Source organism: Balaenoptera musculus, chromosome 13 (assembly GCF_009873245.2).
Source record: "Balaenoptera musculus isolate JJ_BM4_2016_0621 chromosome 13, mBalMus1.pri.v3, whole genome shotgun sequence".
NCBI classification, from domain to species: domain Eukaryota; kingdom Metazoa; phylum Chordata; class Mammalia; order Artiodactyla; family Balaenopteridae; genus Balaenoptera; species Balaenoptera musculus.
Genome location: NC_045797.1, coordinates 29,666,766 through 29,737,945, shown reverse-complemented (window position 1 = coordinate 29,737,945; position 71,180 = coordinate 29,666,766). Strand labels below are relative to the sequence as shown.

At 46.8% G+C, this 71,180-nt stretch overlaps 3 protein-coding genes and 1 pseudogene across 7 annotated transcripts in view; all 4 read right to left on the bottom strand.

Annotated features, from left to right (window-relative positions):
* The window catches only part of FIGLA (folliculogenesis specific bHLH transcription factor), a 15,472-nt gene extending 7,811 nt beyond the window's left edge, over positions 1-7,661 (bottom strand). For 2 of the 3 annotated variants that reach the window (XM_036873607.1, XM_036873606.1), the window contains exons 1-3: positions 7,399-7,661; positions 4,603-4,755; positions 2,842-2,992 (exon numbers count right to left, since the gene is read on the bottom strand). In XM_036873607.1, coding sequence (XP_036729502.1) covers positions 2,842-2,992; positions 4,603-4,755; positions 7,399-7,599 — 505 coding nt within the window. In that variant the 5' untranslated portion in view covers positions 7,600-7,661. Of the gene's footprint in view, positions 1-2,770; positions 2,993-4,602; positions 4,756-7,398 lie in introns of all 3 variants that reach the window. The other variant, XM_036873605.1, reaches the window with a different exon arrangement.
* An 11,084-nt stretch (positions 7,662-18,745) lies between these two features.
* Positions 18,746-30,397, bottom strand: CLEC4F (C-type lectin domain family 4 member F). 3 transcript variants are annotated; one of them, XM_036872382.1, is made up of 7 exons: positions 30,266-30,397; positions 29,312-29,428; positions 28,900-28,995; positions 25,576-26,694; positions 20,799-20,950; positions 19,773-19,891; positions 18,746-19,138 (listed from the first exon to the last, which is right to left on the bottom strand). In XM_036872382.1, the coding sequence occupies exons 1-7, from the start codon at positions 30,324-30,326 to the stop codon at positions 18,991-18,993; spliced, it is 1,812 nt and encodes a 603-aa protein (XP_036728277.1). In that variant the 5' UTR covers positions 30,327-30,397; the 3' UTR covers positions 18,746-18,990. The 3 variants fall into 3 exon arrangements, with proteins under 3 accessions (XP_036728277.1, XP_036728279.1, XP_036728278.1); XM_036872383.1 differs by having other exon boundaries at positions 19,058-19,138; positions 19,725-19,891; XM_036872384.1 differs by lacking the exons at positions 19,773-19,891; positions 20,799-20,950.
* An 8,000-nt stretch (positions 30,398-38,397) lies between these two features.
* CD207 (CD207 molecule) lies at positions 38,398-56,585 on the bottom strand. The gene is given in 9 exon segments (XM_036873816.1): positions 38,398-38,591; positions 38,594-38,634; positions 39,119-39,167; positions 39,170-39,236; positions 39,903-40,081; positions 40,653-41,027; positions 42,675-42,791; positions 43,505-43,574; positions 56,553-56,585. Coding segments are annotated over 9 exon segments (1,125 nt in total).
* Positions 56,586-58,738: 2,153 nt separating this feature from the next.
* Positions 58,739-59,489, bottom strand: LOC118906177 (annotated as a pseudogene).
* Positions 59,490-71,180: the final 11,691 nt, after the last annotated feature.

Here is a 71,180-nt window from a genome sequence, read left to right as displayed (position 1 = left end):
ACTCTCAAATGGGTCAGGGAAAAAGTTCTTTGTACTATACTTGCAACTTTTCTTAAGTTGATTTTTTTCAGAATAAATGTTTTTAATTTTGTAAATGAATGATCTGAATGTCAAAGAATGAGAAACCCCTGACAAAACTGATGAAATCCTAAAATCCTTCTGCAAAAACTGGCACTATTTACATTCAGGCCTTGGAAGTCACATTTGACAGAAGTTATACACATACATAAAAAATCTCAAATACGTGATTCTTTGTTCATTCTAAGAATTAGCACACTCTTCCAATTAACAACTTAGACGTGGTTAGCTAAAAGACTAAAAATTGAGTGTTGTGTTCCCTTTTTAAAAACTTTCCAGCCAGAACTTTCCTGTTTCTTACTAGAAAATGATAGTCCCCACTTTATTTTTTTTTTTTTATAAATTTATTTATTTATTTATGGCTGTGTTGGGTCTTCGTTTCTGTGCGAGGGCTTTCTCTAGTTGCGGCAAGCGGGGGCCGCTCTTCATCGCGGTGCGCGGGCCTTTCACTGTCGCGGCCTCTCTTGTTGCGGGGCACAGGCTCCAGACGCGCAGGCTCAGTAGTTGTGGTGCACGGGCCTAGTTGCTCTGCGGCATGTGGGATCCTCCCAGACCAGGGCTCGAACCCGTGTCCCCTGCATTAGCAGGCAGATTCTCAACCACTGCGCCACCAGGGAAGCCCCTAGTCCCCACTTTAAATCAATTTACCATAAACTGGTAAATTCCGTGCTCAATTGTCCTTGGAAAAGCAGGACTTCCGTTGTACATCCTTGACGCTGGCATAGGCCTGCTCTGTACCAGGCCCAAGGGGACTGGCTGGAGGGACTAGCCAGGCACCTGACTGTGAGAATGACATGGTGATGCCTACCTGATAGGGACCAGTGAGGATTAAATGCAAGCAAGATTCTTGCCTTAATATCTAACACACTAAAACCACATTTGGGGAAGCATTACCATTACTAACTTAGACAGTCAGGTTCAAGGTTCAGTTCACTCTTTTCCTTTTCACTTTCACTCTTTGATCTCAGTCATTCCCTGTCAGCTCATGTAATAGAATAGGAATTCTGTATCCTAAGAGTTGACCGGAGAGCGAAGTTTTAAATCTCAAGTGGCCGGAACTGGAAAATCTAGACTGAGCATGTGCACAAGTGGGATCCTTAGAAAACAGTAATCAAATCAGAAACAAGGCCAGCCAGTCAGCAGAGAGCCTGTAAGACCTCAAACCACGGTGGAGCATTGGTAAGAGCCAAGTGAGAAAACCCAGACCACTTGTTGCAAACAGAATGACAATGCCTGGGGCCCGTTGTTGATTGCTCACCAATCAATACTGATTGCTTCAGAAAGAGAAAAACAAGTACCGTATGCTAACACATATATATGGGATCTAAAAAAAAAAAAAAATGGTCATGAAGAACCTAGGGGCAGGACGGGAATAAAGACGCAGACCTACTAGAGAATGGACTTGAGGACATGCGGAGGGGGAAGGGTAAGCCAGGACAAAGTGAGAGAGTGGCATGGACATATATACACTACCAAATGTAAAATAGATAGCTAGTGGGAAGCAGCCGCATAGCACAGGGAGATCAGCTCGGTGCTTTGTGACCACCTAGAGGGGTGGGATAGGGAGGGTGGGAGGGAGGGAGACACGAGAGGGAAGAGATATGGGGATATATGTAGAGCTGGTTCACTTTGCTATAAAGCAGAAACTAACACACCATTGTAAAGCAATTATACTCCAATAAAGATGTTTAAAAAAAAAAATACTGATTGCTCATGGTGTGGCAAGCAGACTTAATAAAGTCCAAGTGAACACTGACATGCCAGGTACTATGCTAGACGCTCTGCTGACATGATGTCATTTGAACCTCACAGTTACCTTATGTAGGTACAATTATCATTCCCATTCTACAGATGAGGAAACTGACGGTTGGAAAATTCTCGTAGCTCACTCAAGGTCACACAGCAAACAAGTGGTAAAACCAGGGTTTGAACGTCAGCATTCTGTCTCCAGAGCCTGCACTCAACTGCTCTTCTAAACCACCTCCCACCACCACCCATCATTTGTTACTCCACGGCCCCCACTCTTCCTTATACCACACTAAGCAACTTGCTTAGTTCCAGACTCCTGCAAGCCTTTCTTGTTTCAGTAGCAATCGTGTTGTAGGATGGAACAAGGGGTCTTGTCTGTGTAACAGTGAGACACAGCAAGAGCAAAACGTCCACTTTCTAGACTTGGAGAAGCAGGCTGCTCCTTCCAATGGCTTCCTTAGTTTGGCAAGGTAATAAGTGATAATGTTACAATAAACTCCTTTGTTATTACTTAGAAAACTCTGTCTTCCAACAAGGCCAACTTAAAAACAAATGCGCGTGTGTGAGTGCACATGTGTGTGAGTGAGTGTGTGTGTACATGGGATCACCATGCAGCTTTATGGAGGGCAAGCTAGTTATTTCTTTTTCTGGAGACCTCAGAATCCGGAAAACCTTTTGATGTATTAATTAGGGTCGTAAAAAATTAAGCTTTGGTCTGTATTGGGTGATTCTGGAGGAGTTACCTTCCCCTTGAGCAGCTTTCCAATTAACTTGGGAACATAAAAACAGACCTTTCAAACTAGCAAACTCACCCCCCCACCTAGGTGCTTTCACACAATGATCTTGTTTCAATCATGTTTTAACATGGAAAATACCTCATGCCCAAGGGATGCATTATGAGTTTTTGGACATCAACATGACTATCTAAGAAGAAACACTTCACCAGACTCCTGGCTGGAGAGATAACTCCCATTGTAGACATCGTCCCCTGGCGACAAGTGTGTGCCGACTCACCATTGCCGCCATCTGCCCAGGACCCTTCCTCCTCATTCTTCAAGCCCACAGCACAACCGGAGTGTGGTATATTTCTCGATAGCTCTCTAGCCAAGGACATATGTGGTTCAGAAGTATTGTTGCTATAGTTCTGATGATCTGGGTCTTGTTTCTAGAAAGCATATTTAGTTGTCAAACAGTATGACAGATTTTAAAGATTTAAATCAATATATTTCAAAGTTGTAATGTACGAAATTTTATTTAAGTAATGAGGGCAATGCTTAAGTTATTATGGAAAGAAAATCATTGCTCAACAGACTGTATTTTGTTCTCCTATAACCTTAAAATGTTGTGTGATTGGCAACTGCATTAAAAAGATTATAGCATGGGACAGATTCTATATTTTATAATGAATGCAGCACAAAACAAAGCACTTCTGTTAGACAATTCACATGCGAGGAAAAACTAAGGCAGCCACCTGCACCTGTCCAGGTATTACGACCATGCCACAACCCAGCCATCCAGTTTGGCCAATAGGACAATCCAATCCCACCACTGCAAAATGTATCCTCCCAGTAGTCACCTAAGTAGGACTAGCAGACAAGAGGAAGAAACTAAAAAGCACCATTATACACTGGGCTATTTCTGCCCTAAGTTCCTAGAATGAGTACCTTTCTCTTCTCTCTACTGTCTGTCCTCTTTTGTCCCTAAACAGGATCACATAGCTAATTAGAAAAGGCCTTCATTGATCTAACAACTGTTGTTCTTCCATCCTTTTGATTCTTCTTTCCAGGCTCAGACTTCCAAGTTGAATGAACTTGAAGTCTGCCGCTTCCCTCTGCTTGGATTTCAGATGTTTACCAACAACATACCCTCAACCCACAGCAAGGTGACTTCCAGCCCCCTCCTGGCCCACACCTCATGTGCTGCTTCTGGTTGCCTTCGCGGCCCCCCTGCAGCTTCTCAGACGACTTCCCACGCTCGGATTCCCAAGATGCCCCCTCCCTGATTGTAGGACCCCATCTTGCTTCTCCACCTGCCTCTCTCTGATGGCTCCTCCTTTAGCGCTCATTTCTAAGGCCTTTTCTCTCTTCATAGTTCACCTCCTCTGACGACTAACCCATTTTCAAGCCTTCTAAATTTGCCTCTCCATAGAATGACCCATGAAACCAGCCCACACCTTCCACTGCCTGATGGACACCCCTGAGCTACGTGCCCCAATAATGGTGGTGACATTATGGTGCTTCACAGTTTACAAAGCAGGTTCACTTGTGTCGTCCCACTGGATGGTCACAAAACCCCATGAGACCAGCATCACCAGGAAACCAGTGAGCTCTCCGGCAGGGTTGCCCCTCAGGGAGGGCCTCTCCCAAGGGACATCCCTCTTCCTTTCTGTGTCCTGTCTGATGTGTGTCCTGCTGAAGGAAAGCACTGCCATAGAGAAGGGTTTAATGAAACTCCTCTCATGCCCCTGCTGTCAAAGTCCCATTAAAGGCTAAGCAGTTCGGAGCTAGATGCCCTGGACGGCACCAGGAGGTAAGGATACTGATGGTCAGGAACTTGGCTCCAAAGTTTGCACAGACCTGGATTCAGACTCCAGTTCTGACATTTCTTAGCTGTGTGGACTTTACCTGTATTTTGGCTTCTTCTTCAGTAAAACCAGGATCATAAATAGGTCAAAGGACTGTATAAACTAACTAGAACGGATACATAAATTGCCTGGCACCTAGAAAGTGCTCAATAAACAGTGGGTATCGTTGTTCTAACTTCTTAAACCTTTACCTCAGAGTCTTTGGCTCCTTCCAAAACATCACTGAGAACTTGTATGTATTCAGTTGCACCTTTGAGGATATCAACTTTGCTAGGCTTCCTGCTTTGGGGAAGAAATGGCACCAGCGTCTTCAGTTTGGCAAAACCACGGTTGAGATTTTTTATCTGGAAAGCAAAAAGGCACAGTGACACACAGGAAGCTAACTTGTAAGGCATCTCCCCAAACCACGGAAGGCGGTCGTGAGGGCTCGTTTCCACAGCTCTCTTGTCTGGGCGGGGAATCTAGGCAGGCTCGTGCCGAAGAGCCACCGCTCCACTGGCAGTACAGTTCCTGGCAAGGGGAGAGGGAGTGGCATGAACCTGGCAGCAGGGATGGATGGACTGGGAGGGGTGTCTAGGTCCACACTGACCTCCTTCTCTTCCTCTGAGAGCATCCCCACTACAAGGTAGAGGCAGGCTGGGTAGTGGTTAAAAGCTCTGAGTCAGTACATCAGGGTTTAAAACCCAACTCTACCATTTAGCTTTACAAAACTGTGTAGGATACTTCATATCGCCAAGCCTTGGTCTGTTTACCTGCAAAGTGGAAAATACTCCCCTTGTCGTGGTGTAGCTTTTTTTGTGGTGATTAAGTGACATAATTACACACCAAACACTTCCTCCTGGCACACAGAAAGTCCTCAATAAGTTGTACTAACGATAATGAATAAACTGTACAAACACTCGTCTATTCAAGTACTGTGCCAGCAACTCTTCAACCTCTTTCCCAACGGAGTTGATGATATAGAGTCCAGAGAGTCTGCACGTTGGCAAGACTTGAAAAGTAGAATGAAGAGCCTTTTTTCTTTCATCTCCAGGGTCTAATTCCTTGGCTCTGAAGGCCTAGAATTCTGATGATCAACCCCCCCCTGGAGGACACAGGCCCTCGAAGAACCGGTTCCCACAACACCATGAAGCCAATATACTCACTCACTTATATTGAGAACTCCCTCCTACCCCACATCAAAGTGGGCAAAGGACATAGCCCATTCACAGCAGAATACAGTGAATGTATTTCATAAGTTTATTGGTCATAATGTATTTCATAAGTTTATTGGTCATAAGTTTCAATAAACTTATGAAAATATTAAACTTTAATAATCAAAGCACTATAAATTAAAACAGAAATTAGATACCATTTTTCATTTACCAAGTTGGTAACATTTTTGTTTTGATTATCATACCCAGCATTGGGGATGGAAAAAGGGAACAGTCCTATATCCTGCAAAAGGGGATAAAAATTAATAAACTTTTCTAGAAAGCAATTGGGCAACTTGTATCAAAAGTCACAAGATTGTTTATACCCCAGTAATTCCACCTCTACTGTTTTGCTCTAAAGCAATTATCAGACATGGGCATAGATCTATGTACCAGTAAAAAGCTGCAAAAAAGCATATATGCCCAACACTAGGAGACTGAATAAGTAACGGTACATTTATATGTTGGACTACGCAGTCGAAAGCTGTTCTGCTTAGAATATGAGGAAATGCTTTTGATAATGTTAAGTGAAAAAAATACAAAGATATGTACTAGATCATCGCAATTTTGTAAGATTATGAATATGCACAAATATAAGTAGAAAAAAAACTAGGAGGATATACACAAGAATGATAGTTCATGGTAGTTATATTTGCATTGTGGGTGTTTCCGTTCCCTACTTAGTCATTTCTCTGTCTTCCAGGTGTACTAATTTCATCATTAAAGAAGACTAAGGTCATTAGTTTTAAAATAGTGGGTAACACCAGGACCCATTCTGTGCAGAAAGCAATTCCTTCCTGGTGGGGAAAGCCCAACTTAAAATGTAAAATATTGGATCAGAATCTCGTTTGAGAGCCACATCAACACATCACATCACAGGGTTATCATAAAGGGCTCCCAACTTTCCCTTAAGTCTTCTACACCTGCTTGGTCCTTTCTCCTCTCACCCGTACCCAAACAAAGCTCCGAGTTGATTGACTGGGGCTACGTTTCTAAAGGGCCCAGGAGTGTGCAGGAACAGTCCCCAGCAGAACTTCCTCCTCAAGTCCCAGGCCGGAATGTGCGCGCACCCTCCTCCAGCGCTCGCCCTTCCCTCTCTCGGTAGCCTCCGCAGCAGCTCAACCCAAAGACTGCAACTGGCAGAAAGGAGACGGAATCTCACAAGTCTGAGGCCCGAGTTCAGTTAGAAATACTAAAAGCTACCAGTAGATGGCGCTCCGACTCCGCCCGAGGAACCATCCCCGCGGGTTATTAACCGCGTACCCGCCAGAGTGGGAAAGACCCACTTTCTGTCCCCCGCCAGGGGGTCGAGTGGGAGTCTGGGTGCACACCCAGGCTTTGTTTAAATTCTTTGTTTAAAGTAAGGAAAAGAGTAACTTCCATCAGGCTCCCTGTGCCTCGCCCTATTTGTGCTTGGAGGCAGGGCGCTGGGAAAAGGGGACCCCAAGCACCCACCCGGCGCAGGAGGTAGTGAGACGTAAGCGCACTGCCTCCTCTGAGGGTTTAAAGCGCCTGCCAAGGGGAGACGTTTCTGAAGTGGTCAGGGGCCCCCTCGGCCTTCCCCAGACTCGCTTCCTGCACCGGTCCAGGTGGGTCGCAGGTGAGGCGCCATCCCGGCGCGGGTGGAGGCGAACACGAGCGGCCCTCGGGAGGTCGAAGTCGCCCCGGGCCCCCGCGCGGGGAGTGGGCGCCCCGGGCCCCCGAAGGTGTCCGAAATGGGTGGCGGGTCTGGGGGGGAGCCGGGAGGAAGGCGGCCGGGTCCCGGGGCAGGGACCTCGCGGGGCCGGCGCTCACCCGCTCGCGCTCCTTGGCGTTGGCCACGCGCCGCCGCTCCAGCACCAACTGCAGGTCCTCCGTGGACGAGTAGCCGCCCGACGGCAGCCGCTTGAGCCGGCAGATGGCGGCCAACTGGGGCAACGGCCCGAACTGCTCCCGCAGCACGTCGTCCAGCACCTCGGCCGGTGGGGCCCTCAGGAGCGCGGGCGCGGCGTCCATGGCGGCGCGCGGGGGTGGGAGGCTGGGCCTTGCCTCGCGGGCACCTGGGGCCACGCGGGGCCGTGGCCGGCATCCCCCTGCGCGCCTGCGTACCTGCCCCGCCCGCTCTGGGGAAACCGCTCCGGGACGATCGGTTTAACAAGCCCCACAGGTGATTTCCGTGAAGCCTGGATGACAGCGCTGGCTCGCAAATCGGCTGCACACTGGAGTCACCTGGGGAGTTTTAAAAACTCCGCCTGCTCGAGTACCAGTCCCCCACATTCTGACTCAGCCAATCTGAGTTGGGACCTGAGCGTCTGGACATGTGTACACACGTGTAGGCAAATATACATACGAACATATATACGTTTACCAGAGAAAAACTGATGGATACACACAAAACGTTTTTCAGTTTCATTTTGAAATAAAAGTTGCAAGAGCAGAAATAAAAAGGTCCTATATCCCCTTCGCCTAGATTTCCCACTTAACTTTTTTCACATGTGCTCCACCACTACCTTTCTCTCTACGTGTATCCCCGTTTTCATTTTTCTTTTTCTAAAGCGTTCCCTTAGTCTTGTCCTGTCTTCGTGGCTTTGACAGTTTCAGAGAGTAGAAGCCTTTCAGTGTGGAGGAGGTCCCTCAACCTGTGTCTGTCCAGTGTCTCCTCATGTCCAGACCCAGGTCCTGCCCCCTTGGCAGGGACTCCATAGGAAAGATGCTGAGCTTTTCTCAGTGCCTCGCATCAGGAGGCGTGATGTTGACCTGTCCCACCGCTGGCAATGTTAACTTTGATCACCCAGTCAAGGTGGTGTCTGCCAGGTTCCTTCACCATAAATTGACTGTTTTTATTCCTCTTTTTTTTTTTTTTAAATTGTGAGAATGGGTACCATTTTTTAAAATTTTTAATTTATTTATTTATTTATTTATTTATGGCTGTGTTGGGTCTTCGTTTCTGTGCGAGGGCTTCCTCTAGTTGTGGCAAGCGGGGGCCACTCTTCATCGCGGTGCGTGGGCCTCTCACTTTCGCGGCCTCTCTTGTTGCAGAGCACAGGCTCTAGACGCGCAGGCTCAGTAGTTGTGGCTCACGGGCCCAGTTGCTCCGCGGCATGTGGGATCTTCCCAGACCAGGGCTCGAACCCGTGTCCCCTGCATTGGCAGGCAGACTCTCAACCACTGCGCCACCAGGGAAGCCCTTTTCCTCTTAATTGATAAATATTTTGTGAGGAGATATCCTTAGCGTCCATTACTGACTCCTGCCTGAATTAACCACCACGCTGATAACAGCCAAATGGTCAGCATCCTCCTTTGAGGAAGAGCTCTCCCTTCTCCCCAGTAACTGATTCATCTTGTGTTATGTCAGCGTGAGCTCATGAATTTCTATTTTATTCAGTAAGATGTAATTCATTCATATCATTTATTTTAATGCTCATATTGTCCCAGATTTGGCCTGTGGGATCCCCTTCAAGCTGGCTCCTCTGTCCTTTTGACATGACCCCTTCATTCTTTGAGCTCTTACTTACTTGTGCCAAAAAGACAACATGTTCCAGGCTCATCTCGAATTCTCCTAGCCCCTGCCCTGAAGTGGGTCAATTCTCCTTTTACTGGAAGATGGGATTTAGGAACCAAGTTTGGCTGTTCATTCCTTTTGGGATGTCATTACTTCTAGGCTCTTTTCGCAGACAGGAAATAGATGTATGCATACACACACATACAGCTGTATCTATCTCTGTATATAGATGGACAGATATATTTAAAAAGCATGAGTTCACACTAATACCTCCAATTCCAATCCAATACCTCAGGTTTCTCTCTCGTTTCCCCCTTTCCTTATTTGTAATTCCCTTCTTCAACAGTGAGAAACTTAACTCTGGTTACTTATTTGCTCAGTTCCCACATAGAACTAATTTCCTAGCCACATCAGCCACCTCCTCAGCCCCATCTCCATGGCAACTGCCTTCAAGGGCAGGGCAAGGGGAAAAGAAGAGGCCACACCAAATGCTTAACTGGGGTTCCCCTGAGCAGTGGGCCTGGGAATGGGGAGGTTTGATCTGTGCCTCCCATCTTCTGTATTGCTTGCATTTTCATAGCATGAAATTGTTTTTGTAATTTTTAAAATATATTTTTTAAAGAAGGAAAATAACTTTATGTGCTCTGAGTTCATTTGGTGCTGTCTGCTGACAGGCAGAGAGAAGGCAGCAAGAGCCAAGTGTGTGGGGATGAAGCTTAAAATGGAGATGGTTCACCCCTTTACTTAACTTTCCTTGGGCCTCAAAAAGAACATCATTGACATTATTTTATTGCCGAAAGCTTGAGTGGGCAAGCTGGTGTGCATCAGGAATCCAGTGTGAGAAACCCAGACTTTATTCTTTCAGACCTGCTCCCCTCCGTCAACTCCAACTATAATTTTCTGGCCCCTTGGCTGTTTGATTCCTCAACTGAGCCATCTGTTCTGAGGGAGGGCAATTACATAAACCAGTGTGAGCTGAGGGGCCGACACCTTTCCGTCACGCAATAATGCAATGGCCTGATGAACAAAAAGTTTATTTCTCTCGCCTCTTAACAGTGTGAAACGTGGAGGTCAGTAGTGCACCTCTGCTCCTATGGTCACTCAAGGATTTAGATTCCTTCCCAATCATTGCTCCTTCATCATCGCTCCTGGGTGTCATTTCCCAAAATGGAGCTGTCCCCTTTGAGGCTTCTGCCGTGGCTGGTGTCCGGCAGGGATCACCTTCACAGCAGCAAAGTCCTCAGGCCGCTTGCACCAGTCAAGGTCCAGAAAACTCTTCTAGGGTCAGAAACTCTTCTGGGTATTCCAAGCAGATGCCAAGGGGTTGAATTCAAGGATTTATAAAGGCGCTTACACAATCAGCGGGAAGAGCTCTGAGTCCAAGGACACACCACCAAAGCAGCAGGGAGCCCCTGCCCCTGCAGCTGCCACTCAAGCCTCCGAAGCTGGGGGAGGGGCCCGGGAGACTGCTGCAGAGAAACCCCAATTTCCCATGCCCTGGCATGTCCGCAGAAAACAGGTGGTAGGACAGGGAGGGGCGCTCTGCCTCACTTCCACGCTGGTAATCTCACACACCTGTTTCTAACTAAATCATTTTTTTAAAAATAAATTTATTATTTATTTTTGGCTGCGTTGGGTCTTCGTTGCTGCACGCAGGCTTTCTCTAGTTGCGGCGAGCGGGGGCTACTCTTCGTTGCGGTGCGCGGGCTTCTCGTTGCGGTGGCTTCTCTTGTTGCAGAGCACGGGCTCTAGGCGCGCGGGCTTCAGTAGTTGTGGCACGTGGGCTCAGTAGTTGTGGCTCGCGGACTCTAGAGCGCAGGCTCAGTAGTTGTGGCGCACGGGCTTCATTGCTCCGCGGCATGTGGGATCTCCCCGGACCAGGGCTCAAACCTGTGTCCCCTGCGGGCAGGCATATTCTTAACCACTGCGCCACCAGGGAAGCCCTAACTAAATCATCTTAACCAGCATCCAGAGCCATGGGTACAAGGGGTTCTGGGAAATGGAACTTCGGCCTTCCTGCCTCTGCAATGCAGAAAGGCACCCTGGAGAAGGGAGTGAGGACAGGGAGACGGTCCACATTATCTTCCACCCCGAGACAGAAAAATTGCCCCAGCAGGTTCACCTCATCAGTCTTTGCCTCTTCGTTACCCTGGGACCCAGCTGAGAAGAACACCCCCTCCTGCTGATGGGAACACCCATCCTGGGTGCTTGGAAGCGTCTACCACACCAGCCAGATCGTGGCTCAGACACAGTTCCCTTAATCTCCTTAGCTCAGTCAAGACATGAGAGAGCGGTGAAAACCAGCTTTAGTAAGGGAAGGCAAAGAATGACATTTTAAAAGGATCAAAAACTATAAAGGGACATGTTTGCATTGCCCAGAATGCCTATCCAAATCAATCTGGCAATTTCATATTGGTATTCATTTTCACATAAATGTGTATTATTATTATTACATATTATTTATTACATACTATATATTATTTTATCTCACCATATTCTTGGGACTTAGACTTTACTCTGATGTACAAGTGGGAAAATTAACACCAGAGAAGTTGAGTACCTAGCCGAGGTCATGCTGCTGGTCAGTGGCAGAGCTGAGCCTAGAACTCAGGCTAGCCGTCTCCGTGGCAGTCCTTTTTCCTCAAGGTCTGAGCGGCCTCCATCCCAAGGGCTCTGGGCCCAGCCCTGTGCCTCCAGTTAACCTGGTCCCCCAGCACCCAGGCCCTACTCCTCTCCCTGTGCTCCACACCTCACCTCCCTTGAGCTCCTCCTCCACACCCTGGGCATGAGCTGGGGTTAACTTCTTGGCCACATCTTCAGCAGAGGTAACAATGGGTCAGAAGTATTTTTCCACCAACAGCGGAGAAGAGGAACAGACCCACAGGCTGTGTCCCCAGGAAGCTGCTTTAAGGTCATTTCCCCACAGGGACCCTCAACTCGTGCCCTTCTCATTTGTGCTGCTGGGCTAAGGCCACAGCCATAGCCTGGAGCTCTGACAAGATGCCAAAGGTGCCTGGCAGCCTCGCAAAGGGGTGGATGGAAGCTTAGGTCCTGTGGGGTCACACGGAAGAGCTGAGACTTAAGCAGGGCCCAGGGGCTCATCGTGGGTCAGAGGGGAAGAGCTTCCACAGCACAGGGGTTCCTAGGACTTTTGAGCGAGTCATCCAAACTCTAGGCCTCACCTTGCCATATATAAAGCAGAGATTATAATAGGAGCTTCCTTGGAGTTGTAGTGAGGAGTCCATCAGGCTATTGGTGTAACAATAACAGCTAAGGCTTATACAGTGGGATCTGGGTGCCATGCACTATTCTAAGCTCTTCATATGTGCTAATTTTCTAAATTCACACAACAGCCTCAAGAGGGAGGGACTCTCATTTACTCACAGAAGAAGAAATTGAGACACAAAAGTCAGGTAACCGGCTTTTGCAGCTAGAAAGGGGCAAAGCTGGGACTGAACCCAGAGAGTCTGGCCACAGAGCCTGGGTCTACAACCACGACCCTCTCTTGCCTCGTGTAACTCCCACCCCATTGGAAGTGACGGTGAGAATAGCAATGATGATTTATGAACCAGATGGAATGTCCAGAAACTCGGCTATTACACAGACAAATCCTAAGTGACCCAGGCAGAGGGATGTTCTGAGCAACGGTGCAGGAACTGCAGTCAGAGCTGGTTGAGGGGCACTGAGGCCCAGGGCGCGGTTCCAGTGACCCTGCAGCGAGGATGCCATGACAGGCTCAGTGGAGCCACCTTGAAGAGGACCTAGATTCCTGGTCCTGGGATCTATACAGCTGAGACTGGGAAGTTCTTGTCAGATCGAAGAAGGGTAAGATTGCAACAAAAGCAGGGCTCTGGGAGGTTCAAGAGGAAGTGGGGTCCAGGCTGCTTTGGGGGAGGGTAAGGGGATCTGAGGGGCACAGCTGTGCTGTGGATACCCTGCTGCGTGGGCCCTTGTCCTGCAGGAAGAAGCCTTCTTGAGGCCCAGCTGGCAGCCTCTTGTTCTATCCTAAATCACCACCACCACTCCCAAAAAGCAGCCCAGAACTCCTCACTCTTCTGTGACTCTAACTGGGGCCTGGGGCTTTCATTGGCAGTGCAGGTCCTTGGGGGTGTTTGGCTTTGAGCTGCAGGAATTGCTAGTAGCAGATTGAGGTAGAGCCATTTATAACTGGCCCTTATAAGTGAGAAAATACAAAGAGAGAGGGTCTTCCTAGTAGGCATGGTGTAGGCTTACAGGGGGACCTGGCCAAGGTCCAGGCCTAAATCTGGGCATATGGGAGCAAGTGTTGTAAGAGTTCTGGAGCATGTAGGGCTGAGACATTAGTTGGTAGAGGACACTTGGAGTTTACAACTATAATAAGTAGGGGTACCTTTTCCTCTAAACTAGTGACCTCCATCCTCAAGATGCTGTGCCATCTTCCTCCAGAATGTGTTCTCCCTCCTGACTGAGAAATTATTCTAGAAAACTAGGCCTCGAAGGTCATTTCATGTCGGCCAAAAAGTCTATGCCTTCTCCTCCCTATGCCAGAGTCCAGCTGTCCCCTAAATCACAATGTGTAGACACACCCCAGCCTCATCAGGTTGGGTCCTCCTACTGAGGAAGACTGGAAACCATGGCCCTGGGAGACAAGGATGTGGGCGCACCCCAGGTGGTGGAAATTGTCACAGCCTGCTGTTGTCACCAATGCAATCTGAGTGGAGGCAGAGTGGGACAGGGTGACAAGCTGACTGCTTCCCCCAGGACAACTGCGGATTCATTCTGCCTCCCCAGATTCACTCTGCCTCCCCAGATTCTCTCTGCTCCATCTGCAGAGAACTTAATTCCTCTGCCTTTCTCTTTCTTGGGGAGACTGCAGCTTTCACAACCTCCTCTAGAGGAGAGAAAGGGCCAGCCCAGGCATGAGAATTGACCCTGGAGTGTGAGCAGGAGAGAGTCCTTCAGGTTTACCTGTTCCTGTTCTGTCAGCTCTAGACCACAGACCATGGAGGGCTGGGTGAACAGCTGCTTGTTACTCCAGAAAGTCCCCAGCCCCAGGTTTCAAGCACCACAGGACGCCTTCCTGTGGCTCTGAGAAGGGGGCAGATGTCCTAACCACCTCTCCTCCCTACTGGAATGCCAGCTTCACGAGGGCTGGAATTTTTATCTGTTTGGTTCACTGTTGAATCCCCAAAACCTAGAAGAATGTTTGGTACATAGTGGAAGCACAATAAATAATCCTTGATTGAATGAATATGGATAAAAAGTAAAATTCTTCAAGTATATGTAATGGTTATGATTTTTTTTTTTTTTTTTGGCCAAGCCATGGGGCATGCAGGACCTTAGTTCCCCAACCAGTAATCGAACCCATGCCCCCTGCATTGGGAGTGTGGAGTCTTAACCACTGGACCACCAGGGACATCCCAATGGTTATGAATTTTTTAGCCATTAAACAAAGTAACACTGAAATACCTAAATCAAAAGCTATTAGAAATCTGAGAATGTGGCAAAGCATAGATAAATGTGGATAACCATAGATAAATGTTAAACATGGGAGAGTTAAAATCCTCTTAGAGAAATTTACAGGCTGAGTAGACAGAACCTAAATGAGGATATAGACTATCTGAATAATGAAAATTACAAGTCTAGTCTAACAAATATGCCTATGGAACATTTATAAAAAGTGAGCATACACTAGGTCACAAAGAAAATCTCAGTAAATTCTAAGAAAGCGGGACATATTATTTAAATGCTACCAAAACCAGACAAAGATGTCACAAAAAAAGAAAACTACAGGCCAAGATCTCTGATGAACATAGATGCAAAAATCCTCAACAAAATACTAGCAAACAGAATCCAGTAGCACATTAAAAGGATCATACACCATGATCAAGGGGGGTTTATCCCAGGAATGCAAGGATTCTTCAATATATGCAAATCAGTCAATGTGACACACCATATTAACAAATTGAAGGATAAAAACCATATGATCATCTCAATAGACGCAGAAAAAGCTTTCAACAAAATTCAACACCCATTTATAATAAAACCTCTCCAGAAAGTAGGCATAGAGGGAACTTACCTCAACATAATAAAGGCCATATATGACAAATCCACAACCAACATCATTCTCAATGGTGAAAAACTGAAACCATTTCCACTAAGATGAGGAATAAGACAAGGCTGCCCACTCTCACCACTATTATTCAACATAGTTTTGGAAGTTTTAGCCACAGCAATCAGAGACAAAAAAGAAATAAAAGGAATCCAAATTGGAAAAGAAGAAGTAAAGCTGTCACTGTTTGCAGATGACATGATACTATACATAGAGAATCCTAAAGATGCTACCAGAAAACTACTAGAGCTAATCAATGAATTTGGTAAAGTAGCAGGATACAAAATTAATGCACAGAAATCTCTTGCCTTCCTATACACTAATGATGAAAAATCTGAAAGAGAAATTATGGAAACACTCCCATTTACCATTGCAACAAAAAGAATAAAATACCTAGGAATAAACCTACCTAAGGAGACAAAAGACCTGTATGCAGAAAACTGTAAGACCTTGATGAAAGAAATTAAAGATGATACAAACAGTTGGAGAGATATACCATGTTCTTGGATTGGAAGAATCAACATTGTGAAAATGACTATACTGCTCAAAGCAATCTACAGATTCAATGCAATCCCTATCAAACTACCACTGGCATTTTTCACAGAACTAGAAGAAAAAATTTCACAATTTGTATGGAAACACAAAAGACCCTGAAGAGCCAAAGCAATCTTGAGAAAGAAAAACGGAGCTGGAGGAATCAGGCTCCCAGACTTCAGACTATACTACAAAGCTACAGTAATCAAGACAGTATGGTACTGGCACAAAAACAGAAATAAAGATCAATGGAACAGGATAGAAAGCCCAGAGGTAAACCCATGCACATATGGTCACCTTATCTTTGATAAAGGAGGCAAGAATATACAGTGGAGAAAAGACAGCCTCTTCAATAAGTGGTGCTGGGAAAACTGGACAGCTACATGGAAAAGAATGAAATTAGAACACTCCCTAACACCATACACAAAAATAAACTCAAAATGGATTAAAGACCTAAATTTAAGGCCAGACACTATAAAACTCCTAGAGGAAAACATAGGCAGAACACTCTATGACATAAATCACAGCAAGATCCTTTTTTGACCCACCTCCTAGGGAAATGGAAATAAAAACAAAAATAAACAAATGGGACCTAATGAAACTTAAAAGCTTCTGCAGAGCAAAAGAAACCATAAATGAGACAAAAAGACAGCCCTCAGAATGGGAGAAAATATTTGCAAATGAAGCAACGGACAAAGGATTAATCTCCAAAATATACAAGCAGCTCATGCAGCTCAACATCAAAAACACAAACAACCCAATCCAAAAATGGGCAGAAGACCTAAATAGACATTTCTCCAGAGAAGATATACAGATTGCCAACAAACACATGAAAGGATGCTCAACATCACTAAACATTAGAGAAATGCAAATCAAAGCTACAGTGAGGGGACTTCCCTGGTGGCGCAGTGGTTAAGAATCCACCTGCCGATGCAGGGGACATGGGTTCGAGCCCTGGTCTGGGAAGATCCCACATGCCGCAGAGCAACTAAGCCCAAGCGCCACAACTACTGAGCCTGTGCTCTGGAGCCTGCGAGCCACAACTACTGAAGGCCACGCACTTAGAGCCCGTGCTACACAACAAAAGAAGCCACCACAATGAGAAGCCCGTGCACCTCAATGAAGAGTAGCCCCCGCTCGCCGCAACTAGAGGAAGCCTGTGCACAGCAACGAAGACTCAACGCAGCCAAAAATAAATAAATAAATTTATTAAAAAAAAAAAAAAAAAAAACTACAGTGAGGTATCACCGCACACCAGTCAGAATGGTCACCATCAAAAAATCTACAAACAATAATTTCTGGAGAGGGTGTGGAGAAAAGGGTAGCCTCTTGCACTGTTGGTGGGAATGTAAATTGATACAGCCACTGTGGAGAACAGTATGGAGGTTCCTTAAAAAACTAAAAATGAACTACCATACGACTCAGCAATTCTATTCCTGGGCGTATACCCTGAGAAAACCATAATTCAAAAAGAGTCATGTACCACAATGTTCACTGCAGCTCTATTTACAATAGCCAGGACATGGAAGCAACCTAAGGGTCCATCGACAGATGAATGGATAAAGAAGATGTGGCACATATATACAATGGAATATTACTCAGCCATAAAAAGAAATGAAATTGAGTTATTTGTAGTGAGGTGGATGGACCTAGAGTCTGTCATACAGAGTGAAGTAAGTCAGAAAGAGAAAAACAAATACCGTAGGCTAACACATATATATGGAATCTAAAAAAAAAAAAATGGTTCTGAAGAACCTAGGGGCAGGACAGGAATAAAGACACAGACGTAGAGAATGGACTTGAGGACACGGGGAGGGCGAAGGGTAAGCCGGGACAAAGGGAGAGAGTGGCATGGACATATATACACTACCAAATGTAAAATAGATAACTAGTGGGAAGGAGCTGCATAGCACAGGGAGATCAGCTCATTGCTTTGTGACCACCTAGAGCGGTGGGGTAGGGAGGGTAGGAGGGAGACGCAAGAGGGAGGGGATACGGGGATATATGTATACGTATAGCTGATTCACTTTGTTATACAGCAGCAACTAACACAACAATGTAAAGCAATTATACGCCAATAAAGATGTTAAAAAAAAAAAAAAGCAAAGAAGCCATAAAAGAAAAAGCCAAAGGAAAAGCCAAAAGAAAAAAATGAATACAAACGGATTAGAGTCCAGTTCAGCCAAAGGTATCATAAAAGAACAGATTTCTAATTCTGGTCATGATGGAGTCACTGGGCCAGCCCTTCTGCTGTAAGCAACCAGAAAACTGGACAAAACACATGCAACTATTGTTTTCAGACATCGGATAACAGGCAGAGCAAAACCGGGGTTTGACTGGATGAGCCCAAGACCCTCCCTGGATTTCTTCCTGGAGGATTTTTCCAGACCACAGTGCAGGGGAAAGGGTGCCACACAGGGTGCGCCAGTCTCACTAAGCTGAGGAGAGAAAGATGCGAGTTTGGGCAGACTGAGCATTCCAGAATTTGGAAGCAGAGTGTAAAGGAGAGTAATGAAGAGAAAGAGCTCCAGAACTTTGCATGGCATTCCCAGGGCAGGCCTAGGATGGGATTCCAGTATTTGAGGCAAAATAAAACTGGTCTAGAAATTCTCATTCTAAGTTGAGCTGGCAGAAAGCTGAGTCCCTGGAAGGGTGAATGGGGACAAGAAGAGTGGCTCTGAGGGTTGACAGTCCGAAGACAAGATAAAGCCAGCAACCTGAGAGAAATGAGTTTTTGGAGTTATTTAAAGGGCTGGAAAAATCCAGCTCCAGCCCCATCTTCTACAAAGAAAGTGCAGAGAACACCTGGGGTGTCTATGACTTCCTGGGAATTTGTACCCCTACCAAGTCCCTGTAGTTTGTGTTAAACCTCTGCTGTTTTCAACAAACCAACTGGAAGTTCCTAGCTATAAAGCCTTTAAACAAGATATGCTTGTTTCAAGACAGAAGGGACCCTGAGGGAAGGAGAACCAAGGCAGGGAGAAGCGAGCCTGGCAGCTGTCGCAGAGACAAGTCCAAACTTTCGTTCATCCGAGTATTTATTGAGGACCTGCTGTCTGACAGGCCTGTGCTGGTTGCCAAGGGGGATACAGAGGCAAAACAAGGCTCTTGCCTTGAGGAGATATTGCTTGTGCTGGGTCACATGAGGTAAACATGTTGGGAAGATTTTTTCAAAAGGACAGGGCAGGAGAAACAAAGGCCAAATGGAAGTCCCCAGAGAGCAAGTTGAGTTCAGAGGCTCCCAAGGCATCCTGGAGAAGGGGCTCAGCTCCGCCTGCCCTCAGGCTATCCGGCCCACGGGCTTCTTGCAGACCCAGTGGTAGAGGGCGGTACAGTACATGTCATTCCACTTCCGCTGCATGTGGACACAGTCTTCCGTAAGCCCATTCCCGTGTCGCCAGTTGTCCGGCTGATTCTTGTCCCAAAACCTGGAAACAAGGGGGCTTTATTCTGCTAGATGAAAGAAGTGTCCCTTCGCCCTGCTGTGGCATAAGGAGCTGAAGTGACACAGGTCCCTAATACCCTGGTAGCCCCAGGATGGGGCCAGTGGTGCCCTCAGGATGGCTCTGCTGAGGTTGTCCTTAGTTACTGAGAATGGAGGGATGGGAAGGGTGTCTAAAGCTGCAAGTCCCCACCCCAGAATTCATATTCAGATACCTTCAGATGGGGGCAAAGCTCCTTGGGACCAGGCCTAAGTAGTAGGGTATAGGATAGGCAAAAACAAACAAAACACAACAAAACAGAAAGACCCACTCATAGGCTGCGTGCCAGCCCCGGGACCTGTCCTGTTCTGACGCCCTCGTGGAGGGGTCCAGGCGAGGATCACAGCTATGCTGGTGTCCACACACATCATACACACACCACACACATGATACACACACACACACATCACCCAATCATCTATACACACACCTCATACACACATCACACACACACATCATACACATATATCACACAGAACACTAACACTTCGTGGGCAGGGATACACACACAGGACAGAGTCTCTAGCCAGACCTGCCCAAGACAGTGCCTGGGAGGGCACCAGACAGGGGCTGGACTCACTCACTGCTCCTGGCACTACTGAATGGTGTGCCATCTGTCCAGCGCCAGAAGCCCTGCAAACCGCTGTCAGTGAGGCCAATCCAGTGGTAAGAGGCACTCGTGAACTGTATCAGGAATGCCTGTGGAGGAAAGGCAGGGTCGTGTGACCTTGTATGAGGAGCTTTGTTCACCAGGCCGCGGGGAAGAGGAATCCAAGCCACGCCCTCCCTAGTCCCAGGGACATGAAGCCCACTTTTCAGGAGCTGGGCACCACCCCCATGCGTTCCATGGTTTTCCAGATCTAGGGCAGCAGCCAGGTCACCTCAGGGAAGTCCAGCTTCTCCCATGTTGACCTGATGAGGAGTGTGGCCTTACTGGGACAAAGACAGATCTGGTCACAGTTTTTTTAAGAAGATGTGTTTTACAAACCAGCAAGTCCTTTGACGGACAGACAAGAACAGTCTCAGGAGAATCACAAGGGTTGGACAGGTCCGTAAGTTAGATTTGACCAAACCTACAGTGGGCCCTTGTCAATAACCCTAGTAACTTCTGATAAGAACCTTCGGCATATGGGCCACTCTGGGGCTCTATGGCCTTTGGTGGTCCTCAAACTCATATGTGTGTCTGGCCTTCCCAAGAAGCCTGCATCTTCTGCTCATGGGCCTTCCATAGCCATTAGACAAACTGACATTAAAATCAAGATTGACAACTAGAGAGGAAGAGTGAGAGGAAAATGAGGGAATGGGGAGGGAAGGTTGCACCCGACACATTAAGGGCAGTCACTTGGTGCCACCTCCCTCTGCCTTTCCTCTCTGCTGACTCCTCTGGGTGTGTCCCTCATTCACTGAGGACACTGGGGTTTGCTGTCAGTGCTTGTACCTCCAGAGCAAGATGCTCATCACAATTCAATAAATATTTGCTCCCTGACTGACAGAGGAGACGTGAAGATCTCTGCCATGCCCACTCCAAGAGGGGGAAGGCCAAAGCACCAAAGTCCCTGATCCCACATCAACCCCAGCAGCACCACCCCAAGCCCACGGCTCTGACCTGCTCCTCCTCAGAGGTCACCGAGGCCAGGTGGGCTCCCTGGGACACACAGAACTGCTCAGCCTCCTGCCAAGTCTTCTTGGCATGAGAAAAGTAATACAAGCTCCCACTGTAGGACTTCCAGCCTTGCAGGATCAGCTGGAGGAGTTGATCTGGAGCAAAGGTGGGGGAGGAGAGAGAACCAGGAGCTGGCTGTGGGTCCTGATCTGTCCAGGGACTGACCGCTGAGGGTCATAAGCCCTTGCCATGCTTGATGCCCAGTGCTACAGGGGCACGGTCTGGGAGGGTGCACCCCCAGCCCACTACCCAGCAGCAGCTCAGGACATCTGGCTCCATCACTCCGGGGATATTCAGACAGCTCTGCTACCCAGCAATACTCTTTCGAGGCTCCTGCTTCCTAGCTATACTACCCTCTTTCCCAACTCATTGCTATCACCTGAGAGTTCTCTGCACCTCAATTCCTGCCATTTCCCTGGGAGAGTTCACAGCCAACCTGTAGCTTCCCTCATTTCCTTGACTTCAACTCCATCCACTTCAGCTGCCCACACCCAGGACCACACTTGGGACTTTTTCATCCCCTGGTCTGCCTGACCTCACAATTTCAGACTCTAATAGCTCATCCCGTGAGCACAAGCCCTGATTCGTTCAGCTGTTCCGTCTCTTCCTGTCCTGACACTCTCTTCTTTAACATCGTCCTTATCACAGCTGCCTGAAATGGTGCCAAAATAGACTAACTTATTCATTCATCTATTCTTTTGTTCAACATTCCTCAACTTCTATGAATCAGGGACTGTTATAGAGAAATCAATAAGACATGATTCATGCCCTCAAGGAAATTACTGTCTAGCAAATGAGACAGATGTTCAAAAAGGTGTTGAAGATGCATTGATTGAAAACCATTGCATGTTAGAGGCACAGAAGAGGGTGTGGTCTATTTCACCTGGGCTGGAAGCGGGGCTCAGGAAGGACACCCTAGGTGAGAGGTCACTTGAGCTGAGTCTTAAAAGACTGAGGAAGAGTGTGCCAGATAGGCAGTGCCAAGGAGAGCATTCCAGGCAGGGCACAGAGTAGTCGCAAAAGCACGAAGGTGTGAAACAGCATGGCATAGCTTGATCTGTTCAAGTACTGGAATGGTCAGTGCACAAGGGATGGGAAATGAACATGGACAGGTTCACCAGCACAAAATCGCACATCCCATGTGAGTTTGGAAGATTTTTCCTGTGAGCGGTGGGAAGCCCTGAAGGGTTTTAAGAAGGATCATGATATGCTTAGATTTGCGCTGTAAAAATGTCAACCTGGTAATGGTGTGGATGCTCAACAGGAGGAAGGCAATCTTAATCGGGCCAGAGACACCAATTACAACACAACTGCAATGTCTGAATAATAAATGGTGAGTGTGTAAACCAGGGGTTTTCAAAGTGTGGTCCCAGGACCGGCAGCGTCAGCACCTGGGAACCTGGTAGAAATGCCGATTCTCAGACCCACCCCAGACCAGCTGAATCCAAAATTGTTTTTTGACCATCTGCGTTTTAACAAACTCTCCAGGTGACTCTGATACACTCCAAAGTCTGAGGAACAGCAGTCTAAACCAAGGACTGGTAAACTAGAGCCTACCAGCAGCTCCTTTTTATAAATAAAGTTTTATTGGAACACAGCCATGCCCTTTAGTTTACAGACTGTCTTTGGCTGCTTTATCATTACAACAGCAGAGATGTTGCAACAGAGACTGTTCAGCCAAAAGCCCAAAATATCGACTGTTTGGCCCTTTAAGAAAAAGTTAAACTAATGGTTCTTAGCCCCGACTGCCCATTAGAACCACCTAGGGAGCTTTTTAAAAAACTCTGATGCCCAGGCTGCATCCCAGAACCACCCCTCTCCCCAGAGAAAGGTCAGAGTTCTGGAGGTTCGTTCCAGGCATCATTTTTTAAAAGCTCATTGGGTGATTCCAGTGTGTCCCCAAGGTGGAGAAGCATTGGTCCGTACCAAAGCAGTAGCAAGATATAGGAGTTAAGAGGACAGCATAGAAGAGTCATTAAGAAGGGAAGACTTCCAGGCTTCTGACAGAGGGCAGCAGAGCAAAACAGTGGAGTTGGTCCTCAGTGCTGTCAAGCCCCTCATTTGTCAGCCCCATCTTTTCAGCAGATGCTCCAAATGGCCCCCTCCCTCACAGCTCCCTCCCTCTTCTCTCACCAGGGACCTCCTACTCTACAGAGACACCACTAAATATCCAGCTCCCTCAGTGTCATGTACCCACATCTGCAAACCTGGGTGAACATCTACTTCCACACCTCCTCCTCTCCCAGCCTCAGAGGTTCAAGTACTATCCCAACCCCTCAAGGTCAATCACTCAGCTGTGCATTTCATTCTCTCCTCTCTCTCTCTTTCTGTCTCCCCCCATCCAACACTGTCTCCCCAACCGCCCGCCCCTGTCCTCTCTCTCTCCTTCAATCTCCTCCCTCTTTGCTGGTGCCTTTTCTGACCCGCAGATCAGCCTATCCTAATTTAGAAAAAACCCTCTCAAGGAAGTTCACCAAAATATTAGCAGTGGGTTCTTACTGTAAAAATAGACATTTTACAGAAATACAAGTTGTCATAGTCTCATCTTTCTATTTTTCAATATTTGCCACATTGTCTATAATTAATATGTAAGTTTTGTGATATTAGTATGAAAGATACAGGTTGTTTTTTAATCCCTCCTTCTACCCTTCCATCCCCTTCACCTTGGCCTCATCTCTCTCCTCTTCTCAGCTAAGGCCCCTGAATGACTTGGGCACCTGATCTCTCATTCACGCCCCACAGACCATGATCTGGCCTCCAGGCCACATACAACTCTCCACTGAAACTTTATTCCAATGACTTACTAATTGCCTGAAGTTAGCGGTTGCTTATTGATTTTTTACCTGGCCTCTCTTAGATATTTGCCAGAACTAGCCACTCCCTTCTTGAAATGCTCTCCTTCCTTGGCTTCCCCAACTGCACATCTCCTAGTTCTCCTCCTGCCTCTGAGACTGCCTTCTCCAGTCTCCTTCAAAAACACCTCTTTCCCTTCTTGCCACCTAAAGGTTGACTTCCTGTTTCCACCCTCAGCCTCCTTCTCATGAAGCATTTTATCTCATGCAAACTGCCCACTCCCACTGCCACAACCAGAACCAGCATACCCAGGGCTCCTGCATCTCTGTGCATACCAGGGCCCCTCTCCTACACTCCAGACAGCCTGCAGATGACGGCCACTTAAATAACCCCAAAGCATCTCAGACTCAGCATGTCCAAATCTCGCTGCTTGTCTTCCTCTTTTATTCCCTGTCTCAGTCTGGAGACCCATCTAGCCAGCCTCCTTGAAGCCCTTCGATAGATCCTCATTTCCTGAAGGACAAAACCCCAGCTCAGGGATTTCCCTGGTGGTCCAGGGGCTAAGACTCTGTACTCCCAATGTAGGGGGCCTGGGTTCAATCCCTGGTCAGGGAACTAGATCCCACATGCCGCAACTAAGAGTTTGCATGCCGCAACTAAAGAGCCCGCGTGCCACAACTAAGATCCAATGAAGCCAAATAAATAAATTTTTTTAAATTTAAAAATATATTTAAAAAAAAAAGAAACCCAAGCTCAGAGGCCTTCCACATCTAGCTGGTGTCTCTCCAGATCTGCCTCCCTTCCTCACATAGTGTTTTTCCAGCCACAGTCATCAACCCACTAATGGGTTGTATTGAGGTCGTAGGGTTTTTTGGAGAATAGATTATAAAATATTAAAGTGCATTCATGTGGTAAAAGTTTTGTTTTCTGAAATGTATGTGTGTGTGTGTGTGTGACACATAATTATACTGGGTCACAATGTAAAATGAATTTCATGCTGTGGTTACATTCAAAACAGTTTGAAAGCCACCACTCTGGCCCCTGCCTACTGTCTTTTCAGCCTGCACCTCATCAACCGCCCACTTGGCCACAGTCCAGTCAGACAGAACTGCCTGAAGTTTCTTGAACCTCATGGTTCACATCTCCATGCCTGTGACCTGCTGTTCCCTTATCCTGTCTGCTTGGCGAGCACCTACTGGTCCTTCAGGACTCAGTTCAAGGGCCAAATTACCATCGAAGCATCTTTTGATCCTTTCTCCCCCAGAAGATTTCCTCCCCACCTTGGAAGATCCTTGTCTACACCAGAGGACATCAGCCCGGAGAAGATCTCTTCTTTTCCTTCTCTTTTGCTCTTCCCCAACCCCAGTTTTTAGACCTGCTCCCAACATAGCACCTCTTATGCCTTTTGTGCAAGGCTGCTCCACCCGCCTGCAAGCTTCAAGGGTAGGCATCACATCTTGTTCATCTTTATGCTCCTGACGCATCCTAGGGCCTCAAAAAATTCTTGTCAGATGAATGCAAGAATGCTGGGTGCTTAGTTAAATGCTTTATATGTGTTAACTCATTTGATCCTCACTGTGAAGCAGATATTAGTGTCTCCACTTTGCAGATGAGAAAAGTGAAGCTCAGAGAAGGTGAACAACTTGAGGAAAATCACAGCATCTGGGCTAGCAGGAGGTCGGAAATAAGGCTGTCTGGCCCTGCTGGCACACTCTGTCCCTATTACACACCTCCACCAGCTCTCATTTGTTTCCCAGATGTTTGTTTTGTCACTCTGGTCAGATGATAAGCAGGGATCATGCCGCCTTTGGTGGGGTCCCGCCCCTCTCCGGCACCCACACTTCTTCCCAGGGGGCTGCATGTAGAAGTAAGCAGAAGGCTGAAGGGACAGGAGGCTCTACCCTCCCCAGCCCCCCCTCCAACTTACTTTGGGTCCTCTGGAGCTGCTCCTGCGAAGCAGAGGCTGCGCGGAGGGTCTCCAGGCTACCCTGCTCCTCCTGGATTTTCGCAGTCAGTGTTTTGGTGTTCTCCAAATCCTCTTTCAACCTGTGGACCTCAGCTCTGGCCTCCTGCAGATTTCTCTCTAACATCCGGGTCTTGGAATTTAAGGCCGCAGCATCCTTCATTCTTTGTTTTAGGGTCTGTATCTCTTGGCTGGCATTTCTCAAAAGACCATCTAACACCTGAATCTTGGAACTTAAGGCAATGGCGCTTTCTAGCTCTGTTTTTAATACTCGCATCTGAGCGTCTGTCTGCTCCAGGCGACCATTTACTGTTTGGGTCTGGGCAGTGACAGTTTCCAAATCTCTTTTTAACAGGCGAATCTCATCGCCAGCCCTTTCCAAATGACCTCTTAATACCTGAATCTCAGCACTGGTGTTGCCTAAACTGCCTTTTATAAAGGTCTGGGTCTGGGAGTTTAAAGCATTTGTATTTTGCAGACTTCCCTTTAGCTTCTGCATCTCAGCAGTAGCACCTTCCAAACTACTTCTTAAAACTTTCTGCTGGGCCCTTAAATCATTGACACTATCCAGATTGCCTCTCAAACCATGGATCTGGGCATTAACATTCTTTAAACTACTGTTTGCCAATCGGACCTGAGCATTTGCCGTTTCTAACCCTGCCTTCAACACCTGGATCTCCGTGTTGGCATTTTCTAAGCCTCTGCTTAACATATGGAGCTCAGTGCTAGTGTTTTCTAAACTGCTTTTTAAGAAACTCTGGATCTGGGAATGTGAGGCTTGTGTCTCTTCCAGATCTCCCTTTAGCTTCTGCATCTCAGAAGTGGTCCCCTCCAAGGAACTTCTTAACATCTGGGTCTGGAAACTCAAGGTGCTGGCATCCTTTAAGATGCCTTTTACTATCTGGAGGTCAGCACTGGCACTTTCCAGATGACCACCGAGCATCTGGATCTGAGAACTGACATTGTCCACTCTGCACGTCAACATCTGGATCTCCACGCTCCAGGTGCTGGAATTCTCCACGTGCCCTTTAAACATCTGGATAGCCTCTTGCAGCTCTGCCCCCCTGCCAAAGTGGTAGGGATCTGGATGGAGGAAATGGAGAAGGCAGCTAAGAGGCCCATTACATAGGGAAGCCATTCATTCCATGGGCCAACCAGAGTGTTCTTAAGATTTCCAAGGGAAATGTCTATGGCACAACCCTGAGTTCTCCTCAAGCAACCTGTAACCACCCAGACCCTGGGAATGGCCACCTGAGAATGTAAACCCAAAAACGAAATAAAGGCCTACTTAACTATCCCATGTGAACTGGGGAGCGGAAGGACTGAAATACTTGCCTACTGGATGCTTTTGCCATTGTAATTGAACTTGAAAATAACTGATTATGTCATTGAGAGCTGTTGATGTTTAATTCCACTGAAATTTCACCACTAGATGGGTCATTATGGTAAAGAAAATAGGTATGAATAAAAGCCCATGTTTAGTCCTACACTGTATTTGCACACTAAGCGTGAAGCCTCTTGATACACAATTTTTACTACCTAAAAAACATGTAGGCCACAAACATAGAAATTTTCTGATCACAAATCCACGGGGTGAGAAAAACAGAAACAAAATAAAACAGGTACCCGTCGAGGAAGCATTCTGTTCAATGCACAAGGCTATGGTGGAAGTCCTCCAGGTGACACTGAACCCTGAGCTGCGACAGCCTTTTAAAGGGCTGGCACCCCCAATGTTATGTAGGGCAAGGGTCCCTATAGAACCATTTGAGGATGTGGGAGACCTGAGTGAAAGGCTTTGGTCATTGGGGTCATTCAAGGAAACTCTGTAGCCCCTTCCATCTGCATGGCCTTTCCCACCAAATCCACCTGCAGCTGTCTCTGGTTCTTCTAGCACCCTCTGTGAACCTCACGAGCTAGGACGTAAGCTCAGACATTCAGGGTGTGAGGCTCCCATTCCAGCCTCCTTTCAGGAATAGGGAGAAGAACCCAAGTAGGCAAGGACCCTTTCTGGAGGATTCCTGCCCTATTTCTAAAGCCCTGCCTAGGTAAGTGTGTGAGACCTCAGCCACTGTGCTGAGGTAAGACCAGGAGGGCCTTAGATCAATGGAACAGAATAGAGAATCCACACATGTATGGACAACTGATTTCCAACAAAGATACAAAGGAGAGAGGATAATTGTTTCTACAATTGTATACCCATATGCAAAAAGAAAATATGAACTTCAAACCATACCTTGCATCATTATTCAAAAAATTAACTCAAAATTAATCATAGACCTAAATGTAAAACCCAAAAACTATAACATTTCCAGAAGGAAACATAGGAGAATGTCTTTGTGACCTTGGTATAGGCAGATTTCTTAGATACAGACCAAAAGGACAATCCATAAAAGAAATAAAAAAATGGATAAATTAGACTTTATCAAAATTTAAATCTTGTTAAGAGAATAAAAAGACAAGCCACAGACTAAAAGAAAATATTCGCAAATCACATGACTGATAAAGGTCAAAAAAAGAGTACGTACTATAAATCCTTTTATATAAAACTCTAGAAAAAGCCGAGTAATGTATATTACAGCAAGCAGGTCAGTGGTTGCCTGGGAACGAAAGGAGAAGAGAGGGAGGATGACAAAGGGTACAAGTGAACTTTGCGGGGAAGATGTTGAATATGTTCATTATCTTGATGGTGATGATGTCTCACGTGTTTATACATATGTCAAAACTTAGCCTGTACGCTTTAAATATGTATACTTTATTATGTGCCAATTATACCTCAAAAAATCCATTAAGGGCTTCCCTGGTGGCGCAGTGGTTAAGAATCCTCCTGCCTATGCAGGGGATACGGGTTCGAGCCCTGGTCTGGGAAGATCCCACATGCCACGGAGCAACTAAGCCCGTGCGCCACAACTACTGAGCCTGTGCTCTAGAGCCTGTGAGCTACAACTACTGAGCCCACGTGCCACAACTACTGAAGCCCGCGTTCCTAGAGCCGGTGTTCCGCAACAAGAGAAGCCGCCGCAATGAGAAGCCCACGCACCGCAATGAAGAGTAGCCCCCGCTCGCCGCAACTAGAGAAAGCCCACGCGGCAACGAAGACCCAACACAGCCAAAAATAAATAAATAAAATAAATAAATTTATTAAAAAAAATCCATTAAAAAAACAAAACAAGATAATGCCTTTCTGTGAGGAGCGTGGCCCTGAGGGTATCAGGGAAGAAGCGTGTCCTAAGGGTCTGGGCATCCAAGGTCCCCGCTCCCTCCCACCCACCCCCTACTGCGGCTACTTACCGTCGGGTGCCTTGAGGAACTGCCCAGTACTGTTGTCTTCCGGAAACTCTCGGAGGGAGGCGTATGCCTCCAGTGCAGGTCTTGGATGCTGTAGAGCTGAGATACCCCATTCCCAGGTCAGCATACCCGCAGCACTGAGCCTGGAGGAACAGGCTGCCCACCCCACTCAGGGGTCCAGAGGGGATGGGGGGAGATGGCACCAACGACCCCTCAGAGCTCCCCTCATGGGCCATCTCTTGGGAGGCTCCACTTGGACAGGCCTTGGTCAGGTCCCAGGAAAGCTCTGGTTTGGGCCTGGGACTAGAGGTGGAGTGACCCTCCTGGGAGTAGAGGGGGTACATCTGGGGCTCTTTGGGACCTTGATGCAGGAAGGAGAGAGAGTCAGCCGAGTTCAGGTCACCTAGGAGCTTACCCACAACGAAGAGAGCCACAAGAGAGGAGACCACGGTCACGGCCACAACGGCCAGGGTGGCCTGCAAACGCCTCGACATCTTGGGGGCTGCAGGAGCCACTGCCCCGGGGTCCAGCCCTGCAGGGGAGAAACCAGGGTGCGGGACGAGACTGTGCTGTGCCGGCGGACAGGCTCCGCCCCTTGGGCTCCCTCTCCTGGCTGTCCGCTGGGGCTGAGAACACTTGCCACGCTTACCGTGGGGAAGGGCGATGAGTGCTGGGAGGCGTGCACCAGGGCTCGTGGAGGCTGTGGTAGCAACATAAAGGCTAAGAGAAGACCACAGCCCGGAGCCTGGAAGGCGTGCACAGGGCACAGATCCTGGTGCAACCAAGGTGTCGTTTGAATGAAAGCAGAAAGCAGGGAGGGCAGGGGACCCAGCAGGAGCTCTGACCTCAGCGCCCCAGGGCCAGCCTTGCTCCATGGATCCCGACCGGAGTGAGACGCAGAGCCCTTGGGGGCTGACATGGGTCAGTCCTGGAGCCTCCCCGGCTGGGTCAGGAAGTCCCCCATGGGTGTACTAAAAAGGGCTATGCCTGGGAGTCTGGGGGCTGAGTGTACAGGGAAACCCACTCGAAGGGGGAGAGACGGCAGCCCGGAGTCCCTGAGGCCTCATGGCACCAGCCCAGTGTGCAGAGATGGGGTTCAAAACCAGGTCCCCCTAAATTCAAAGTTCACTCTCTTTCTCTTGCCAGGTTGCCATCCCCAAGGAAAAGGGTCCGGGGAGATGTCACACGGAGACTGGGTGTGGGCCGCAGGCTCTCTGTCCTCACCCGACGCACCTTCTGCCCTGCCTGCTAATTCTGGAAGCTGAGCCAGCACTGAGCCTGCCAGGCAGGGGCTGAGGAAAACGGCGGAGGGCTGGGGCCCAGCAGGCCGGTCCCTGGTGAGGACAGGCTGGGGCCCCAGTTTTCTCACCTCGGGAGCACAGGGAGACGCTCTGGTTGCCTGTGCAGAAGCGGACCTCGTCACCCCTCATCTCTGCTTCCTTCGTCCTCCAGCGCTACTCCCTGCCCCGGGCTCCTCAAGGCCACGCTGCGGGCCAGCAGTGGTGGGAAGTGAAGCTGCGATACCCGGATTTATACGCTCCTGAGTCATTCCTAACCAGCTCTGCCTGCCTCCCTCCGCTGCTGACTTTGCAGAAGCACCCCGTCTGGGCTCTTCCCCTCAAGGCTCCCAGGCGCCAGTCTGCACCCCCATTCTCCCTCTCCCTCAGCACCAGCCTCTGCCCTCCCCTCAGGCCCATCCTCCCCCTCTCCGTGCTCCAGTGTAGCCCCAAACCCTAACCTCTGCCCCAATGTCACAGACACCTTTCACCGGCCACTTAGGAGGGGGTCAGGGGTTCCTTCTCAGCTTTGCAGAGAAAACATCCTTGTGACCCATGGCTGACTCTTAATCCCAGCCCCAGACGCTCTTAAATAACAGGAGGTCAGGTAAGGGAGGAGGCTGGGTCAGTGTAAGCAGGTGTTTGCAGGTCAAAGGAAGGGCTGAGGTGACTTTCTGCCCACTCGGGACCTCACACCTGGCATGACAAGAAAGGGATTATAGTGGAATAAAAAATATATTTGGTCTCAGTCCCGGTCCCTAGAACAGAGCTCCTAAAACCCTGGGAATTTTCTGAGCGACAGGAGTGTCTTTTGTTATTCAAAACAAACCCTTTTCAACAACACTTGAGTTTATGCTAACAAGGGGACTGAAAATGACCCCTAGATAGGTTCTAGATGGGAGATAGTCTCAGAAAGACTAAACTCTCACCTCTCTTATTGGGTTACAAAAGCTCATAAACACCAAGAGAGATTCAAGGAGTTTTCAAGAAGTTTCCTGGCTGGTGAACACGCCCACATACTAGAAGGGCATTGCACCCCACCTCCATGGGTGGGGGACAGAGGGTCCCGTGGGACAGAGGGTCCCATGCTCCCAGGCTCCTTCTGGACCTTGCCCTCTGTACTTCTTCATGTGGCTCTTCATTTGTATCCTTCATCATAAACTGTAATAGTAATTACAGTGTTTTCCTGAGTTCTGTGAGTCATTCTAGTGAATTATCGACCTGAGAGGGGCCATGGGGTTCCCCAGATTTGCCATCGGCTGGGCAGAAGTGTGGCTGCCTGGAGAGCCTGCTTGCACGTGGCATCTGAAGTTGGGGCGGTCTTGTGGGACTGAGCCCCTAACCTGTGGGGTCTGTGCTAACTCCAGGGGTGAGTGTCAGAATTGAATTGAATTGTAGGACACTCAGCTGATGTCAGAGAATCGGTTGCTTTCAGAAAACACCACACATCTAGTGTCAGAAGTGATGTCAGAAAACACCAAACAGGACCCAACGTAATCCAAGATCTCACCTCAAGCTGACTGCATCCGTGCTCCCCTCAGCCGATCAGGCTCAGGACCAACTCAGAAGAAGCTGCGGGGTGAGCCAATGTGCTGCTTTACAGTGAGATCTGTTACTCCCAGGAGGAACAAACACTGCGTCAGGGGGTTCCTGCTGCTTGTGGGCCGAGACCTAGGAGAGAGCCATCCCAGTGGAGCTGTGCAGCCCCAAGTCCCCACCCCCCATGGGGGTGACCAGCTGGACAGAATCAATAACCCCAAGGGCTGGTCAAGGCAGCCCTCCTGAGGTCAGTTCTGAGGATGACGGTAGATTCTCGCTCCTCGGCCCCCCATCACTCCAGATGGTTACAATCTTATCGAAATGGATCACATTTTCTTTATCTCATGAAAATCTAATTACGTATTTGTCCCCTATCTCACCAGCGGCCCATTTACGAGATGTCAGTTACCTTGCAAGTGGCTTGTTCCATCCAAATTGTGTTGATTTTTCCCATTTTCACCTTCAGTCCCTACATCCTGTTCCCACAGTGTTTTCCCAAATGCTGGAGTCAGCCTCCCATAGGGCCCCGAGCACCACCTGAGAAGCCCGCCGTCCGGCTTCCGTCGTGGAGAAGCCACACTGAACATGGCTCCTCCTGCGGCCAGGCCAGGAGAGCAGCTTAGGTCCAGCAGGAGCCCGTGTCATGGACGGCCACTGTCAACGCAGCCACAGCCAGCCGGGAGCACAGCTCGTCGGCAGGGTGAGGAGGGGAGTGCCTGCCTGCACCCAGCTCATGATGCCATGGCAGTGTGTGTGTGTGTGTGTGTGCATGTATGTGTGTGTATGTGTATATGTGTATGTGTATATGTGCATTGTGTGATATATGCGTGTATGTGTATATTTGTATATGTGTATATTTGTGTATTGTGTATCCATATACTGCGTATATGGATATGTGTATGCGTGATTATGTGTATGTGTATATGTGTGTGATATATATGTGTATGCGTATATGTATGTGTGTATACGTGTGTGTGCATGAGTATATGTGTACATGATATGTATGTGTGTTTATATGTGTATGTGTGTGTATATATGTGTGGTGTGTGTATATGTGTGTGTGTTTATATGTGTATGTATGTATGTATATATGTGTGGTATATGTATATGTGTGTGTGTGTGTGTGTGTGTGTGTGTGTGTGTGTAGAATGCAGAGCCACCATCCACAAGCCTGCTACCTCCTGGCAGTTGAAAGCTGAGCAGAGAGGAGAGGACACAGGAAAATGTGAAGTCCGTAACAGCGCTGCCTGAGACCCCAGGAGTGTCCAAGTGGGAGGGGAGCTGCCAGAGGTACCCCCCAAGAGGCCTGTAAGAGGCCCAGGGGAGCAGCAGAAAAGAAAGGGGCTGCCTTGGTTTCTGTTTCCCCACATACAGGAAGGGCCCACGTCAGCCCACTCAGGAGCTGTTTCCTCCTGGGCCTGAGAAGCTGAGAGAACCTCAAAAGCAGAACTTTGGAGAACCCTTGCTCAGCTAGAAGGGCGAGGTCTGGGCCAGGAAGGGGCACAGTCCTCCAGGCTTGATCAGCAGGGCTCCTCCTCTCACCCCCTTCCCTGTGCCCAATCCCCTCCCCACTCCAGGCTCCCAGCTCTTATTTCTCCCACAAGAACGTAATCTGCCAGCAGGAAAGAAGCACCAGGTTTCTAAGCCTTGCCGAGAGGTTTCTCTGTTCTCTGGCCAGAAAAAATCAAATGGACATCTTATACGTTAACACTTAGAACCACTCATTGGTCAGGACCTCTCACAGGTTGGTGGTCTCTGCTGAATGGTACAGGGCTGTCCTCCTAGAGATGCAGACCCTTAGCTTCAGACCCCCCAGAAGTTTTTGATCATCCATATCAACCCCTGACAACACAGGGTGATCAGCTGGGAGTGGCTGATCCCGCAGTTTTGATGGAAGGAAGAGACCCACGGCTGCAAGCAGGGCCCTGGGCAGCTGTGAACTAACAGTCTCTCTCCTTCAGGCATCCCTCCTGGGATTAGTCTTGAGAACCATCCTGCCCTCATACTCAGTCTTCTGGCAGGGGTGAGGCTGAGCCCATACCCAATTCCCAGGATTAAGCCTATGGCTCGATCAACATAACCCATCTCCCTGACCTCCATTACTGCTTCAGGGCTGAGCATGCGACCCAATGCTGGGTTTTTGTTGAAACTATTGGAAAGGGGAAATTCTTTCCTCTGAAGTTGCAGAGCTGTGAGGTTCTAAGCTTGGAGCTACCCAGATCATCACTGGGGAGAGTCTGCCTGGCATCAATGCCAAAGCAGAGGCAGCCAAGGGCAAGGCTGGAGGGAGATAGCTTTGTGGCATGATGTGAGAAAGAGAAAAAAGGAAGGAAGGAAGGAAGGAGGGAAGGAGGGAGGGAGGGAAGGAAGAAAGGAAGGAAAGAAGGAAGGAAGGAAGGGAGGAAGGAGAGAAAGAGCGAGGGACGAAGGAGAGGGGAAAGGGAAGACGAGGGGAGGGGAGAGAGGGAGGGGGGGAAGGGAGGAAGAAGAGGGAGGGCAGGGAGGAGGGGGAGGGGGAGGGGGGACGAGGGAGGGGAGGGGAGGGGAGAGGGGAGGAGAAGGAGGAGGGAGGAAGGAAGGAGGAGAGGGGAGGGAAGGAGGGAGGAAGGAGGAGGGAGAAGGAAGAAGAAGAGGGAGGGAGGAAGGAGGGGAGGAAGAGGGAGGAAGGAAGGAGGAAGAAAGAAGGAAGATAGATTAGCTAGATAGATACATGGTATACATAGATACATAGACAAAATAAAGCATAAAACAGAAAAATAAAATAGTATGTACTGTTCACAAGAGCTAGGATCAGTCAAGTCAGTAAGAGTGGGTCAACATATTTTTTCTCCTCTCTTTGTATTCAATATACGAAAATATAGATTTTTCAAGAGCATTTCATTGCAGCATTCAGAGAAGGCATGTCAATCATTGTTAGCCTGCAGAATCAGAAAAAAAAATAATACTATAGTAAAATAAATACACAAGTTGGATGAGCTAAAATTCTTACCCATCCTTGGCTCCCAGCTTTCCAGTTTATAATGGAAACAATCCTGGAATTTCATTAGAAATATTATTGTGTCCATGACCTGAGGAGTTAAGTACTTATGATGCCCACCCCTCACCTGAGACAAGGACTAAAGCTCTGTCAATGCTGGACTTCTTGGGTAAGGACCCATTGCCAGCAGAAGGGCAGGTACCCATGTAGTGACCTCACTGGAGAAGTAAGCCCTGCCTGCGGGGGTAAGTGAGCCAAGGTCACAAGGCAAGGCAAAGCAGCAGCCGTCCCAGTTTCCTGAAGGGAGGAGGGCCTGGCAATGCTACGCTGGTTGGTTACAGCATGGGGCACAGACTCCAAATAAAAATACATCCTCACTGACCCAGGCTCCTTCAGTTTGGAGAAAAAGCAATGGGCAGGGTCATGGGGGCAGGTCGTATCACAGGATACACGTGCACAGGACCCAGGAGTGTCAGGAGGGCTGGGCTGCATCTAAGGTGGTTCCAGGAACCTCAGCAGCCAGGCTCTTGGGCCTTCACTCTGCTGCCCTCCCCTCTGTGTCTCGCCTATTCCCTCCTCTGCACCATTCTCTTTTCTCTGCCAGATATATTCCTCGTGTGCTTTGCTTCTCTGCCTCACAGCTTCTGCGTATTCTTAGTTTCCGCAGGTGCCCCCATGGTGGCCCCTCCAGCATTTCTCTAACTCAGGGCCTTTCCAACTCAACTTCTCTCTGTTAACTGCCTCAATCCCTGGGTATTTCCAAGTTCAAATTCTTTCCCAGAGAAGTGGTCAGAGAGACCCCTTCATCCCTTCACATCACAACCAACCAGAGATTCCTGGCCAGCCTTGGTCTTATCGCTTCCTATTTACCCCAGTGGTGAGTGTCTTAGTCAATTCAGGCTGCTACAGCAAAAACATCACAGACTAAGAGGCTTACACAAGAGAAATTTCTTTCTCACAGTTCTGGAGGCTGGAAAATCCAAGATCAGGATGCTGGCAGACTCAGTTCCTGGTGAGGCCTCTGTTCCTGGTTTGCAGATGGCTGTCTTCTCATTGTAAACTCACAGGATGGAGAGCAGACAGAGAGAGGCAAGCTCTCATGTCTCTCCTTTTTTAAAAAAAAAATTTAGTTATTTACTTTGGCTGCACTGGGTCTTAGTTGTGGCCCATGGGATCTTCGTTGTGGCATGCGGGATCTAGTTCCCCGACCAGGGATGGAACCCAGGCCTCCTGCATTGGGAGCATGGAGTCTTACCCACTGGACCACCAGGGAAGTCCCTCATGTCTCTTCTTATAAGGGCACTAATCCCATCATGAGGGCTCCACCCTGGTGACTTAATTACCTCCTACAGGCCCCATCTCCTAATACCATCCCACTGGGGATTAGGGTTTTAACATATGAATTGTGAGGGGATGCATTCAGTCAGTGAGGGAGGCATCTCCTGCCCCAAATAGTACAAGATGGCCAAACACATGACATCTGACACTGGGCAGATAATACTCACAGCAGTTTACTAATCACATACAGTCACAGCCCGGAGGAGGACACTGCATACCTTGCAGGGCCACACGGGGGTTACACCCAGGAGCAGAGGGAACCAGCAAGAGCCGTGAGAGGCTGGCTTTGCAGCAATAAGAGGATAGTGTGCCCCTGGTTCCTGCAGGAGGATGTGATTGGCTTGTTTGAACAGTTTCTGGACTGGTGGGTTAGCGGAACCCAGTAGGCTGAAAACTGGGTGGAGTGCAGCTGGTCCAGTTAAGGGGAACTGGCCAAGTGGGGGGACATAACTGGTGAGAGCTGGGGAACTCAAAGTTAGGCTTTTGAGGCCCTGTAAGCCTCAGAAAATATCATGGCAATAAGTGAAATTTTAGACCTTACAATGCAAGCCTCTGAATCCGCTGCCCTGGTGACAAGTGCCCACCTCAGGGAAGAAGCTGGAGCATGGGGCAGGGTCACATGCTACTCAGCGTGGCAGCCCAGACATGATGACTAACACGCCAGGTGTGACAGCAAGATGGAGAGCAGTGTCACGTTTGGACACACAATGGGATAGTTCCCTAGAGGCAGCCCTGAGCCCACAACCTGTATTTCATTTCTACATCAGCTTGTGCTATGAGCACATAGCCGACACTGGGAAGAAATAACATTCTCCCGTAACTTGTTACTTGGAATTATGAAGAGTAGGAACAACCAAGTATTTCTTAGAGAAGACATAGATGCCTTCCATGCCCGCACAGTCCACCCCTGTGAACTTGCCCGTCTTCACTTCCCTGACACCCCTGCCCCCTCAGACCTCAGATGTCCCTGGAGCTGGCCTGCAAATGCTCCCTCGTGGACGCCATCGCTGACTGCCCATCCCTCGTCCATCGCCATATTTTAAAAACCCCAATTGCCCCGTGTTCCTTCAAGTTTCCTCCTAATGCCCCTGACCTTAACCCCGACCCCTTTGCACCCAGAACACCACGCTGCTGGTCACAGCCACTGAAGGAAAACGTCCCCTCCCCAGGACCCTAAAGAGGACACCTAACTAGGACTCCAAGGAGGGGAGGGCCGCTCTGCTGAGCCCACCCTGCACTCACACCGCACCCTTTCTGCTTCCTCTCTGCTCCTCTCCTGTCTGGTGCAGGCCTGGATTCCTGCCTCGGCCCCTGGATGGGGGATTTGGACCCGATGTCTGTGATCATGGTCTCTGTGAAGAGTGGGAAACCTGACGTGTCTCCCCATCGGGAGCAAAGCCGGAGAACAAAAGATGGTCCATGAACATCTGGGAGGAAAGACCACCAAGAGGGTCGTGACACTGCAGACACTGCAGTCCTAACTCTGCTGCATTTCAGTAAAAGCCAGAGATAAGTACTGCTCATATCTTATGGCATTTCTGGGGCTGGAACTTTCCTACTCTCTTATTTTGAACCCCCAACTGTTTCCTGAGGACACCCAAGAACTTCATGTCCAGCAGAGCAGATGTTCTTCCCCACACATTCACCTGTACCCCCAGGAAGAAAACAACAAAAGAGACTGGCCTTTTCCCAGGCAGAAGCTCAGACGTGCCCTCTTCACTGAAGGCCCCTTCCCCTGCACTCTGGGGAGACAGGAGATGCAGAAGAAAGAGGAGGGGAGGCAGAAGGGCTCGGCAGACAGACTGGGTCCCGGGGTTTAGCGAGTGAGGGGGAGGGAGAAGCGCATGGACACTGGTCCAGCTCTAAGGAGACACATTCCCATGTCAGCCCCAGATCTGAACCAGTCAAGCCCGTCCCAGGGAAGAAGGGGCTCAGATCTCAGAGGATGTGGATGAAGGGGGCCATGGGTACATGGCATGAACAGGGTCACCAAGAGCAGAGCTCTTCCCACTGAGAACACAGCCACCCCAGCAGGCAACTGGGAATTCTGGGGAATCAACCAGAAAAGCCCTGAGTCTCAGTCTCTAGAGAATTGCTTGGGTGGTCAGAAGCAACTTTCACGCAGTGAAGCTGAGGCTTCTCTGAAGGGATGGGACGCCCCAGGGTGCTGCCCCAGATTGCAGGTTCTGATTCACCTCACTGGGTGAATTAGTGAACTTCTAATCCTCTCCACCCTCAGCTCCCATTTCAACCCAAGATCTCCTTTCCATTTCAGCTGGCTCTGTGGGGTCAGAGAATTCCTAGCCAAGGCAGATGGACTCCTGGCTGCCTTCAGGACAATTTCGAAGCAAGAAAAATTAAGGTTCAAAATCACCCTGGAGTATGAAGGAGAGAGTCGCATTTCCGTGAATTCAGCAAGCATTGGAGTTTAAAGTTTGAGCTTGGGGGCCAGTCCTGCCATGGTTCTGATGGGATGTAGGGTCGTTTACAGATAAAAAGAAATTCATTGGCACAGGAGGCATCATTCCATGACTGCAGTGAGGACATCTTTATATCGGCACAGTTTCATTTTTCCCAGTGTTGTTGGGCTCACCTGGAATCCAGAACCTATCAAAGGAAAAAAACAAAGAAAAACATATTTCTAATGAATAACTGAGAGATTTCAACCCCAGCTTTGGTGCCGGGTGATAGCATCACAAGTTTTTCCATGCCTGAGAGGAAGGGGACCAGTGATCTGTCAAACTCTGAGCCTGCAATCACCCCCCAAGTTAGGGCCACACCAGCCCACAACTCTCAAGGCCCTACAGGAACCCACAGTGCAAAGATCCAGACTTAGAACGAGGTCCCTGCCAAGTCTGGGTGGACGGCCATGCTGCCAAACCCCAGAGGGCACCGAGAGGCCATGAATTTGTCCCCAGTTCCACGGCCAATTAGTGGCAGAGGTCAGCTAGATCTCTGTTCAATGCTCCTGCCGCCCGAGGATGGGGAAGAATCACAAACCCTGTGGTCAGTAGGAACTATCACTCCACTCTTCATGCCCTGGCCCTGGCCCAAGAAAGTCAGTCTGGGAAGGAGGGTTCTTGGGGCTTACTTCGCACTCTGGACCTTGTTGAACAGTGAGTCACCCACCCAGTACCAGACCCCTCACTCCCTGCTTCGCTCAGGCCGATCCAGTAGAGAAGTCCGCCTGCAGTCCTGTAGAGAAACTCCTGCAGAGAGACAGAATGAGCAGAGGTGCTGCCACGACTCCGAGTTGGAGCATCTGTCTCTCTGGGTGTTCTTCACCCATCCTCAGCGACAGCCCCTGAACCCACAGACACAGGTTTAGGACTCTAGACTCTGACTCCAGAGCCCATGATCTCACCTGCTCTGCTATCCCACCTCCAGATGAAAGGAGCTTGTTCAATATTCTGCCTCACCAGGTAGGGGACTTCTTGGGTTAGACAGTGTCATTAATGCTATTCACAAATATTTCTATTTTCTGGGCACATGGAAAGATTGTACTACCCTGCCCTCTTTGAAGCTACAAATACTGCATCATTTGTTCGGCCAATGAAATGTGAGCTGAAGTGATGTCCGTTGCTTCCAGCAGAAGCTTTAAGAGCCAACACACAATGTGCCATGTTCCCTTTTCTCACTTCAGCAATTGTGGAAACATATGTTGAGATGAAATCTCCTTTGACCTAAGCCCTGAGTAACCACAGTGAGCAGAACCCCTTGCTGGCCCTCATTGGACATGCAGTGTACAAGTGAGAAGTAACTCTGAAGAATTACTGATATTTGGGGATTTTTGTCACCGCAGCATAACCTTGCCCATCCTGCCTGATACAGCTACCAATACACCCCCTTCCTAGAGCCCACAGGACAGCACTCACCTGTCCACTCTCTGAGGTCACTGAGGTCAGGTGTGAATCCCTGGACAAGCAGACCTGCTGGGCACTGTACCAGGTCCTTGCGATTTGAGAAAAGTAATAGAAGTTCCCCCTGAAGTACTTCCAGCCTTGAGAAACCACCTGTAGGATGTCATTTGGAGAACAAGAGTGAAATATGTACTCTGGTGTTCCGTTTTCTCTGGTGCTGGCTAGGTGGAGATGCTTGAGTGGGATCCCAGAGACAGAGTGAATGGGGCTGGGCTCTGGGGTCTTTGGGTCCTTGTGTAGGAGCTTGGGGACATTCCCTCAGATCCTGAAAGTCTGACTGAGATTGGTAGCGTCTCTGGGCTCAGAGAGGGGAGAGTGAGAGAGGCTGAATCAAGAATCTGTCTCTCTTGTGGGGAGGAGTAATTTTCCATTGGCCATCACAAGTGACTGAGCCCCTGGGCTCTAGGTAGAGACTAATGGAAAATGGCTGGTTTTGGATCAGGACAAAGAGACTCCCTAATGCCTTCATATTCTATGCCTTGGTGTGGGAACCCTGGCTGGTCCCTAGTGCCTTCTCTCCTGAACAGCCCCTAAGCCCTCCCCAAACCCAGTGCTGAGCCCTGTCTTCTTAACTTTCCAGCCATGGCTGCCCTGCTCCTCTCCCCCTTCCCTCCACACACACCAGGCCAGTGGTGTCATGCCTAAGACTGGCAAGGTCCCACGGGCCACTGGTCAACTTGCAACGTTCTTTTCTGAGTCACTTACTTTGCTGTTGGAACAACTGGCTGATATTCTCCAAACCTCTCTGGAGTCCCCGGACCTTTGCGTTTAAAGCACTGGCTTTATCCAAATCTCTTTTTAGCTCTGGGATTTGGGCATTGAACTTATCGACTTCTTCCCAACTACTTGTTAGCATCTGCAGCCGTGCATTGGCTTCCTTCACGCTGGTTTCCAACCTCCGGATCTGAGAACGCACACGATCCAGGCTGGCATTCACCATCTGGACCTGAATGCCAACTGCCGCCACGCCACCTCTATTCCTCTTTATTTCAGAACTCAGGGTGCTGATGTTGTCCACACGACCTTTCAGCAACTGGGCATTGGTCTTGACATCTGATATTGTGCCCATAAACCAGGGATCTGGATTTGAGAAAGTCAAGAGGTCAGCCAAGGGGATCCCCAGAGACTGGAGTGGGGGTGTTGCCAGGGTAATAAAAGGAAGGAGAGGGAAGGGATGGGCTCAAGCTTCCCAAGGAGCAGTTGCCTCCCCTCCACTCATTCATAACGTATTCGTTCAACAAACATGCGATGGGCACCTTCCATGCACCAGGAACTCTGGTAGAGGCAGATCATGCAAAGATCGACAAAACACGGCCTCTGTGTTAGAGGCTCTCACAGGTAAGCAGAAGAGGGGGTTAGAATCCAGTTTTAAATTTTCTTTGCAAATTCATGGTGCATTTGGTAAAGGGATGCCTTCAAACACCCCTTTGTCATACTTCCCACGTCCCTCTGGGCCGCATGGCTTATGACTGCCCGTAAGCCCCTCGCAGCTATGGAAGGGAGAGCCTATGCAGACTTCTAATCTGGAGGTGATCTCTTCTCCAGAGAATACAAAAAGGGAGAATTATGAAACCATTTCTTCTCTTCCCTTGTCCCACCCCCTGTCACACTCTGTTCAGGCCACAGGCTTAGGTGCCATAGAGGAAACCAAAAGTAAGCCAAGTGGGCTCAAAGCAGAGGAGACCCTGCTCAGACCCTCCAAGTCCAAGACCAAATATGTCCCGAGGCCTTGAAGGGAGAGTGCAGATGTTCCCTCCACCTGCTTTCTGGAGACCTAACGAGAAGAAGAAGCAGCAGAGGCCATGAAGCTTGGCAAAGCCAGAAGAGGGAGAAAGATACATCACACATCCAATGAAGAAGTAGGAAGTCTCCCTTGACATGACCTTTGTGGGAGCAGGAGAGTGAAGAGAAGGGGTCCTATGGGGTGGGGGGTGGGGCAGTGATCCCTTACCCTAACCCTAACCCTAACCCTAACCCTAACCTGTTGGCCAGGTTCTCCATCTAGTCAGTTGGGGCTGAGGATACAGTTGGGACACCATCCCTTGTGGGGTCAGGAAACATCATGCTCACTGTTGGGGGCTACCCACAAGGCTCTGAATCAAAGGGACACGAAACTCAGAGAGGAAGGAGGAAATGACACAGGATGAAGATGGGCGAACATTTCTTGGGGACAAAAGAGCGTGTCCTAGAGCACAGGCATGCTGGTCCCTGGCAGGAAAATCTCCCCGGAATTGGGAAGGACGGGGCAGCAGCTGATCTTACTGGGGACGGCGGGGGTGTGGAGGTGGGAGGGGACTCTCTGACTGCACGTGGAAAGAGGGGAAACAAGGCAAATGAAAAAGCCAGAGGCAGGAGAGACCAGCAGAGAGCGGTCTGCTTACCTGTGAGAGCCTCTAACACAGAGGCCGTGTTTTGTCGATCTTTGCATGATCTGCCTCTACCAGAGTTCCTGGTGCATGGAAGGTGCCCATCGCATGTTTGTTGAACGAATACGTTATGAATGAGTGGAGGGGAGGCAACTGCTCCTTGGGAAGCTTGAGCCCATCCCTTCCCTCTCCTTCCTTTTATTACCCTGGCAACACCCCCACTCCAGTCTCTGGGGATCCCCTTGGCTGACCTCTTGACTTTCTCAAATCCAGATCCCTGGTTTATGGGCACAATATCAGCAGAGAGGGAGCCGACCAGCTGTGGGGAAGGCTGGAGCCCAGATGGAAGCTGAGGACTTACAGAGAATGGCCTGCAGCAGGACGGAAGCAGCCAGGACCAGCGTCAGGAAGATGACTGCAGCCCGGACTGTGAGAAGTCTCCCCAGAACCAGAGATGGATGCGTCTTGGGAGGAGGCTCTGCAGGAAGAAGAGGAGAGCATTCGTTGGACCAGCAAACTGTGGGTTTGGGCACAGAGCCCTGAGCAGATTCTGCACCGTAACCCTCGTGGCACAGGTGCTCCCAGCCAGCTCTCTCCCCAAAGTCCTTTTATCTAGAGGAAAAGGGAAGTGACCCCCAGAAGTCATTGTGTTATCCCAAAGTTCCCCATTCCTGGCTTAAGCACCTAGGCTACAGCTCGGTCCTCTCCTCAAGGGCCTGAGCTTTCAGGAAGAGGCCATTTGTCACCTTCTCCGGGGGTCTATTACATGGGCACTATAACTACCTTGTCCTCAGGCTAAGCGTTTTCTCTTATAAGACGGCTCTCATCCATCTTCCATCCTGCCATCCATTCACCCCACAGATACATATTGAATGCCTTCTAGATACCAGGCACTGTGCTAGGACTGAGCTGAATAGCTGACAGTCCTTGTACTCAAAGGGCTCACCATCTGGTAAGGAAGACAGACCTGAGCAAATAAATTACAATACAGGGTGATAAGCATAACAATAGAAGATTATGCACAGTTCAAGGGAAGTACAGAGACTGGAGTAATTTTAGGAAGTTCCAGGTAGAGGGATTAGCATATTGGAAAGTATGGAGTGCCTGGCGAATTATAAGTAGTTTGGCACTGTTGGAGTATAGAGTATCAATATATGACCTGAGCAGGGAGGGCTTGGGTTAAGGAGGCACCTGGGGTCAGATCATAAAGATCCTTTTCGGTCGTGTTAAGGAGCTTGAACTCTGGCTTATAGGTGAAGGACTTTAGGCAGGAGAGAGACAAGGACAGGAACACTGAAGAAAAATCAGTCTGATCGTGGTGAGGAGCAGAGATCAGGGTGCGGGGAGTCTGGAAACAGGGAGACCAGTAAGGAGACCACTGCAATAAAATATTCTACTTCTGTTTAGGGCATCTTAGATGATATAGTATCCCTCTATAAGATGGGGCTTGGAGATTCAAACTGTAAGTGTAAGATTTGGCTTCTCCTCTGTGCTTCCTGCATTTGTGAGGGTCTCAGACAATGTGGGGAGGCTCAGCAATACCAGACCAGGAGCTGTTCTTTCATTCATGGGAGATGCTCAGGGCAGAGGGGAGCTGATTTGGGGCTCCATGAGGGACTAAGTTTTCTCCTGGGAAGCTTCTCACACTTGGAAGAAGTCTGCCAAATCTGAGAAACCTGGTATATAACAGATTCTAAACAAATATTTCTTGGAAGGTAGGAAAGAGAGGAGGGAAGAGAGGAAGAGAGGGAGGAAAGGAGAAAAAGAAGGAAGTCAGTCCAGATAATTGGATGGATTGATGGGTGGATGGATGAATGGATAGATGGATGGAAGATGGATGGATGGAAAATGGATGGATGGGTGGATGGATGGAAGATGGATGAATGGATGAAAGAGAAATGAATGGACTAGTTGATGTCTGATCATGGCTCAACTCTGAGATTCCAGCCTGTGGACTGGAATCTGTCTTCTAGAAGGTACTGCATCTTTCTATGGCCTCCAGCAGTTCTCATTCATTCCCATAGTAAAGGCATGAGCAAGTGTGGTTTTAAACCTTACCCAACAATGCATAACAATTCTGGCCACAGGACTAGAAAGCTGACTGGCTTCACTGACTCTGAGCCAGTGAAGCTGGATGACACGTTGGTGTCAGGGACCAAGGTTGGAGGCTAAATAATCGGGGCCAAGGAAATAGCTACCTTTACTTGCAGAGGCTTCTGCTGCCTTTGATATTTGAGAGGATCCCACCTCCCTCTCTGACCAGTTCACTGTGCTTACAGACCCCTTGCTGCTCCCCTCTCCAGGCTGAATAGGCCTCAGACTAGAGCTGTTTCTCTAACTGGTTGAGGGAAACCAGAGAGGACTCCACACCACCCTTTCCAAGTGTTGGGAAGGAAGCTGGGTCACAAGGATGGTGTTCCATTCATCCTGTCTCATTTCCTCCCTACCCACATAACGTCCAGGCCTGCTGTCTGCTCTAAGCTTTGACGTTGGCTAATCCCACAAACTGAAGACCTCACTCCTAATTCACTGCCAGTCTCTGAATATTTATAACCACGCCTGTTCTCTTAAAGCCGCTCACCTAGTTGAAGAGCTTTGGTTCTAACAGGGCTCCGAAGGAGTCAGAATGTTCTGTTTCTGGGCTCTCATGCTTGTTACCCAGTCTAATCCCAGGATCACCTCAGCCCTTCTGCTCCTGGCTCCTGGCCTCACGTCCACGTCCCAGGGCCTGGGGATGGAGAAGAATCCAAGTTACTTTAGATTCGTGGTAGAAAGCACCACTGGGGTCCTGGTCTCCTCCTGAGGCATTTGAGGGAGAGCAGCTACCACATAACATCTTGGAATGTCTGTCCTCTTCCCTCTCTGTTGAAAAGTTGACTTTCCCCAACCTCTGCTGTTATGTAGCATGAGTGATTGGTAGAATGCCCATGTGCCCTCCCAGTGGTCCCAGGAAAGGATCTGGAAGCCTCGCCAAGCTGGGAAGGGACTCACTGCGTACGATGGGACTGGGCTTGGGGGGCATTTACTCCAAGTGATGGAAATGGAGGCTTCAGGTAGGTGTTCTGCTGATAGCTGGACAAAAGGCTGATCCAGCATGAGGAAGATAGGCAAGAAGCAACCGGAATCCTGTGGGCCCTCTGGGGTTTCAGAGATGGTTTCTGTAAAAGTCCCGACCATGTGGAGTTTCATTTCCCACTTTGCAGGGAAGATGTGGGTCATGAGCTATTTTCCTCTGGCCGTGCTTATCCGCAGGTATTTCCTGAGCAGTCTCCCGTGCATCCCTCTGGGTGCTCTATGTGACCCCTGACCTGACAGCCCAGAGGAGAAAAGACCAAGTGGGAGGTGAGTGCCTCAGCCTCACTTTCCAGCCAGGAAGGAGAGCGATTCTCCCAGACATTTAGGCGAACCCCGCTCTTCCAAACAGAGGAGGAACTTTGGGCCAGATCTAGAGTGACCAAAAATCACTGCTGTGATGACAGAGAGGGAAGTTAGTGCTCATTTTTCTGTTGCCCCACTGCCATGCTCCTGGGGTTCTAAGGCCTCCTCTGGATAAGGATGGAGGAAGGAAACAGTTTGGCCACTTTCCCCTTCTCTGGTTAGGACTCTCCTTATGCTTGGAGGTAGACCATAGGCATAATCAATGGGAGTGGAAAAGAGACCTGGGCTGTTTGAAATGCCCCAGCAGTGCTGGGGGTCATCTCCAAGGAGTGGTGATCCGAGTCCCTCCATCCAAGGCACAGAGGAAACTAGAGTAGACAACAAACCAGGGAGAGGGGTTGGGGGAGGATGGGAGGAATGGAGGGGAGGGGAGAATGAAACGAGAAAGGAGACAGTTACGACAGCTGGTCAGACGGATCCACAGGCTTCATAGGGGACTCCTGTATATAATGTGATGCAGTATTTGACCAGCAGATCCCAGATAACCAAAGGATTCCATGCCACCCTCTGGGTGGGTGCCCTGGGAACAGGGGATAGGGCAGAGAAACCAAGAAGAAAGAAATGGTAGGTGGGGCCCTTCATCCATCCTTTCCTCTAGAATGCCTGCTCTGCACCAGCTGCAAAGAGAAAGAAAACCATGGACCCTGCCCTCAGAAACAGTGCTTCTCTTGGGAAAACATGACATCCATCATCCCAGGGAGAAGGGAAGACTTTCCCAAGACCACAGGGGGCCTCCCCAGCTCTCCCTTGACCCTGGGAATGAGTTCCTCTTTTTTAGAACATTGTGTGAGGGCAGTGTTTCTCTGGCACGGTGACAGTGGGCTAGACCTCAGTGAACAGGCAGTTACGTCTGGTGCCATCATAAATAACGTGGTGTGGATATGGGGGAGCCGCCTGGCTGCACGGAAGGATCACTGTGTGCCAGGCAGAGGAGGCTGCTCTGAACTATCCGGGTCAAAGAGCCCTTGCCTGTGTCCTTAGTGAGAGGGCAAATTCATGGCAGGAGAGTCACAAAGGGCTCTTGGGAAAAGTATGCATAGTTTCCTTTTGTATCTTTTATTTCTTTATTAATGATATTCATTATAGAAAAGAATCCAGGTGAGTGAAAAGAAAAAAAAAATTATCTACCATATAGAAAAAAAAAGCTGTACACACAGTTCATTCTTCCTATCTACATGTATGTATATATACATTTACATCTATATCCATAGCTATACCTAACTATAACTGTGTATACATTTATATAAGTATCGAAAGGGACAGCTCCTGTGTCTTTTCCCCAGCATCACTCCCATCTCCATTTCTGATACAAAGAGTCCCCCTCCTTTGGGAAACTACGCCCCCTTCTCACCCCCCACTTTGCTTGGCTCAGAGCCAGTGTCCACAGGTTGAGTTTTTAACACAACCCATTACTCTGACATTTAGTCTTCTGCCTCCTGCTTCCACTTTTAAGGCCTCTTACATTGGGTCCACCCAGATAATCCAGGATAGTTTCCGTATCTTAAAGCCAGCTTATTTATTTATTTAGCCATGCCGCAAGGTTTGAGGGATCTTAGTTCTCTGACCTGGGACTGAACCCACACCCTCGGCAGTGAAAGCACCGAGTCCTAACCACTGGACCACCAGGTAATTCTTAAAGCCAGCTTATTAGCAGCCTTAACTCCACTTTGCCATGTAACTTAATGTACTTCCAGGTTCTGGGATTACGATGTGGACATCTTTGTGGCCATTATTGTACCTACCACACTTCCTCACCATATTAAGTTAGGGTAGCCTTAATAGAAATTTTGGTATATATCCCTGAAGTTTGAGAGATAAAGAGTCTGGTACTTGACACATGAATGAAAGGTCTAAGGCCTTCAGTAGGTGATAGTAAATAAATAGTAGGATGGGACTTCCCTGGTGGCACAGTGGTTGAGAGTCCGCCTGCCAATGCAGGGGACATGTGTTCAATCCCTGGTCTGGTAGGATCCTACATGCCTCGGAACAACTAAGCCTGCGAGCCACAACTGCTGAGCACGCATGCCCCAACTACTGAGCCCACACGCCACAACTACTGAAGCTGGCATGCTCTAGGGCCCACGTGCCACAGCTGCTGAGCCTGTGTGCTGCAACTGCTGAGGCCCACGTGCCTAGAGCCCATGTTCTGCAACAGGAGAGGCCACCGCAATGAGAAGCCCATGCACCGCAATGAAGAGTGGCCCCCGCTCGCTGCAACTAGACAAAGCCTACAAGCAGCAACGAAGACCCAATGCAGCCAAAAATTTTTTTATAAAAGTAAAAAAAAAAAAAAATAAATAGTAGGATAAACAAACTGTGGTACTTCTAAACAATGGAATATTATTCAGCACTAAAAAGAAATGAGCTATCATGGTACTGAAAGAAAAACAGATACATAGATCAGTGAAAGAGAATTGAGAGCCCAGAAATAAACCCACACATATATGGACAATTAATTTATACAGACAAGCAAAGAACATACAAGAGAAAGAATAGTCTCTTCAATAAATGATGTTGGGGAAACTGGACAGCCACATGCAAAAAAATGAAACTAGACCACTATTTCACACTATACATAAAAATCAACCCAAAGTGGATTAAAGACTTGAATGTAAGCCATAAAACTCCTAGAAGAAAACATAGGCAGTACACCCTTTTTGACACCAGTCTTAACAATATCTTTCTGGATATGTCTCCTCAGGCAAGGGAAACAAAAGCAAAAATAAACAAATGGAACTACATCAAACTAAAAATCTTCTGCACAGCAAAGGAAACCATCAACAAAATGAAAAGACAACCAACTAAATGGGAGAAGATATTTGCAAATGATACATCTGATAAGGGGTTAATATCCAAAAAATATAAAGAACTTATACAACTCAACACCAATAACAAAATCAACTTGGTTAAAAAAATGAGCTGAATAGACATTTTTCCAAACAAGACAAACAGATGGACAACAGGCACATGAAAAGATGTTCAACATCACTAGTTATCAGGGAAATGCAGATCAAAACCACAATGAGATATAACTTCATGCCTGTTAGAATGGCTATTATCAGAAAAGCAAGAAATTACAAGTGGTAGTGAGGATGTGGAGAAAAGGGAACCCTCATACGGTATTGGTGGGAATATAAATTGGTGCAGTCATTTTGGAAAACAACATAGAGATTCCTCCAAAAACCAAGAATGAAACTATTATATGACCCAGCTATTCCACTTCTGGGTATTTATCCAAAGAATTCAAAATCACTATTTCAAAAAGATATATGCACCCCTATGGTCATTGCAGCATTATTTACAGTAATCAAGATACGGAAACCACCTAAATGCCATCAATGGATGAATGGATAAAGAAGATGTGTTATAAATATATATACAACGGCATACTACTCAGCCATAGAAAAGATGAAATCTTCCCATTTGCAACAATGTGGATGGACCTTGAGGGTATTATGCTAAGTGAAATAAGTCAGATGGTGAAAGATAGATGCTGTATGATTTCACGCATACGTGGGTGAAAAAAATAAACAAAAACAAGAAAAACAAAATAAATGAATAAATCAAACAAACAAAAACAAGCACATGGATACAGAGAACAGAGTAGTGATTACCAGAGAGGAAGGGCCAGGAGGGAGGGTAAAATGGGTAAAGGGTGTCAACTGTATGGTGATGGATGGAAATCAAATTTTGGGGGTGAGCACACTGTAGTGTATACAGAAGTAGAAATATAACGTTGTACATATGAAACATATAATGTCATAAACCAATGTTACCTCAATAAAAAATAAATTTAAAAAAATGAAAGGGAGGAATATAAAAATAAAATTAAAAATAAAAATGTAAGCTAACTCTAGAAGTAATTGCATGCTAAGAAATTTTTTTAAAAAACATCAAAAATAAATGTGTCCTGGGACTTCCCTGGTGGTCCAGTGGGTAAGACTCCACGCTCCCAATGCGGGGGCCCTGGGTTCGATCCCTGGTTGGGGAACTAGGTCCTGCATGCATCCCACAGCTAAGAGTCCACATGCCGCAAATAAGAAGTCTGCATGCCGCAACTAAGGATCCCATGTGCCGTGACGAAGATCCCACGTGACACAACTAAGAGCTGGAGCAGCCAAAATAAATAAATAATTAATTTTTAAAAATAAAGAGTTCTCAAATCTTTTCAAAAAAATAAAATTAAACTAAATTTGTCCTGGCTACATGTAAAGAATGAAATTAGAACATTCTCTAACACTGTATACAAAAATAAACTCAAAATGGATTGAAGACCTAAATGTAAGGCCGGGTACTATAAAACTCCTAGAGGAAAACATAGGCAAAATACTCTTTGACGGGGCTTCCCTGGTGGCGCAGTGGTTGAGAGTCTGCCTGCCGATGCAGGGGACACGGGTTCGAGCCCTGGTCTGGGAAGATTCCCACATGCCGCGGAGCAACTGAGCCCGTGAGTCATAATTACTGAGCCTTCGCGTCTGGAGCCTGTGCTCCGCAACAAGAGAGGCCGCGATAGTGAGAGGCCCGCGCACCGCGATGAAGAGTGGCCTCTGCTAGAGGCCACAACTAGAGAAAGCTCTCGCACAGAAACGAAGACCCAACACAGCCATAAAAAAAAAAAAAAAAATACTCTTTGACATAAATTGCAGCAAATATTTTTTAGATCCATCTCCTAGAGTAATGAAATAAAAGCAAAAATAGACAAATGGAACCTAATCAAACTTAAAAGCTTTTGCACAGCAAAGGAAACCATAAACAAAATGAAAAGACAGCCTATGGAATGGGAGAAAATATTTGCATACAATGTGACCAACAGGGATTAATTTCCCAAATACAAAAACATCTCATACAGCTCAATATCAAAAAAACAAACAACCCAATCAAAAAATCGGCAGAAGATCTAAATAGACATTTCTCCAGAGAAGACATACAAATGGTCAACAGGCACATAAAAAGATGTTCAACATCGCTAATTATTAGAGAAATGCAAATCAAAACTACAATGAGGGGGCTTCCCTGGTGGCGCAGTGGTTGAGAATCTGCCTGCCAATGCAGGGGACACGGGTTCGAGCCCTGGTCTGGGAGGATCCCACATGCCGCGGAGCAACTAGGCCCATGAGCCACAACTACTGAGCCTGCGCGTCTGGAGCCTGTGCTCCGCAACAAGAGAGGCCACGACAGTGAGAGACCCGCGCACCGCGATGAAGAGTGGCCTCTGCTCGCCGCAACTGGAGAAAGCCCTCGCACAGAAACGAAGACCCAGCACAGCCAAAAATAAATAAATAAATAATTTTTTTAAAAAAACTACAATGAGGTACCACCTCACACCGGTCAGAATGGCCATCATTAAAAAGTCTACAAATATCAAATGCTGGAGAGGGTGTGGAGAAAAGGGTACCATCCTACACTATCGGTGGGAATGTAAATTGGTGCAGCCACTATGGAGAACAGCATTGAGTTTCCTCAAAAAACTAAAAATAGAGCTACCATATGATCCAGCAATCCCACTTCGGGGCATATACCCAGACAAAACTATAATTCGAAATGATACATGCAGCCCAATGTTCATTGCAGCACTATTTAGAATAGCCAAGACATGGAAGCAACTTAAATGTCCATCAACAGATGAATGGATAAAGATATGTGGTACATATATACAATGGAATGTTACTCAGCCATAAAAAAGAGTGAAATAATGCCATTTGCAGCAACATGGCTGGACCTAGAGATTGTCATACTGAGTGAAGTTAAGTTAGACAGAGAAATACAAGTATTATATGATATCGCTTATATGTGGAATCTAAAAATAATGGTATATGGACTTGGTGCGAGACCAGCACTTCTCCCTCCAAAACATCCACCTCCATGTTTCTGCAAACAGGAGGGTCACCCCACTGGTATCCACCAATGGTTCAAACCTGGTGCTCCACCTGAGGCAGGGAGGGGGGCCCAGGGAAGCCATTTGGGGTAGGGGGACTGGGTAAAATGGTCCCAGGTGGTTGGGGGCATTTGGAGAGCCAGAGATAGGACAAGGGCCTAGGAGGAGGGGAGAGAACCTCAGTATTGCTGCCACCATGGGAGGGGGTGTCTGAGATGCAAAGGAAACAGGGAAAGACAGGAGGAAACCGGCTGCTGGCAGGAGGGGGAAGAGGACCACCAGCATCTTTAGGGATGTTCTCTGTGAGAAACAAGCATGGGGGATAAATTAAAGGGCCCTAAGGTAACATCTGTTAAGGACGGTCTTACCCAAAAAACAACCCATGTGCTTGATCCTCTGAACTCTCTGAGCCAACACTGTGTCAGTACCCCTTTCAGAAGTGAGCACCTCAGAAGACCTATATAGACATTTCTCCAAAGGAGACATATAGATGGCCAATAGGCACATGAAAAGATGCTCATCATCACTTATTATTAGAGAAATGTAAATCAAAACTACAATGAGGTACCACCTTACACCAGTCAGAATGGCCATCATCAAAAAATCTACAAACAATAAATGCTGGAGAGGGTGTGGAGAAAAGGGAACCCTCTTGCACTGTTGGTGGGAATGTAAATTGATCCAGCCACTATGGAGAACAGTATGGATGTTCCTTTAAAAACTAAAAATAGAATTACCATATGATCCAGCAATCCCACTCCTGGGCATATATCCAGAAAAGATGAAAACTAATTCAGAAAGATACATGCACCTCAATATTCATAGAAGCACTATTTACAGTAGCCAAGACATGGAAGTAACCTAAATGTACATTGACAGATGAATGGATAAAGAAGATGTGGTATATTTATATGTACATATGTATATGTATACACACACATATATATATACACATTGGAATACTAGCCATAAAAAAGAATGAAATAATGCCATTTGCAGCAACATGGATGGACCTAGAGATTATCACACTAAGCGAAGTCAGACAAAGACAAATATCATATGATATCATTTACATGTGGAATCTGAAATTATGATATAAATGAACTTATTTACAAAACAAAATTTCTGTGTCCGTTATTTTCACAGACGTAGAAAACGAACTGACAGTTACCAAAGGGGAAAGGTAGAGGAGGGATAAATTAGCAGTTTGGGATTAACAGACTCATACTACTATAAAAGAGACAAACAACAAGGACCTAGTATATAGTACAAGAAACTATGTTCAATATCTTGTAATAACCTATAATGGAAAAGAATCTGCAAAAGAATATATATCTCTTTGCTGTATACTTGAAACTAATACACATTGTAAATCAACTGTACTTCAATAAAATTTTTTTAATAAAATCAATTTATCCTTGGATTCAAAAAATAAAATAAAAAGAAATGAGTCATCAAGCCATGAAAGGACAGGGAGGAAACTTAAACGTGTGTCACTAAGTGAAAGTAGCCAATCTGAAAAGGCTACATACTGTATGGTTCCAACTCTACGATATTCTGGAAAAGACGAAACTATGGACACAGTAAAAAGATCAGTGGTTGCCAGCGGTTATGAGGGAGGAAGGGATGAATAGGTGAAGCACAGGATTTTTAGGGCAGTGAAACTACTCTGTGTGATACAGTAATAGTGGATACATGTCATTACACATTTGTCAAAACCCATAAAATGTACGACAACAGGAGCGCACACTAATGTGAACTATGGACTTAGAGTGATAACGATGCGTCGAGTAAGCTCATCGATTCTAACAAATGCACCACTCTGGTGGGGTGTGTTGAGAGTGGAACAGGCTGGGGGCGCCCTCTAGAGGCAGGGAGTATGTGAGAACTCTCCATACTTTCTGCTCAATTTTGCTGTAAACCTAAAACTGCTCTAAAAAATAATCTATTTTAAAAGAAGGGGAGGGACTTCCCTGGTGGCACACTGGTTAAGAATCCATCTGCCAATGCAGGGGACACGGGTTCGAGCCCTGGTCCAGGAAGATACCAAATGCCGCAGAGCAACTAAGCCCGTGGGCCATAACTACTGAGCCTGCACTCTAGAGCCCGTGCCGCAACTACTGAACCCCATGCGCTCTAGGGCCCACATGCCACAACTACTGAGCCCGCTTGCTGCAGCTACTGAAACCCATGTGTCTAGAGCCCATGCTCTGCAACAAGAGAAGCAACAGCAATGAGAAGCCCAAACACTGCAACGAAGAGTAGCCCCCGCTCGCCGCAACTAGAGAAAGCCTATGTGCAGCAACAAAGACCCAATGCAGCCAAAAATAAATAAAATTTTTTTAAAAAAAGAAGAAGAAGGGGAGAAAATCCAAGGCAAGAAGCTTTAGCTAACTGCTGCGTTGGGACAGCAGAGTGGGGAAGAAAAGCAAAATATAAAGATGAAATCTCTTCCAGAGTTTGGTGGGGAAAAAATGTGTGTCAATGGACCAGACCTGCCGCCACCGTTCCCTTCTACCCCCGCCCCCCGCCCTGCACCCTCTCCCTGTAGGAAACTCCTCTTAATTGATTGAGAGGGACTGAGCCAATATGGACCACCTGGATGAGTGTGTGGCAGGACCACAGAAAGCAGGCACTGAGGTCAGGCCATAAGCAGACAGCCTGTGCAAGAGGAAGACCTGGGCAATGCAGGTCTCCTGAAACCCCTCAAATGCATGCCAAGGAAAATGAATTGACATTTACAATATGCTGCGTCCAAAAGCATGAATACCAGATTTCAACTGTTCCCATCAAGGAAGACCTTTCTGACACCTGTAGCAAGCTACAATTTGGGGATAGGGTGGGTAGAATGAAGAAGAGAGAAAGGAGGGGAACGAGATAAAAGCCAAGCTCTCCCCCCAGCATCTCATACTGGGGAAGGGGAGAAACTTAAATCTGATGGGCATTTTCCCTTTTGTGATTTTTTGACTCGATTTTTTGACTCGATTTTTTGATTATATTAATATGATTAGAAAAGCTATAACACCTGCCTGAGGTTCCATCCAGGGTGAAAAAGAACAAGAAACGAAAGCAAGTTTGAAGTGGAATCATAAAGTTACTGTCTAACTAGTCCTGCTCATTCAGTAAACCACTTACTGAAGGCTAGTTGACTTTTAGTTAGGAGTCCCCAGAGCTCTAGAGACCACAGACCCAACATGGGGCAAGAATCACAGCTTCTTTCATCCACCTGCGCCCCCAGGCTTTCTTCTCAGGCTCATCCAAAACTTGGCTGCGTAAACAACAAGGACCTACTATATAGTGCAGGGAACTATATTCAGTATCTTGTAATAATCTATAACGAAAAGAACCTGAAAAAATATATATATATGTATAACTGAATCACCTTGCTGTACACCTGAAAATAACACAACAACATGGTGAATCAATAAAAAAAAAGAATATATGACAACTGTAAAAAAAATAAAATAAAATAAAATACGTATGGTTTTGATGTGATTCACCATGCTAAATATACTGATTATATAAATTATTGTTGACTATTTTCCTTCCCATAAAAAAGTCTATATTATTACTTCTAATGGAACCCTAGTATTCTATTGTATTATATAGCTATAACAATTTATGTAACCAATTCTTTATTAGTAAACAATTAGGATGCTTTCAGTTCCTCATCACTATAAACAACCTCACAATGAATATCTTTCAGTAATATCTCTGTGTTGTATCCATGATTATTTCCTTAGGATAAATTCCTATAAGCATAATTGCTGGACCAAAACATGTATTTTTTTTAAAAATAGATTTTGTGATAAGTTTTGACAATTATGCTCTAGAAAGGTTTGTATATAATAGAACAAATCATTTCTCCTGGACCCTCATCAACAGTGGGAGTAATTCTTTTTTTCTTTTGTACCAATATTATAGACAATTTTTATATTGCATTTTCTTGATAGCTAGTGAAATTACTGAAGACTTCACATGTTTTCTCTGACATGTGTTATTGTCCTTTGTGGATGGAGTTTATTATTATGATTGTCTTCATTTGTAAGCATGATTGAAATATTAAGCATATTAAACCATTGTCATATGCTAAGAAAACACACAAAAAGACTTAGCTACGATGGGGAGCCGCCAGTTACGGCCCTGAACAGAGAAAGGACAAGAGGTGAAAATGGGTGCAGCCTCAGCCTTTGTGTGGAAAGGATGTCATGGAACACACAGAAGAGAATCCCCAGAATTGAAACTGTCCCCTTCCCCACACTGCTTAGGAGTTAGCACTAGTTAACTAGATACTAGTTAGCACTAGTTAACTAGTCAGCAAAGAGGACTGAAGAACTGAGACAATGACAACAGCATAACCGTGGCACATATTTTATAATTCATTCATCCATATTTCCCACTGCTCCTGCCAGGGACCCCTCCCCCAGAAGTGGGGGGATGTGGAATGAGAGCTGACCTTTCACTGCCATGCATAATGCATAAATAACTTGTATAATAATCATTTAGTCCTTGACCTCATGGATCCTGCTTGGCCATTGGAGTCAAGTTCCCAGTGCCCAGAGTAAGTAAAACCCAGCAAGTGTCCAGTTCTGTCTTAATGGGACTTTTTTGTGCTGCATGTACTACTCAAACCTGTGCCCAAACCCACAAAAAAGAACAGGACCTCCAAAACCCCAAAATCCCGTGACAATATCTCCAACACCACAACGGGACATTCGTCCTCCACGAACTAAAATCATTAGGCCAAGAAATTATAAAATCCCAACATATGTCCACATTCTAACGAATCGTAACACAGTGCACTTTATACACCGAGGAGGTGGATGGTTCCCTCCAACTTACTTTTTCAACCTTAACTACAGGTTTCTTTTTCCAAATAATTCCACTTTGCTCTTTTCAGAAAGTAAATGAGATAACTGCTCTCACCTGCAATCGTTTGCTTTTAGTGTCTTTTCCCATCTTGCTAAGGTTACAAACTTCTTTCCCCCCACTAAGCTCTCCAGCTGGCCCTTTAGCTGGGTCAGTCTCCCTAACAGAACCTTAAACTTTCATTTGCCTCCTGCTGCTCTCTAGAGATGTCCCTGCAGCTGCTGCTTTGATCTAGAACCCTTAGAATGAGTGTCTTCCATCATATTTCTAACGGGAATATCCCCAGAGAAGTGGATGGTCTTGCTTCTCATTCATCCACTCAGGCATCCATTTGTCCATCCAGTGTAATTTATCAAGTGCCCTCTGTGTGCCAAGCTCCGTGCTGGATGCCGAGAACTCAGCCTTGAACAGAAGGGCCGTGGTCCCTGCCCTGTAGGGGAGTGCAATTCTCTCTGGATAATTCTTGGCATCTTGCATGTAAGAAAAATAAAATACATCCCTGATTAAGCCTAAAGCAGCAACAAAAGAAAAATGTAGTTTGAAATGGTGTAATACATGACATTTTTCCAAACTACTTTTATTTAAAACATAGTACAGAGATATAGGTACATGTTTTCATTTCCTGCAAATAGATCTGTTTCTCACAATATATCTGACTCAACTACAGGAGAACTACATGCTCACACAGCCCTTGCCCAGAGCTCCCTTCCCTGGGCGGGGCGGAGGAGAAGGAGAGCTACGTGTCTAAGACCTATTGCAGTGGTCCTCACTCTCAGAGCATGTTTGTAAAGATGCAGCACCCTACCCCCAGAGATTCTGACGTAATTGGTATGGGTTGGGGCTCAGGCATCAGTATCTTTGTTAATTCTTGAGGTGAGTCACATGCAGCCAGGGTTGAAAACCACCTATCCAGTGGAAAAACATGAGTCCTGGGATGGCATCCTGGCTCTGCCACACCCCAGTTGGGTGGGTGATCTGGGGACCCCTCCATCGCCTATGCCAGTTCAAGCCAAGTGAGATAACGCTATGTGGAAACATCTTGCTTAGTGCCACATAGCAAGAGTTGCCCAGGCTGAATGTTATCACTTATATGTGGAATCTAAGAAATGCAACAAACTAGGGAATATGACAAGAAAGAAGCAGACTCACAGATATAGAGAACAAACTAGTGGTTACCAGTGGGAAGAGGAGAGAGGCAATATAGGGGTAGGAGATTAAGAGGGACAAACTATCAGGTATAAAATAAGCTACAAGGATATACTGTACATCTGGGGAATATAGACAATATTTTATAATAACTATAAATGTAGTATAACCTTTAAATATTGTGAGTCACTATATTGTATACCTGTAACTTATATGATATTGTACAGCAACTTACTTCAATAAAAACATGAAAGAAAGGAAGGAAGGAAGGAAGAAAGAAAGAAAGAAAGAAAGAAAGAAAGAAAGAAAGAAAGAAAGAAAGAAAGAAAGAAAGAAAGAAAGAAAGAAAGAAGGAAAATAGACTTAAAAAGAAAAAGAGTTGCCCAGTCTGGATGCTTGGGGTGTTTTTGTTTGTTTGTTTGTTTTTTCTTTTAAAGAGACATACTTTATTTTAAGGATTTTTACATTGAAGAATTCAAAAAGTGGTACGTTTTTGGAACATACTGATCTGTATTTAAAAGGAACCATTGACAAAGATTCACCAGAAATAATCAGAACAAGCAGGAAAATACAGTTAATACTACTGAAACCTACTAAAATAACTCCAGGACATACGGTTTATCTGACATAATGATACCTCTAAGTGCTGTCACTGATATGAAACTGACTGCTTCTTACTTTTCTAAACACATAGTGGTATAATTAACAATATTCAATCACTTCTGTTCTTTCTTGAATATATAAAAATTAAAATACCAACTAAAAAACTAATATATTCTTCTCTTTAAATGTTCCTTACAGATACAATTTCAATATTTTCATTCAACAGTGGTGTGGTTTAAGAGATTTTTCATTTACGAGTCAAACAACAATCCACCCAAAGGGAACTGAGCCTCTAGACTAGGCTCATAGAGCAAATAAAAGAGTTCTGGAATGCAGCAACTGACATTTCTAAAATACAAAGCAGATAAAATTCTTAGAAAGTACATGCAATAAGCTCTACTAAGCAGCTGGCCACAGACCTAGAACATTTGGCAACTTTACTGGTGATTTCAATGGGACTCCAAATGTTTCCAAACTCAACTTGAACTCTCATCTTAGGCTTTGTATTTTGCTTTTCCAGTTTCACTAATGACAAAAACAAGATTCAAATCCCTCAAGTATTCATTATAGTCAAGAGCATATCCTACAACAAACTTGTCTGGAATTTCAAATCCAACAAAGTCAGCCTATATCCAACACTTCGAGGGGTCCTTTTCACCAGCAAGTTTGCAACCTTGACCATCTCTGGATTACACTGCTTGGCCAAGGAAAGCAAGGTTTGCATTGTTTTGCCAGTGTCAATTATATCTTCAACCATCAAGACATCTTTTCCAGTGAAAGTTAAGAGATCATCTCCACCAATCACTTTTATGTCGCCTGTTGACTGGTCATTACAGTAGCTTTTCAGTCTGATAAAATCTACAGTCATAGGAATGGATCTATCACTATTTCTGTTCAGTGCTTTGATGTAATCCAGCAGGTCAGCAAAGAATTTATAGCCCCCCTCGAGCACACAGAGGGCCACGATGTGACGGCCTCCCATCTCCTTCATCACATCTCGAGCAAGCCATTCAGTCCTGTCCATATGAGGAATAAACACCTTTTCCAAATCCTCAGCATAATGATTAGGTATACAAAATGAATCTAGGTCATAACCTGGTTCATCATCACTAAACTCAAATCCAAATAGCTTCTCTCATCTCACAGTAGGAAAAAAAAATCACCAAAAAAAGCTAAGTGATGCCTTAAAAGCCCAAACTTCTAGAAGTCTGAGATTGTTATAATCAACCCATGAGGTGCCTTCATAGAGATGCTCTAAGGTTGTTTGTGTAGGACCGCGCATTGGTCATCTTGGTATGTCCAGTCCCAAGACACTGGGGCTGCGGGTCGCCACAACGGAGCTGGCTGGCATGCTGGAGTGCGGGCTGATTGTTGAATGAAAATGTCTGGCAGCATTGGTCCAGAGTTAAGAGTCTTGAACCAGAAATGGAAAAGAGAAGTGAGCCACCTTGTGGCCAAAAAACAAACCTCAAGACTCTGTAGCGTAAGTGCTCTATGGTTGCAAGTGTGTGCACGGGGCCTTGAGAAAAGTGGCCTACCGCCTGTCGGTCACACACATGGAACACAGAACACGTGCCCAGAAAATCAAAACACACCCAGAACTTCTCACCAGAGTGAATCAGATGCCACCACTGCGTGACTGAGACAGTAATGCACAGTCTCAGAGATATCGGAGGTTCTTCAAGGGACATCTCCGGAGTCTTCTCTGATGGCCAGCCTTCCTTGATCCTGCCCCATTTTCCAAGTCTTCCCATTGAGTCTGAGAGCAAGGGGTTCCCTTCCCAATAAGTTCTTTTTATGCTTAAATTATGCAGACATGGGCTTGTAGTTCCAATCAAGAACCCTGAGTGACATATCCACCAAGCTAGCTCCTTTCCTATTGACTGGCACAGTTTTCCCAAAGTGTGTTGCATGGGACACTAGTCCAGAAATATGCTCTGCCCAAAAAGGGTTCCAAGATTAAATAAGTTTGGTAAATATTCCATGCTGTGTGCCTTTCTTAGAGATTCATGGTAACTGTGAGCATATTAAAGATGCTGAGACATCCTATGTTAAGAAAAGCTGTTTAGGGAATTCCCCGGTGGTCCAGTGGGTAGGACTCCGTGCTTTCACTGCCGAGGGCCTGAGTTTGATCCCTGGTCGGAGAACTAGGATCCCACAAGCCGTGCGGCACAAAAAAATAGAAAAGCTGTTTAACATTGTTTATATCAGAGGTTTGCATTACTGCTTTTCTTCTATGCTTACATGATGGATGACACTTCTCACTCTGAGAAACCCTGGCCTAAAGCCATGAAAGGAAGATTCAGAGAGACTGCAGTTTCCTCAGATTTCCAGGTTCTAGTTTGCTCTGAAGTCTTGCCACCTTCCCAGTTTACTCACACAAAGACTCATTAGTCCCTTCACAAGTGTCCATGCTAAGCAGAGAATATCAGCACCATTCTGTTGAATAATCTGCACCTTCCCCATTAATTTCAGATGTTTCCTTTGACATTTATACAGTGGTTTATTCTGGCGTCTGTTAAGGGTCTCTCTATTTTGTTTCAGTCATCTTTGAATTCTGTCAATATTACCAAAGTAATAACTGCTTTACAAAATATCTTAAAATATGACAGGTCCCCTTTTTTAACCTTTTTATTAATTAAAATTTTCTTAGCCATCCTTAACTTGTTCTTTCAAATTAACTTTTGTCAAGTTACAAAAACAAAGTCCTATTAAGAGTGTAAGTAAAAAAAAAAAAAAAAAATGTGGACTTCCCTGGTGGCACAGTGGTTAAGAATCTGCCTGCCAATGAAGGGGACACGGGTTCGATCTCTGGTCAGGGAAGATCCCACATGCCGCGGAGCAGCTAAACCCGCGCACCACAACTACTGAGCCTGCACTCTAGAGCCCACGAGCCACAGCTACTGAGCCTGCGTGCCACAGCTACTGAAGCCCGTGTGCCTAGAGCCCGTGCTCCACAACAAGAGAAGCCACCACAATGAGAAGCCCGCGCACCGCAACGAAGAGTAGCCCCCCGCTTGCCACAACTAGAGAAAGCCCGCGTGCAGCAACAAAGACTCAACGCAGCCAAAAATAAATAAATAAATGAGTGCAAGTAAAGCTCAATTTTAGTAAATTCAGTAATTTTATTAAAGCTGTAAAATAATTTGGGAAGATTTGGTGTCCTTAAAAATAGTCTTCATACCTAGATGCACATGAAGTTTCTCTATTTCCTTTATATCTGTCAGTCAGCATTTTCCAGTTTTAATGTAAGTCCCAACTTTTTTTTAAGAGAAGACAAAGTTATTATTTGCATATGACATTTTTTTTTACCTATGAAATATGAAAGAAGCATCTGGAAGACTTATCTACATTGATAAGAGAGTTCAATAATCATATGGACAAAAATAATCCACATGAGTAACTTTCCTTTATATTAAAAATATGGATATGCAGAGAAATTGGGAGGATTCCAGATATATCTAGGAACAGAACTAACAGGACTGGATAATGGGTTTGGTATAGAGTGTGGCAGGATTAATAAAATTTTTCAGAATGTTGTGTGGCTTCCTTTTGCCCTACCATCACTCTCCAGTAGAATCATGTTGGATTATATAATCTCATTCAATTTTAGAGTCCAGATTGTTGCCTCCAGACAACACTTTTCAAAGTTCTTGGCATTCCTTGTCTCAGCACTGCTGGTGTGACTTTTGGCTACTTTTATTCATTTTGTTCTTTTCATTTTGGTTGGGTGGAAGTGGGTTTGGTTAGCTAGTCAGCTCCTAGAAAACCATCTGTAAGAAAACCATCTGTGACTATTTATCTGTCACTCTTTTATGGTTGTTTGATGAAGTAGGAGGAAAAGATCATTTGCTGGAACTAAGAAAGAGTATCTGCTTGGAACTGCATACGGGGAACTGAAAGGCAGACCGAGTATTTACAATAGCATAGAGGAGAATGAAAAAGGAAATTCATCAAAGACAAGGAAATGGACAGGCAGCCCTGAGACCACATACTCGTAGTAGCCCTATGATCCAAAGTGATCCTGTAAATTTCATATGCTCTCAGACCCTTTGAATAAGGAATTTAGCATGCATGGAGGTAGGCAAGGAAATGCCAAAGGCTCTTTTCTGGACTAACTTAAAAACTTGCAAGTTATGCACTCAGAAAAAAATATATATATATCAGTGTAAATATTGTTATCAGGGCATCAAACTATTGAGTGACAACCAATCAGAATTATGGACTTTTAAGGGTTAAAGGCCACACTTCACAGTACATAACAATCTCTGAAGTCCAGGCATCTTAAAAGACTCCTTTGTTATATGAAAACAGAGCAGGATTATACACTTTCAGCAAGTCTTCCCACTGGCAGGAGAATAAAACTAATGCTCTTTGTGAATATTCTCAATATACCTCTTTATCAGAACTCACTTTAAATAGGTCTGCTTTCCTATAGTTTTACGGGAGGAATATTTTCTCCTTAAGTTTACAAGATCTTTTTTATGAGCACCATGCTCAAGGTTAAACCTATTCTCAAGGTTAAGTTCATTAGTCCAGGAGAAAAAGAAAGTGCTGAGAAACCTCAATATGGGGGGAAAGAAGGGTAGAAGAGAATTTCAAGCAAATGGAATATGCAGTGATGTGCTCATAGATGTTTAACAACTGGTCCTCTGGTTCTAGAGGGGAACCCTCTTTTGTAATATTTGCTAATTACCGTTGTGTAAATATCCCTACATTAGCCAATTTCAAGTTACCGTCATGATGTCACTGAATGCAGAGTTGGGAAGATATGCACATGATAGGCTCTTGAGAACCAATAAGGTCCAATGCCAGCACATCACTACGGGACAAGTAGTATTTTCCAACTATGGCCCCAATCTATCCAATTATGTGGTTTTTTCCAAGCTTGCTCTCCAGGAAGGAGAGGAGGGGATTCCGATGTAGGTTTGGGACAGAATGTCAGGGGTACTGTCAAATGCCATCAGGGAGACTCAGACTGGGGAAAAGATGCAAAGACTCCGTATAAAGTGGAAGAAACGAGTCCCTGTTCCTCTTGGAGATCCTCTATTCCAAGAACTTATTTGTCCATTTATACCAATTTCCACCAAGAAAGTGCTATTGCTTGTTGTAAGTTCTCTCTGTAAACTCCAGGGAACTTCCTCTTCCCTGGCCACAGGAGACCTGGCTGCCTCCACAACCATAACTGCCTGATGTGGGTAGGGTTCCCTTTCCTTGGTGTGACGTATGGTCACCTTCTCAGGAGACGGTGACTGACAGGGAAACCCCCTGGTTCCTGGGTACTTTCCCAGGGACAAGAACCCCATGTTTGGCCACCAGAGAGATGGGTGGGGGAACAGCTACATGTTACAAGGAATAAAAATCCTTTCCATGGGTGTGGCAACTCCAGGGGCCTGGGGACATTTGCCGGGTGTATGGGAAGAAATAAGCTGCATTATGGGATTTTAAAACATAAATTTGACCAAGTCTCTTGCTTCAAAGGGTTTCTCCCTTGATTCTCATTATCCTTAAAAGAAAATAAATCTTTATCATCTTTAACAAAACCCTTCAAGATCTGGCACCTGTCTGTCTCTGCATTCTCATCTCTCACCATTCGTTCCCCCTGGCCCTCTTTATGTTTGGAAATATGCCAAACCTGTTTCTTCCTCCGGCCTTTTGCACTTGCAATTGTATATATGTATACATATGTATGTATGTATATATATATATATATTTTCTCCTTGCTGAACCATTTGAAAGTAAATTGCAGCTTTCTAGTATTATTTAATATTTCAGCATTTATCTCCTAAAAACAAGTACATTCTCTCCATAATCATAATATCATTGCCATACCCAAGGAATTTAACATAGCTGCAATATCTAAGCTGTACATAAATGTCCTCTTTAAAAAGAAGTCCCTTGTAGCTGGGGGGTTTCCCGACTCTAAGATCCAATTAAGGTTGGTACATTGTGTTTGACTGTCATGGCTCTGTAGTTTCCTGTAACCTACAACAGCCTCGCCACCTCCACCATCACTCACACACACCTCTTTTTATCTTTCATACCATTGACATTGTAGGAAGTCCAGGCCAGTTGCTTACAGAATGCCCCCAATTCTGGGTGTGTCAGATTGTTTCCTCATGATTAGATTCAAGTTATGGTTTTCTTTTTTTAAAAAAAACTGTTAGTGCAACTTGACAGCCCCTCATGGGCAGGGCACTGAGTGGTGACTGAGCCAGGAACCCAGCATGTGTACACCAGCCATGGCCCAGCCTGGCCTCCAGGTGTCCCCTGGGCTCCACAGCCCTGAAGCTGCTCATGTCCTGAACCCTCCTGGCTGGAACCAAAGAATTTTCTGGGCCAATAAGTGTTCCAGAGCTCCTGGGGCCAAGTGTTTATTGTCTTCTGACAGTGATACCTGAGCCCTGGGGCAAACATGTCTTGATGGAAGACATAGAAACTAGGAAGCAACTCTATCCAGAAGCCCATGTTCTGGGAGTCCCTCACCAAGACCAAGAAGATGCCCCATTATTAAGCAGAGAGATGGTTTCCTGCCAGTGTTGGCCCTGGGTGTATCCTTAAGGTCTCCATTGTGGGACCATGAACCAGATGTATCACATATCTGTGATACCAACCACACCTAGCTGGTTGCAGAGGATGATGCCTTTACTGTGTGAGCCTGGGAACAGGGGCTGGGCCCAAATCCACTGAGATGGCCTGGGATCTCGTAATGGTGACTTTAGCCATCCAGGAATTTGCCTTGGTCTAGTTCAAAACTCAAGTGGTTGAATGAAGTCTTCTACTGCTGGCCAAGACAGAGTAACAGAGATCATGTTTACTCTCCCACCTGGTGGAGGGGGGGGAGGGGCGGAGAACATTCAGGAAACAATGGTCTTTAAAACACTGGACATCAGGCAATGAAGGATGTGACCTGTGAGATGAAGGAAACAAGTGAAGTGAGCCCTAAGATTGCCCCAGTTTACTCTCTTGAGAGTTTCCACAGCACAGGGAGGAAGAACAGGCAGAGCCAGGCAGACTCCTTGGGTTGAAGAGACAGAGCTGAGAGTTCGGGGAGACCGAGGAAGCCAGAGTACATAGGACAGAGCACCCAAGAGAAGAGAGCTGCTCAGATACAGAGCTCCGGAGACCTGAAGAGGGCCCCCTGCAGCCTCCAGAAGAGTACTAATCATGCATGTGTGTGAGAGAAGCACATGAGGCTAGGGAGAAGACCACGCAAAAGAATTAGAAGGAATAGAGCGGGCGTTCACACAAAGCCTGGAATAGTGCCTGTTTCCATCAGCCAGACTGAAAAACTGTAATTCACGGGGCACGGGGTAGAGTTCTCAGGAAGGCATTGTCTCAGCTGTAGAGGATACCTAGCCCTAGACTGGGCACTTCTCTGGACCCTCCTCACAATCCATAAGAGCTAAATCTGAAAGGACCTGTTACCCAGTAACCTTACTGCGCCCCCAGAATAAAGTAGACTCACAAATATGCAAAAATATCCAGTGTCCGAAAAGGAAAAATTCATAATGTCCAGAAGCTAATCAAAAATTACCAGGTGTGCCCGGTCAGAATGGCCATCATCAAAAAATCTAGAAACAATAAATGCTGGAGAGGGTGTGGAGGAAAGGGAACCCTCTTGCACTGCTGGTGGGAATGTAAATTGATACAGCCACTATGGAGAACAGTATGGAGGTTCCTCAAAGAACTAAAAATAGAACTACCATATGACCCAGCAATCCCACTACTGGGCATATACCCTGAGAAAACCATAGTTCAAAAAGAGTCATGTACCAAAATGTTCATTGCAGCTCTATTTACAATAGCCAGGACATGGAAGCAACCTAAATGTCCATCGACAGATGAATGGATAAAGAAGATGTGGCACATATATACAATGGAATATTACTCAGCCATAAAAAGAAATGAAATGGAGGTATTTGTAATGAGGTGGATGGAGTTAGAGTCTGTCATACAGAGTGAAGTAAGTCAGAAAGAGAAAAACAAATACAGTATGCTAACACATATATACGGAATCTAAGGAAAAAAAAAAAAAAGGCCATGAAGAACCTAGTGGCAAGACGGGAATAAAGACACAGACCTACTAGAGAATGGACTTGAGGATATGGGGAGGGGGTGGGGTGAGATGTGACAGGGTGAGAGAGTGTCATGGACATATATACACTACCAAACGTAAAATAGATAGCTAGTGGGAAGCAGCCGCATAGCACAGGGGGATCAGCTCGGTGCTTTGTGACCACCTAGAGGGGTGGGATGGGGAGGGTGGGAGGGAGGGAGATGCAAGAGGGAAGATATATGGGAACATATGTATATGTATAACTGATTCACTTTTTTATAAAGCAGAAACTAATACACCATTGTAAAGCAATTATACTCCAATAAAGATGTTAAAAAAAAGAAAAAAAAAATTACCAGGTGTGCAGAGAGGAAGAAAAACCAGATCCATAATGAGGAGAATAATCAGCCCCCTGAAATCAACCCATAGTTGATATAGCCCTTAGAATTAGCAGAGAAAGACATTAAAATAGACATATAACTGTATTCCATATGTTTAAAAAATGAAGTAGAGGGAATTACCTGGTGGTCCAGTGGTTAGGACACTGCGCTTCCACTGCAGGGGGCCCACCCGGGTTAGATCCCTGGTCAGGGAACTAAGATCCCACAAGCCACATAGCATGGCCAAAAGAAAAAAGAAAAAAAGAAGCAGAGGCATGGAAGGTTTTTAAAAAGACCCAAATCAAACTTCTAGAGATGAAAACGCTAATGTCTAAGATTTTTAAAAAAAAAGACATGGGATGGGATTAACAAAAGATTGGACATTGCAGAAGAAAAGATTAGCAAACCTGAAGGCAGAGCAACGGAATCGCAAATGAAGTACAGAGGGAAAAAAGACTTTAAGAAATGGAAAGAGCGTCAGTAGCTATCAGACTTTAAGCAGCCAATTGGATTTCCTGAGGAGAGAGGGGACAAAATTTTTTGAAGAATAATAGCTGAGCCCTTTCCAAACTTAAAGAAAACTATAACCTGCAGATCCAAGTTCAACAAACCCCAAGCATAAGAAACATGAAGAAATCTACATGAAGAAAGGCACATCAGAGTCAAATTGCTCAAATTAACATGGTCAGTATTATCAAGGGTTTTAGATATATCTCAGCCAAGCTAGAAAGTGAAGATCCTTCCAAGATGCCTGTCAGGACAGCAGAGGAAGCCTTGGGGAGAAGTGAAAGAGATGATAGCATCCACGGAGACGCACCAGCCAGGCCACCATCAGGCAGCAGTGGCAGGAAGTATTCCGTGTGGCCAGCCCGGCCCCTGGCGTGGCCAAGGCCCTCACCACTACTGCCACCACACGACAGTCTGACATGTGCCCTACCCCCGCTTCCAGCCCTGTGCCCCAGGTGTACTTTGTCATGAAAGTCACCTTTCAGTCCTATGTACTGTTTAGGGTGTGTCCTGTTTTGCATCTAGAGCCTACCACAAATTATTACATGGCCTCATCCATCCAGAACAACCTCTCTAAGCTGGACCCGCTTAGCCCCCTTTCAACGGGTAAGGAAACTGGAGAAAAGAGTCACAGTGGTTTGCCCAGGATAACAGACAATATGTGACAGAGCAAGAGTTCAAACCCAGCCTGAGTCTGAAATCAACGATTTTCCTGGCAAAGACAGTTGGTGAAGCATAATACGGCTTCGACTATAAGCTCCGTGAGGTCAAGGATCTTCACCTTTTTCGCTTTCTGTTGCATCTCAAGTGCTTAGAACAATATACGCCATTCCAATAAATATGTTAAATGAATCATCAGCTCTGAAGTCAGACAACTTTTGTTCAGATCTTGGCTCCACTATTTCCCAGCTTTATGACCTCAGAGCAAATCATCTCAGCCAGACAGGGTTAATAATCAATAGTACCTACCTCCACGACTTGTCAAGCTTCACTGTGGAGAGTCACAAAAATGACTAGCAGTGTCTACCACAGTAGACATTCCATAAATGTGTTAAAAATTAAAATAAATAGATAAAGGAACCTAGTGAAGGCTCCCCGCTACCTATCTTGGCTTTTTTTCTTGTGGCAGATGTTTTATCCTTTGCAGTTCTCTGCTTTCCTAAATTTAGAGGCTATTTGAGCCCCATCTTTCCTGTGAGGCCACCAAAAGGGAAGCTGACAGTGGAGAAGGAAGGCCTGGGGAAGGGGTACAGACACCGTTGACAGCTCCTGCCCGTCTCGTATTTACCTACCAGCCAAAGGAGGCAGTTTGGGAGAATGACTGACGTCAAAGAGCAGGGAATGAGGGGAGGGAGGCGGACAGTGCGTGCAGACGGACATCCACGTCCTTCATACACTGCTGAGGCCATCCAGGGCCACGGCCACCACAGACCAGCTGCCTGGTTAAGGAGGTGAAAGAGGGCGGGCCTCTGCTCTGGGGTACCAAGCACCTCAAAGGCCTCCCCTGATCCCTGTCACCCCTCACTGCCAACAGCTCAATGAAGGTGGGGATCTGGATTGGCACCCGGAAAGGAAGAGGCCAAAAGGGGGTTCCCATTCTTAAGCAAAGGGAGTGTGTTAGTCTGAGTCCTCCGAGAAGTAGATGTCAGGACAGAATGAAACATGCAATAAATTTATTAGGGGAAATGCCTGTGGGGGAAACCTGGAGGGGCTAGAAGAGGCTGGGGAGCCGTCAGACCCCAGTGAGGTAGAGAAGAGAGGAGGCTGGGTGGAATCATCCCAGGATGCTCGTCATCCAAGGAGTTTTTGGCAAGGCCAGTAGGGAGTACTGGAGCCAGTGACCCATCAAAGGAGTCTTACATCCCCCAGGCATCCCCTTGGTATCCTGCCTTAGTGTCCCCACTTCACTCTGCCTTTGACTGTGAGAACACTGTCAGAAGTGTGGCCTCAACACCCAGGAGGTGATGGATTTCAGAGCACAGCAGCTCAGGACCTCCATCAATTACACTCCCTGGAAGTGGAAATCTGACAGGCGCATTTTCATGCTCGCCATGGGGGGTGTCTAGCAGAGTAGAGGTTAAGGACAAGAAAGGGGTAAAAGGGTTCTTGCAGAAACCTTCAAGGGCGTGAAATTTCTCTGAAGGTTGCTATGAGCTTCTCACCAAGCTGGTGACTCAAATTTTTCTGCCGAATCAGGACACCTCCTCCTCTTTCTTGGAGGCCTCATTTGTTCCAGATTCATGCTGCAGACAAAATGAGACAGAGAAAGAAGAAAGAAGATGATCGTTCCAGAAAGGACCTATGGGTCATCTCATCTAGCCCTCTGCCAGTGGGGGCCCCTGCAGGCCGGGGCCAGCAGAGTATTGCTGTGGCTATGCTGGGGGCAGGACGGACCCAGATGTAGGGAGTATATATCCCCCAGGAGAGCACAGTCACTTGACTATAGAGTTCAGATCAGACGGTTCCCACCCACCCCCAACTGGGGCTCTACACTCTGGATGGGGAGAAGAATCGACCTCTCAAGGAAACCTACACAAGACCCTTTCCTCCAAATTCAGCCCCAGCTGCTGCCGGGTCTTTCTTGAGGTCAGCAGTATCTCCCTGCTCACAATCTTCCCCTTTCTCAGCACCCCTTCCTTCCTCTTCCTCCACATCCCCAGATGAAGCCAGCAGGAGAATGGCAGCTGCTAAGATGCTTAAGCACAAGGCCCAGATCTTCCCCAGTGGACTTCCCCAGAGCTGCAGGGGAGCAGACAGCTGCCAAAGCAGAGAAGGGCTGAGGAAGAAAAGCTGTGTCCCAAGGCACCCCAGGGGAGGACCATGCCTTGGGAGTGCTTTGAGGAAGGAGTGGGGAGACCTGACCAGACTCCCCCTCCAGAGTGTGGTTCCCTCCTTGTCTGCTGAGCCCTGGACTGGCCTGCTCTGAGGAGTCCCCCATCCTAGTTCCCATCCCAAGATTAGAAAAACCAGCAGGATGATTTGCCTGGGGCTCCGCACTCTCTGAAAGGGCTGGGTGGGGTGCCCGCAGGACTAGGAGGTAAGGCGCTCACCAGGGTACCCAGCAGCCATTGCCAGCTGGGTCTGCTCCATCCAGCAGGCATAGCCCCTGCCCCCTGCCCCCCCAGTCAGCGGTACCAGGGCGATGCACATGTCGAATGTTGCATCTCCATTGAGCACGTTCTCCATTGAGAACGTCACCAGAGTCCCCAGGCCCCACTCACCGAGCACCTAGTCCTTCTTCCAGTGAAACAGGATGGAGCAAGGGCAAAGGCCAGAGGCAAGGGCAGACAGGTGATGCTGTCTTCTGGAGCATCTGACAGGACACAGTCACCTTGGGAGGCACTGAGGGCAGAGAGCAGAGAATGAGAGAGAAGATATCTGACCACAACTCACCTGGGTTCTCCATGCTCCTCTTCTCCTCACTCACAAACCACCCCCTCAAACCTGTGCCCAGAAGCCAGGCCAGGAGACCACACCTGTAGGGAGGGGCTCTGGATTCACAGGCATTGCTAAGTCTCCATGTCCATCACCTTTGGAGAAGACCTAAATCCGTTTCTAAAACTTAAATCGGACCATGGCACTCCCCTGCTTAAAATTCTTCCATAACTTTCCATCCCTCATTAGGTAAAGTCTACAAAAAGTAGACTCAAGAACCCCAAATGACCTGGCAGCTGAGGGCCACCTCTCAGCAGCCTCTGAACCCGGTGCTGTATTAGTGCTTTTGTGGTGATGAACACTTTCATCAAAACCACCAATAAATGCTTACTTTATGCTCCTCGTGCTCCATTTTGAAAGGCAGGGAACACGTAGTGCATTTAGAAGGATGTACAGCAGATGTTGGTGCAGATGTCAGAAACACAGGACAGGGCTGGAGCTGCAATCTTGGTTTCCTCGTGCTGTGTATCTTTGGGCAAGTTACCTAGCCTCCCTGTGCCTCAGTTCCCTTCCCTATAATGGGAGCTAAGATAGCATCTACCTCACAGGATTGCT

Bases quoted from the DNA above. Each gene is read 5' to 3' on its own strand.
- CLEC4F (XM_036872382.1), bottom strand. From the start codon at position 30,326: ATGAGGGGTGACGAGGTCCGCTTCTGCACAGGCAACCAGAGCGTCTCC. The intron at 28,996-29,311 runs GTAAGCTCCTAG...GGGGTATCTCAG, and splicing joins TGTGGCTCTCTTCGTTGTGG to CTCTACAGCATCCAAGACCT. The intron at 26,695-28,899 runs GTAAGTAGCCGC...TCCTCCATCCAG, and splicing joins GTTCCTCAAGGCACCCGACG to ATCCCTACCACTTTGGCAGG.